The sequence below is a fragment of the Lactuca serriola genome, chromosome 9, assembly GCF_051521515.1.
Source record: "Lactuca serriola cultivar US96UC23 chromosome 9, Lser_US96UC23_V15, whole genome shotgun sequence".
NCBI classification, from domain to species: domain Eukaryota; kingdom Viridiplantae; phylum Streptophyta; class Magnoliopsida; order Asterales; family Asteraceae; genus Lactuca; species Lactuca serriola.
In genome coordinates this window covers 41,341,574-41,413,662 of record NC_136416.1, presented here as the reverse complement: position 1 = coordinate 41,413,662, position 72,089 = coordinate 41,341,574, and the positions used below count along the sequence as shown (strand labels likewise).

Below are 72,089 nucleotides of genomic sequence, written 5' to 3'. Positions count from 1 at the left end.
TCCTAGTCCCGAGATGGACGCGTCACAGAACACCACAAAACCCTCAACTCCCTCCGGAAGAGTAAAGACTGGAGCCTCGCATAGACGTTATCTGAGGGTCTGAAATGCCCTTTGCTGCTCAAGGCCCCACCTTAAATCCACCCCCTTCCTCTTCAGAAGAGTTAGGGGTACTGTAATCTTGGAGAAATCCTGTATGAATCTCCGGTAGTACCCTGCCAATGCCAGAAAGCTCCTAATGTCCGAGGGAGATTTCGGAACCTCCCACTGCATGACTGCCTCAATCTTGGCCAGGTCAACCAAAATCCCATCTTGGTTAATGAGGTGCCCGAGGAACTGGACCTCTCGTAACCAAAACTCGCACTTCGAGAACTTGGCGTATAGTCGTTCTCGTCTCATAACTCCCAACAACTCCCTGAGATGCTCTTCGTGCTGCTCTCGAGTCTTGGAATACACCAAGATATCATCTATAAATACGATGACCGAACGATCCAGCATCGGTCTACAGAACCGATTCAGCAGGTCCATGAACACCGCTGGCGTGTTGGTGAGCCAAACGACATCACCACGAACTCATAATGGCCATAACGAGTCTGAAACGCGGTCTTCTCCATGTCCTCCTCTCTGACCTGGACCTGATGATACCCCAACCTGAAATCTATCTTGGAGAACCACGATGCCCCCTGCAACTGATCAAAGATATCATCTATCCTCGGGAGTGGATAATGGTTCTTCACCGTCAACTTGTTTAACTCCCTATAATCAATGCACATCCGGTGCGAGCCGTCCTTCTTCCTGAAGAAGAGGATCGGTGCTCCCCGTGGGGAACTGCTAGGCCGAATGAACTGCTTGCCTAGCAGTTCATGTAGCTGTGACGACAGCTCCTGCATCTCTGGTGGTGCCAACCGGTACGGTGCCTTGGCGATACGAGCCGCACCTGGCACTAGGTCAATCCTGAACTCGACCTGCCTCTCTGGAGATACTCTGGGTAAATCCTCCGGGAGCACATCAGCAAATTCCCTGACCACCGGAACATCTGACACTGAAGCCTGCTCCCTGGCCCACGTATCTACCACGTACGCTAGATAACCTTCACATCCGTATTGAAGGTGTTGCCGAGCCCAAGCAGCTGAATAAAAACCGAATCCTAACCTGGTGCCCTCGCCATAAACAATTAATTCTCCCTCACTTGGGGTTCGAACTACCACTCATTGGCCCTCACAGTCAATCATAGCACCAAACCGACTGAGCCAGTATATGCCTACAATCACACATACCTACCCCATGGGGATCAGAATCAAATATATCGGAAAGGACACCCCGAAGATATCCAAATCACACCCTCGATAAACCAAAGAAGTAGAAACCCCGTGTTCGTTGGCGATAGAGACTCGCAACGGACACTCTAACTCGCCTACTATCACTCTGAACTCTCTACTAAATGTCTGAGACACAAAAGACCGACTCTCCCCCAAATTGTATAAAACCAATACAGGCAAGAAGTTCACTAGAAACGTACCTAATCACAGGTACAACAAATAAGCGTAAGACAGATATAATAAATGAGATAAAGGATAGAATCCTACCAGCAACCACATTTGGTGATGCCCTGGCCTCCTCGACTGTAAGCTAGAAAGCACGACCCTGGGGCTTCGGAGGCTCTGCTCTAACTGGCCTCCCATCGGTAATCCTCAACGTAGCCGGCGCTGGAACCTGTGCCGGCGTGACTGCAAGCTGCGGTCAGTTGGTCTTCATGTGACCAACCTGATGACAATGATTGCATATCCTCATATTCGATGCAGGGGCGGACTGGCGGCAATCCCTCGCATAGTGCCCCTCTCTGCCACACTTGTGGCACCCACTACTCGCTCGACAGGCTCCCGAATAACGCTTGCTTCACTTTCCACAAGTGCAGCCCTGCTGGCCTCCAACCCTAGAATCAACGGTCTTAGACCGCTTTGGTGCCGGCTGCGACTATGTCGGGGCCCGACCCTACTCCCTCAGCTGTAACTCAATCTCAAGCTCCCGCTGCCTGGCGGCCTCCTGTAGCTCCAGAAGCGTATCACAATGTTGAGTTGCCACAAACAGTCGAATATTCGTCTTGAGCATGCTCAGATAACGAGTCATCTGAGCTTGCTCAGAAGCAACCTTCGGGCAAAACATCGCCCTCTCAGTGAACATACGAGTGATCTCCTTCACCGACTCCCGATCATGTCTCAACTCCAAAAACTCCTGAGCTAACCGTTCCCGCTCGACTCGAGGAATGTAGCGGGCGCGGAACATGTCCCTGAACTGCTCCCAAGTAACAACAGCCCTCTGCTCGTCCGAATATGACCCAGCCATCAACCTCCACCAGACCTTTGCCCCGGACCTCAGCAAGTTCAGGGCACATCTGACCTTCTGGTCAAAAGGACATAAGCATGTGAAGAAACACCCCTCCATGTCAGATAGCCACCTCATGGCTTTGATGGGGTCCTGAGTCCCATCAAAAGTAGGGGTCTTCGTGTTTTTGAATTCCCGATACTGAAAAAACCCAACCAGCTCCTAACCCTGCTGCTGATACAGCTGCTGAAGCTGTTGTGGCAGCCGCCTCAATGAGGGCTGCATAACGATCATCAAAATACTCCACCATAGCGGTCTTAATAGACCCGAACATCTCCGGCAACTCGGCCTGAAACAAAGCAGCAACCTCATCATACATGATCTACTGGATCCTATCATCCATCTCGCCTAGCCCCATCTGGCCGATGGTCTCGGGCGTTGTCGGCACCCCCTGTTTGCCCGCTCCCTCTCCCGATCCTGATCCCGAACCGGATCCAATCACCAAACGTCTGGTCATCACCATTCTGAAACATAACACCAAGTATCAGATAATACGTATGAAGGACTGGGAGCCAACTCCCAATTAGCCCTAGGGGTTATGACTTCCTTACTACGCCTATGGGTCTTGTGCTTTCAGTAATACGGGCCCATACTACCTTCCACACCTACCCATATTTATCTCAAGTGTCATCACAACACCCTAACAATATACATAACATATCGAGCGCTCAATCCTCACTCCTAGAGGAATGCTAAATATCTCATAACTGGCCTCCCGGCCTCACAAAATCCACCTATCCATGAAACTTCCACCAACCCTGTAGCACTAGTATATGCTAGCCATACATAACGCTGGACCCTATAGACTTTCGAATATCCAATCCTACCCTAAGCTCCCAATCAAACAAGAACAGAACATAAGGCCAAATCAAACATTCTCACGCTATAAGATCTTGGTTATGTATAACGGTGATGCATACACTAAGCAACTACAGTAATGATGTCAATTTCATATAATGGAAACCCTAGGCTAGCAGGCATCATGTAATCAGGCAATTCTATCATGCAATTCCTGAAGATCTCTAGCCTAGTACTAACATGTTGTTCTAACATATCTCATAATCAAATAACTTGTATGGTATTTTGGGGTCTACTTACTGGCTCCCGCTGATCGTACACCCTGCATCATCCTTTACTTATTTTGAAAACCTTTTGAAAAATCATTTTGAAAATCCTTTCCTTGATTTGAGACTGGAGTTACACGCATGTTCCTCCAATTCACTCAAACCAAGGCTCTGATACCAACTTGTAACACCCAAAAATTCAAGCCAAATTTAAACTTTTCCAAAACACTTAAACCATTTAATATTACATAGTTTGTTTTCAAATTACTAATTATCAGAGTATCCCAGTATCAAATCATAAAAATCATAACAATAGGAGGAGCAGTACGATCATGCCTTCGCCTTTCCGCGATCACCAGAGGTACCTGAAACAACAACTAAAACTGTAAGCCCGAAAGCTTAGTGAGCTACCCCAAAATACCAACCCCATAACCATATCATGCAATCATATAAGCAAACAACATGCATAATGAGCCTTCAACCTGAATGGACCGCCTCGCAGGCCTTCAGTCTATCTGGACCGCTCTCCGCGCCTTTGGCACGTCTGGACCGCCTCACAGGGCCTACAGCCTATCCGGACCATTCGACGGGCCTTTGGTATGACTAGCATACCCTCCTGGGTCTGTAGTATATCCGGACCGCCCTGGGTATGTTGTCCTTCAGCACAAAGAAGGACTGCCTCAACCCAACCTCCAATCAAACAAACATATGCACATACATATCATATGTTATCATAATAACAATCAAACCGATCTAGCAGATTAAATAGCATAGCAACATCCTATAACCAGGACACCGACCTATCCAGGTCACTAACATAGCATAATCTTATAACCAGGATACCGACCAACCAGGTCACTAAGCATAAGCATGACATCATCCTAATCACCAGGATGCAAAACAGTAAACATATCATGTATTAAACCGGATACAATCCATAAAGGGTTGGCCTTGGTGCCTTAAACCCTGTTGATATAGTGAGGATAACTCACCTCACAATGTCGCACTGAAAATCATAGGCTCAAACTCTCGAATCACCAACACGAACTCCACTACCTATAGTTATCTTATCATAAAACCCTTTTTCCATAAATCTTCAAATTACCAAAATACCCTCAGAAGTCAACTGGTCAACTCTTGGTCAAAGTCAAAGTCCACAGTCAAAGTCAACAGTCCATGTTGACTCGACTCGTCGATTTTAGTTCACTGACTCGTCGAGTCCTTCCTGAACTCGAGAAGTCGTGAAATCCGTGATTGGCTCGTTGAGTTCCCTTTTAACTCGCCGAGTTCATACATGTCCAAGAATTAGGAGAAACCCTAGCCGACACGCCAAGTCTTCGAACGACTCATCAAGTTCCAGGCAGTCTTCAACGGACTCGCTGAGTATGTTCATCAACTCGACGAGTTCATGACCATCTTTATATGACTCGTTGAGTTGGCTATGCAACTCGTCGAGTCCTTGCAGACCTTCATCCATGCAGACACTTTTTAAGCCATGCCAAGGATCTAGATTACAGATCCAAGCTTCTAATGCATGTTTCTCATGTAAAGTTGCAAACTTTACACGCATGCAAGGCCCTAAAGGCTCTAAATGACCAATCTAAGCTTCTAATGGAACTTTACACCTTAGGAGAGTCTCATCCTTGCAAGAGCTGGAAACCTTAAGGACTTAGGACTCAAAAGAGGTTCAGATCTGAAGTTTCAACTTCAGATCTAGCTCCCATACCAAAATCCCTTTATGAATAACTAAAGGAAGCCCTAGTTTTCACATATGAATGATTATAGAAGAAAAGAGGTTAAGGTAACAGCTTATTACCTTCAAGACGTGCCCCAAGCTGAAGTAGACTCTGTATCCACACAAAATCCTTGATGCTAGCCTCTTGATCTACAAGTTTCCTTCACAAAAGTCACTTCTCAAAGCTCCAAAACACTCTCCAAGCTCACTCACGGAAATTAGGGTTTCTGGCTCTCAAGGGGTGATAGAGGACAGTGGGAGGCGCTAATGGTCCAATATATAGGGTGCAAAAACCCTGAAACTTAGGGTTTCCACTGCCAGCTCCTACTCGTCGAGTCCCCCAGGTCGACTCGACGAGTCATTCATTTATTGACGTGTCCTGGCCCGCTGCTACTCGACGAGTCATAGCGTCAACTCGTCGAGTAGACCTTAAACATGAAATCTAAATGGAAAATTAATGATACCTGACGGTTGGGATGTTACATGCACCAAAATCAAAAATCCATAAGGATGAAGGAATACTTGAACTATTCGGTGAAGACATACCCGAATGAGACATGCATGTTGACATGATAGTTAGATTAGAGGTATGATACTATCTAAACTATTAAAAAACTTAGGGATCCAACACCGAATACGTACAAGTACCGATAATAGTTAAACAAATAAATTCCAACAATAACCAAAACAATCAAACATCTATAAAAAAAAATGACAAAATACTATAATACCGATGCACAGTACCAAAAACAAATCAACCCGTGATATTGGTGTCTGCTACACCCTCTTCCATATATAACCTTGCAAAACTAGTGTTTGCTACACCATCTACCATAATTAACCCATAAAACAAGTGTATGGTACACCTTCCATAATTAACAAATCAACGAGGATCGAAAAAAGCTCCATGTAAACTAATAAACAGATATAAACAAGTGGCCATGGTTTATTAGTAAAAGGAAAAGTTAATTATAAAAATATAGAACTGTAAATAGAAAAATTGTTTCGTTTTAACATAGCTAAAAGGCTAAATAAAGCCCAAAATACTAACAAAAATATGATAATTTTAATGATTAACTGAAATTAAAATATGATTGTTTTATTTATGAATTTAAAAAATGATGAAAAAAACTAGTAAGTATAGAAAAAAAAATCATTACTAAATACTATAGTACACCATTTAAATAAATAAATAAATAATAAAAGAGAATCAAGTTGTGAACTTTTACATAATGATGTTGACGAAAACTAATACTTTCTCTTGGTATATAAAGAGCGGCTCGTTACTAAAAAAAAAAAAGGTTTACCCTGACAGACATTGTCTGTTGTCTGTCATACAGACATTGTCATTGAAAGTCATATCATAAAGGAAAGTGACAGACATTTGGCTTGTCATAAAATTTACGACATATCCTTATGACCAACAACTAAGACATATATACGTTTTCGACATACATTTACGGCTGACTTTTACATGTCATAATTTGTAATATTTTTGTAATTATGACAGACATTTATGACTTCAAATTACGACATATGTTCTATATAGCATGATTTTTGACATAGTTTTACGACATACTATGTAAGTCATGGTTTCACTTTATATATATATATATATATATATATATATATATATATATATATATATATATATATATATATATATATATTCTAAAGTTGTACAAAATCTTTAATAATAATCATAATCAAACTGAATTACACATTTAATGTCTAAACATACGAAATAAAAAATCATACATACATAAAAATAAAAAATAAAAAAGCAATCCATTACAAAACTATAGTTTCAAATTAAAAAATATGTGCAAAATTCATCAAAAAGTAATCATCAAATACATATCACTAATAAATGAAGTTGGTGATATAAATACCCTATTCTTCATGCACCTTATCATGCTCGGCATTCATATATTCATTCTTCCCCCAAAACTAAGACAAATTAATATATTAATAAAAAACAATTAAACAATTATATATGTTAAAACTCTACAGAAAAATGGAAGAAATATATTAAAGGAAATAATATAATGTTTCAATAATTTATATTAGTTACACTTTAATAATATGTATCAACATTTAGGGCCTTAGAATGAAGGTAATAAAGGTTGTTTTTTGCATGTCTAGTACTCTAGCACCAACGGCCATTGTTAACCCAAAAAAACAAATAAAATTTATGACAAATAATTCGAAAAGAATCTTAAATACAAGAAATAGCAAAGTACATTGCAATTTCATGCACATAGAGACATAAAGGGACTTGTGCAGTATAAAGAGTAAATTATGTTTTCTTTTCAAGTCAAATTACTTAAAAGTATGTTTCTGTTTCTTGAATTTTAACCAAAAAAATTCCTAAATGCTTGAAATAACAATTTACATCTACTTATTTGTGTTAAAGGAAGCTTAAATGCAAGAAATAGCAAAGTACATTGCTATTTCTTACACTTGGGACAAAAAGATTTGGGTGATAAAAAGAGTATATGATGTATTTTTTTTCTAAATCGAATCAAGTAAAGTATGTTACTATCTCTTGCATTATAACCAAAAAAATGCTTAAATGCAAGAAATGACAGCTTACTTTCTACTTATTTATGGTAAAGGAAGCTAAATGAAGGAAATTGTAAAGTATGTTGCTATTTCCTGCACTTGGGACAGAAAAGGGTTTGTGTAAGGATCTATAAAAACTAGTCCAAGTCAAACATTGTACAGCATGTCCTGTCCTATCTAAGGATCTTTAAAAACCATTGCACACTACCTTCAAAAATAGAAAAAGGGTCGCGAATAAAACTTTAGTGAGGATATATGGCTAATTCTTGAATCTCTTTGCTTGCTTTCATTACTGATTCCATCAAAGATATTCCATGCTTCTAATCCTCAAGCTATTTTTGCTCCTATGAATGATAAAATAAACCAAATAAACATTCATCCATGTGACACCAATAATGTATATCAGTATATGTGTACATACATTCGAGAATTAAAGTTTGTTAACATGAAGATATGTAAGAAATACAATGATGTTGCAACTACTTCTCATATGCATATGGAGTTTTTGCTCTGGTCAAAGTTTGTCTTCCTCTTTGTTCGTTTTCAGAGATTATTTGAGCAAGCTTTAACTTCAAGATCTTTCTTGGCTTCTTCAACTTCTTTTGTATTGGCATATACCATGTCCACTTTGGTAATAAATAAAAACGAAAAATAACGAGGACAAACTATTCTTTAGTAAACCCCTATCGCATTCCTCCGTAGCTAAAGAGATACAAGTTAGATGCTTTTTATGGTTTAATTCATATAAGGGCTTCACTTAGGTAGATTTCGTGGACCTCCATTAGATTGGAGAGTTTATCAACTCTATCAAAACATAAGAAATGAGTACAAGGAATCAAATTTTTATTTTAAAATTTTGGTGGAAAGGGAGGGCAACTAGAGGAGGGAAGAGTGGTTGTTGTCGTCAGACTAGGTGTATAAGGAGCGGCAGTTTAGGTGTCAGGAACAGTGAAAGAAACAAGATTTGGTATCTGTTGAGTTGGTATCAACACAAGACATGCACATGTAATCACACTAAACTGACCTCAAATTTCACTTCCTAAAAAGCCTCAACATCATTTTTTTTATAGATAATTTAATAAAAGTATATAGTTACATATAAATAATTAATATTCAAACACTAAATTTTGTCGCCGATCATATCTAATTGTACACGAATATATTGTAACAACTTACAATATTTTAATAAATTATCATGTTTCTTTAATGAAAAAGCTAAAATAATATTTTATTGAGAAAAAATATTTCATTGAAAAAATCATAAACTTCGAGCAAGAGCCAAACGAGGAGCACACTCCAGTGCAATTAAGGTTCTTGTTTAACGGTGGTATCACTTCTTATGTACGCTGTGGAATGGTCGATGATTACTAAACCCTTTATTAAACTAACAAGTGCGCCTAATGTTATATAAAACAAATAATTTAACATGTACTTTAATACTTCTATAATTGCAGTAATGACATTTCTATCGTACAAAATGGTTAGACAAAAATGCATTTTTGGTCCCTGTGGTTATCCAAAAATTATGGATAAGGTCCAAAATGTTGTCAAGTTGCATGGTTGGTCCAAAACATGAAACTTCTTGTGTTTTGATCCCTGGACTTAATTCCCGTCTATTTCCTTCCGTTTAGTGTAGCACGTGCCCTCCATGTGAGCGTAATTTCGTCTTTTCATCTATTGGTCCCTGTGGTTTGAAAACTCCTTTAAGACCCAACCCACAACGTCTCTCTTCTCTTTCATCTTCATTCAGACATCATATCTTTCTCTCTTACTCTTTCTCGGTTGATTGATTTCTTTGTTCACTCACAATGGTGCAACAACTGTGTTTTTGTGGAAGAGATGATATTGTGCGAACCTCCTAGACAGATTTAAGCCATGGTCGTCGTTTCTTTGCATGCCCTAAACAGGTAACAATGTGCAAAATTAGGTCAACGATTTTGATTTAATAATCCATCGACTTTTCTGTATAATTGTAGGATTCAAAATGTGGATTTATTGGGTGGGTTGAACCCCCCCCCCCCATGTGTCCAAGATCGACAGCTATAATTGAGAACAATCAATAGACATGAGTTGGATTTGGGGAATATGCAACGTGAATCAACAAAACTCAAGATGTATTTGGTTATAAGTTGGGTTCTGCTTCTTTTGGTTATCTACTTTAGAAATTAGGGCTTACATGTTAGGGTGTAGTTTTTGGAAGATTGTTGTAATGTAATGTTGTGTTTTGGTGTTGGTTTTTGTAAGCTGAAAGTGTTAGTTTTTGGTTATCAATGGTAACTTGTTTTAATGAAAGTGTTAGTTTTTTATATAAATTGTCTCAGTAGTTTTTGTTATAAATTGTCTCAGTTGAAATGGTTATGATAATAGTGGATGGTGTAATGGTGAAAATGTTAAATATTGACTATGATGTTAACCATAATAGAATACCAGAAAGTACATTACCAAAAGCTTCTCTAACAAAACAAAAACCAAACATTACCATTAAGTAGTACTAAAATTACATAGCTATTGCATAACCATGTTCAAAATTGCATAACTATTACATAACCAGGTTCAAAAGGGCATAAATATCACTTAATAACTAGAGTTTTAAAACATTACCAACTATTACAACCACAAATAAAACACAAAATCTGGTAGCCTACCCCTGCAACACTTCAAACTTCATTTGCTTGACTGGTACCTCCATTTCCCCACTTACCCTTGCATGTCCTGGCATTATGACCCTTGTTCTTACACTTACTACATGTCACACTCACAAATTTCCTAATTAGCTTCTAACTTTCACATTGACTTTGTTGTAGGCTCTCTTTCTGACTTTGGCTTACACTCTTCTCATCAGCAGTCTGCGTCCTTTTTCTTTTTTAGTCTTCCTAGCTGCTTGTGGTGTGGTGGAGGGGTAAGGGTTGTTGGACAATCACTCTTATGCCACATGCTCCTTCCTTTAATAGGGTCGACTACGAAAGAGTACATGCTTTTCGATGTTTCTATCCAATACACCTTATGCACATAGGTACACAATTCTCCTACTTTCTCACCACTGTCTGCCATTTCATTGATCGATGCAATTCCATGCTTGTAGGGCATGCCTGTCAACTCCCATTTCCTGCAGCTGCAAGTCATTTGTGCCATGTCCATAACATGTTAATCATGCCATGACCCTTTAACCTGGTACTTACTCACTCCATTGCATCTTGCAGTGTATTGTGAAGCACTTGATATGTTTTCCTATAACAGCCTTTCACCAGTAGGTGTGAGTGGACCTGTGCACTTTTTTATCACCTTCATCACATTACATACTCTTTTCATAAGATATTCCCTTATGAACTCCAAACAGGTTATTATTGGTTTATCCCTCCCATTTACGAGCTTACTGTTGAAAACTTCACACAAATTATTCAACAACATATTTGACATTGCCCTACCTTTTATTATATAGTACACGTTGGTCAATAAATCAATGGGAAATAATGTAAATATATAAAATTATACAAATAAGTAATTACCTAAGAAATGGCTTCTAGCCCAATGATAGGGAAGTATTTTATAAGCCATTCATATGTTTCCACGTCATAGGATCTGAACTCTCTCATCAATGTTTCAAAGTCAGGGATGGTTGTGGCTTTAGCACAATTCCACAAATGTTCCTTGTACTCCGTAGTCCTCCATACTTCTCTCATATTCTCATAGATATGCCTTAGACAATATCTATGTTCAACACAAGGAAATATGTATGCAATAGCAGGTATGAGACCCTATTTACATGAAGTAAATAGCTAAATTAGTATGTAAGTATAAGTTAGTTTTCTAGTAAAATATGTTAACTACAAAAGTACCTTCTGTCTGACACTGATAAATGTGAAGATTGAGTTAGCATGCATGTCCAAGTCATCACCAAGACATTCCAAAAACCATTTCCAGCTATTAGTGTTCTCAGTCTCCACAATTGCATATGCCAGGGGATATATTCCGTTGTTGGAATCAACCCCAACAACTCTAAGAATCTGACCTGGGAATGGTCCTTTCATGAAGACACCATCCAAACCCAGAAAATCTCTCATCCCAATCTTAAACCCTTTCTTTAAAGCTCCTAAGCACACATATATCCTTTTGAATTTCCTGGTTGAGTTGTACAGTTAGGCTCAAACTCCACTTGAATTTTTGGGTGTTTTCTATGATATTTTGATGAAGCAAAAAGATAAAGGAAGTTCTTTTTGTTCCAAGGGATGATGCTTTAAGCTTGGATCCATCAAAGGCACAACATTTATGGACTATTGTAAGTATAAAGTTGCAATCTTTCTCTTTATTTCTTTAGATCTATTCATATGTGGTTTTTGTACTTTTGATCCATTATTGTGAGTGATCTTGGAGTTAAGTGGACTCCAACACCTTTTGATCAGTTTGGAGTATTTCTTGGACCTCATAGACTATGAAAGTTATGATCCTTTGCCTTCCCTTTTAGCTATACAAGTTATTTTGGTCCTTTAGGTCATTTTGGTGTAATAAAGTTTACATCTTGAAGGAATGTAGCATTATTATGGAAAAAGTTGGAAACTTTATCCATCTATACATCTTGTTGATACAGATTTGAAAGATGGAAACTTGGACTTAATGGATTAAGTTGATAAAGATACATTTTTGGGCCCTTTTAAGACTTAAATTCTAGATCATGGTAGTTTGTACCATATTAATTTATAAAGTTGGAAACTTTATCCATTATGAAGCCATTAGGAATCAGATATAATGATTTTAGCCTTGTTCATTATAGATTAAAACTTTAGTTATGATAAGCCTTTCATACTGAAGACCATGGCATGGTGGCGGGACTTATCATGCCAATTTTTTTCGGGCATGGCCACGTCGTGGTGGCATGTCTGCCACGGTGTGGTAGTAGATTTTAATAGAGAATGGATTGAATGGCCACGGTGTGGCCATGAGTTGGCCACGACGTGGCATCAGCTATAGTTGACTTATTGACCAACTTTGACTTTTAGTCAAACTTTGGTAGAACACAGTATTTGACTAAAGGATTGGTATCGGTGTGGTTCTAAGAAGTGTGGGTTAGCTGTGTTGTGGCTGAGGTAGCGGCTGGGCTTCTGTCAAGTGGTTCAGGTGAGTTTTCTTCACTGTACTTATGGGTCGAAGGCACCAATACCAGCCCACTAGGTTATGTATCTTGGTATTTAGTATGGTGTTATGCAAGTTATATGATAGGTCAGTAGATCTGTATGATTGCCTGTGTTTGTTGGATATGTGTTTATGTTATTTGTTGCATATGTCGACATATTGCGATTGGGTTGAGACGGTCCTCCTTTATGTTAAAGGACAAGATACCTGGGGTGGTCCGGTTAGGCTGTAGGCCCTGCGAGGCAGTCTAGTCAGGTCGAAGTCCCATAGAACTATCCATATAGGCTGTAAGCCCTGCGAGGTGGTCCATTCAGGCTGAAGGCTCATATTTGCATGCTATTGTTTGTTATGTTGTGTGGTGGTACTTTGAGGGAACTCACTAAGCTTTGACTTATAGTTTTAGTTTATTGTTTTAGGTACATCAGATGACCGTGGAAAGGCGAAGACGTGATCGTATACATCCTCCGGTGACATGTTGTTGAAGATTTTATGATTCACATATCTTGGGAATATTTTTATTAAAACTTGCTTTGATATGGTTTTGATTTGAAAACAATGGTTTCTTTTAAATTAAAAATGAAAATTTTTATCGAGATTTTTGGGATCTTATAAGAGGATGCCACTTCTAAAAAATCTAACAAATTTGGTTAAAAATCGGATAATAAGAGACCCATATCATATGAGCCAATAGGATACTCTAAGACTAAACCCATTAGTTTATTTAGTCAAGAAGAATTTGTAACTCTCAAAGCTTCTGTCTCTGGATCAAAGGACTTAGGCCATAAATATTCCAAGAAACAACAAATTGGAAAATCTCCAATTCAAATAAACAAAAATGAAACCTTGAAGAATATGACTAACAAGGAAAATGTTGTTCAAATACTCAAGAGAACTTTCATTCCTATAAAAATCACTTCACCTAGTCCCAAACAAAAAGAGACAACTATAAAGTCAAGTATTGTCTCTAAAGAAAAGGGAAAAAAGAAAATTGAGCTCCCTAAAGAAGAAGGTCCGAACACTATCCTGTAACGTGCCAAAATTAAGACCAAAAAGTTTCTTTTTTAAATTAATATAACCATTATCCAAAAATATCAACATAAACCCATGGTGGAACAAACTGTATCAATTACATCATAAAACATCAAAGTAATCATAAAATACAGAAAGCGGTGTTGTGTGCACTGTAATTATCCTGGGCTCTTCCCTTTCGAACTAGAAGTACCTAAAACATAAACTGAAAACCGTGAGGACAAAGCTTAGTGAGTTCCTCAAAATACCACATACCATACATAATAAACACATAATGGGCCCGCCCGACATCGAGCCCCGCTCGGTATGCTAATCTGCCAGCCATCGCTCCCCTCCCGGTATACATATAATCATAACAAATAAACACATAACACATGCAATAATCAAAAAGATAAATAGCATACATAATAGTCATGGGGCCCCGCCCGGCTTCGAACGTTGTCCGGTAAGCATACAAGAACATAACACATGCATGATTCATGCAGACATCTAGCATCCTAACATAACAAACCATGGGTCGACATTGGTGCCTTCGACCCGCTAAACACAGTGAAGAAACTCACCTCGAGCTGTTGAATCACTCAAAAGAATCTCTGTCTGCTAGTCCGGAAAATCCCCACGCTATCACCATCAAAATAACATCCAATTATTAATTGGATCTCGAACCATAATTGGATCTCGAACCATAACCAGAGTCCAAGCTAGTTAGCCCACAACTAGGGTAAAAGACCATTTTACCCTTTATCTAACTTGGCTCAAAGCCAAGGCCCAATCCAATTACTCAAAAGGCCCAAAACATAAATTGCAACCCAAAGCCCACTTATGGCTCAATCTTTCAAATTTGGCCAAAAACCCATCATGTCCCTAAATCCAAGGAAGTCCAACATACTAGACCCAAATCCATAACATAAGTCTGATGGCCCAATAAGGCCCAACTATGAAAATCCTAACTATAGCCCAATATTGAGAATGGCTAAGCTCAAACATTCATATGTTGAGTACGCGAGGCGTACTCAACTAGTACGCCCAATGTACTCCCCTGTCGACAAGTCCTCTTCATTAACCACTTAAATAGTTAAGCCCTTCTCCAAACTCTCAGATCTGGTTCTTAAGGATGACTTATCACGTAAAGTTGGCAACTTTACATTCATGCATGGCTTATTGGGACTCAAAGCTCAAAAAAAGCTTAATAAAGATCTTAATACATGCATGGACCAAAATACTCTATAAAGTTGACATTTTTATGAACATGGCCACTAAATGGAGCTAAGATCTAGTATCCATTGCTTCTGGAGTTGATCAAACGCTCGCCTTTAACTCAAAATACTCAAAAGTGCACAAATTACACCATAAACTAGATCTAACACAAAGACCATCAAGGTGAGAGCTTTTTACCTCAAAATGATTGCAAATGGGAAGGTAGCTTTGAATCTAACAGAGTGTGTATTTGGGGCACAAATACACACTCGGTTTGATTTAGGGCCCAAAAACGAAAGTTCCTTGGTCATGTCATAACCACGAAGAGAATAGAAGCAATCTAGATAAGGTGGATGCATTGCTAAAAGTAGATATAACCAAGACAATCAAAGACATCCAAAGTTTGAATGGATAGCTAGTGGCTCTGGGAATATTTTTGCCAAAGCCATCCGAACAGACCTTGCCATTCTTCTAGTCAAAGATACACAAAGGGAAAAACAACACCATATAGTTGAGTGAGGCAGAGGATGTTTTCCAAAAGTTAAAATAGCACCTTCGATGTCTTCTAACACTAGCAAGCTGTAACGCCTGTGTTTCTGGGCTTGCCATTTTTAGCAATGTAATAGTCTAGGTTAACCTTTGTAACCCCAATTTGAAATAATAAAAATGTATTATTTGTGAATTATGTGAATTATGTGTGTATTTTCTTAATTATTATAATTTAATGAATTAAGAATAAAATGAGCGTCAAAATTTAAGTGTAAAATAAACTCGATATCTTTGCATAAAGTTGTAGTGGCCGAAACGAGGTTTCTGAATATATATAGAACGCCCAAATCTGACTTCGTATGAGGAAGTTATGATTTTCTGAAGTTTCGACTGGGCAGTATGCAGCCCAAATACTCGATTTGAGATCGAGCGGTTTTTAGCCGAAACAATCTAAACGAGAATCAAAGATCTCGTTGTTAGTAGCGAAACGTTGAAAAGTTAGGCGAGAACGGACGTCAGACGAAGAAGTTATGAGTTTATAACGAAGTTTTTCTGTCCCGGCCTTCTAAAAATAAATAATAAAAATAAAATCCAAATTAGCCGACGAAGTCTAAACGAAAGTTGTAGAGCGTAGTCTCACATTCGCGTGGATATAAAGAACGTCGAAAACAGAGTTCGTATGAAGGAGATATGAATTTTTGAAGTTTATTAAATATTTAATATTTATTTTTAATTAAACCTCCGATATTATCCGAAGGAGAGTCAGCCGACCTATCCGAAGTACGCCCCGCGTACTGCTGTACGCCCAGCGTACATCGGAGGATGACAAAACCAGCACTCGAGTACCTCCGATGATGCAAGTGCTTACGATCCGAGGCGTACGCCCCGCATAGCCTCGTACGCCCCGCGTACGTGCGAGGGTCCAGCTCCTATAAAAGGGGATCCGAAGGCAGCCGAGTTTCTTTCGCAAATTCCATCCTTCTCTCTAGTCTTTTGCCTCGTTTTGTGTGCCGTTTGTACCCCGAAGCCCCGGTAATATTTCCGAGCCCCGAAGCAAGTTCCGAAGTCCCGAGGATCCCGAGAAGTGAGATTTTCGAGCCGAAGCCCTGCCCGCGAGGAGCCCGGTTTTTGTGAAGATCTTCCAGATCTACGGAGAGACACTACTTCTGCAAGCCGTAGTGCTGCCTGATCATCTTCTGATCAAGTGAGTGTGTAGTCGTTTTCATTCCAACGCAATATTATGAAGTATTTAATATAAAATACGTGCTACGTGTATATATTTTGTGGTTATATGTGTGAATGTATATTCACTCTCTTCTATCTCATAGATCTGATATATATTCTCTATGAAATACGTGTTATGTGTGTATGTCTCATCTGTTATGTGGAATATGTATTGATTAAAGCATGCTATACAGGTTTTTAAACAATGTATAACAATGTATATTTTTATCTACTAATATGTTGGGTAGAACATGGGTAGATAATTGGTGTGTAATAAACAGATGAGAGGCCTCAGTGTTATTGGTGTTATTCTAGTCATTCAACAGAGTATGGATGACGATCACAGACTATTCTAGACTGTCCTGTGGAACACTAGCAGGCTCATTACATGTAGGTGTTGTGAACGACGTGTTCACCAGTGTACTCTATCCCCCACATGGTTGCCTTTAGGACACTTATTGTTGAGGAAGCCCCTCTGCAGTAATGTCCGTCCCGATGAAAATCCTGAATTAGGTTCCTTATAATAGATGTTATTTTAGGGACGTAAAGTGAGGATAACGGGAATGGGTAATCGGGTTTATTGTGGATTATGGAAATTAAATATAATTATTGTGGGTTGAAAACCCTATATGCTCACCAGGCTCCCAAGCCTGACCCACTCAGTTTATTTGCATTACAGGAAGTGGCGCAAGAGCTTAAGATGGGCGGATCATCAAGTTGTTTTGTTTACAAGTCTGTGTATGTATATATTTGTTGAATGACTTGTAATGTTATCGTTTATGCTTTATGATCTGTATCGGAACATGACATCCTGACTTTTGATTATGAAATGAAATCATATTTCTTTATGAAATGTTTTGATAAATATCTATTTTATCATGTTTTGTTTTTGGGAACAAATTCCGCATCTCGTTTAAAACTAAAAGGATTTACTCTGAAAATGTTTAAAAAGCATAAATGAAATCGGTCTTTTCTGGCCGAGATTTTGGGGATGTCACAGTTGGTATTAGAGCGTTAGTTTAAGCGAACTAGGAATTTGTAGGATTTCTAGACTTAAACTTAGGATGCTAAGTGGAGATTGTGAGATGTGTGTCTGATAAATTTTAGACACAAGCACTAGTTTATTTTAGGAAAGTTGCCTAAAATGCTTTTATGTGCTAAATGTTATATGTTGCCATATATGATATTATTTGTTCGGATCTACGGTTTGTTGCCAACCGGATCTGAAGGTTTATGTGTTTAGGATTCTAAGCGTATGTATATGATATTAGAACTAGCATGTAATCGTTTGGAGTAATAAGGTGAAATTATTCAGTGTATAGATCAAAAATGGTGAGAACAAGAAGCAGAGTTGGAAATGCTGATGAAAACAGGAATCAACCGCCTGTAAATCAACAAGTACCTGTCGTAGCTGCTGCACCTGAGCCGATAACAATGGCTGGTGTACAAATGATGATTCAAACGATGTTGGATCGTCAGATGGAAGAAACAAGACGTATGCTTAGACAGAATCGTGAAGAACCGTCAATTCAAGCGGAAGAGCCCGAGGAGAATGGAGGGCAGTCTGAAGGAGAAAACTTTAGTGGGATCATTGGTCAAGACGAACAACCAGTGGTTAGACGCAATAACCAGTATGGAGGAAATGATGGTCGTGGGTGCAAGTATAAGGATTTCATGGCATCCAAACCACCATGCCTATTCGGAAGCCCGACGCCGGTGCAAGTTATGGACTGGGTCTCCGAAATGGAGACTATGTTTGAAAGTTGTGAATGCAGCAACATGCAGAAGACCGCTCTTGCGATCCCTCTGCTAAAATCTGGCGTGTTGAGTTGGTGGAAGCTGTTAGCTGACTCTATGCCCAAGGGAGAAGCAAGCAAAATGTCTTGGGAAGACTTTGTGAAACAACTAAAACCGCAATACTGCTCCGAGCAGGACCTTCTGGAAATCAGTAATGAGTTTCAGAATTTGAAGAAAGGGAAGTTGAGCGTTACTGAATACGTTGCAAGTTTCACAGAAAAGATGAAGTTTATCCCATATTTGATGCCTACAAAACTCTCTAAGGTCAACAAGTTTGCCCTTGGACTACCAGTGGACTATGGTCCAATGGTTAAGCAAGCAACCACATTGAAAGCCGCCATCTGGGCTGCTAGAAATGTTGAGAGCCAGATCAGGGAAAAAGGTTTGGAAAGGTCAGAGGTTGGTGAGAAGAGGAAAATCGATGGATTTTCAGGGTCCAGCAAGAAAAGTAAATTCTCGAAGTCTAGTTCGAGAGGAAGTGGAAGAAAGGTAGAGGCAAAATGGTGCGACAAGTGCAAGAAGAAGCATCATGGGAAGTGTGGCGGGGAAACCACATGCTTCAAATGTGGAAAGCCAGGGCATTATGCCAACGACTGCACCTTCACCAAGAATGTTTGTTATGGTTGTGGTGAGGAGGGGCACATCTCAAGGGATTGTCCAAAAAAGAAGGAAGCGGCAAGACCCAACATTCCGCCAAAGCCAAAGGCGAGAGCATTCCAGATGACACTGGAAGCTGCTAAAGATGAAGCTGATGTCGCTTTAGGTACCTTTCTCGTTAACAAATTGTCTGCCCAAATTTTATTTGATTCTGGAGCCAACTACTCCTTTTATCGCATGAATTTGGTAGAAAACTAGCTTTGCCTGTTGATAGACTAGATAATGCTTTATTAGTCGAAGTTGCTAGTGGCAAGTTTGTACCTGTTAGCCATCGTATGAAAAACATTTTAATTGACTTGAATGGGAATAAGTTCCACGAGGAATTATTGCCTATCGAACTTAACAGTTTCGACATCGTTTCGGGAATGGATTGGCTTAGTGCCAATGATGCCGAAATTTTATGCAAGAAGAAAATAGTGAAAGTGAATCCGCCTGGGAAGGAATCGTTTATGGTGTACGGAGATAAACGCAGAGTAAATTCTGGAATCATTTCTCTAATGAAAGCCAGAAAATGTTTGACCAAGGGGTGTACATCATACTTAGCATTCGTAATCGATGCTAAGAAGGAAAAGAAGGTGATGCAGAATATTCCCGTTGTGTGTGATTATCCGGAAGTATTTCCCGAAGATCTTCCTGGATTACCACCCGATCGGCAAGTAGAATTTCGTATCGACTTGTTGCCCGGAACAACGTCAATTGCAAAAGCACCTTATCGATTAGCACCGACGGAGATGAAGGAGCTGATGATGCAACTTCAGGAGTTATTGGACAAAGGTTTCATAAGACCTAGTTCATCACCCTGGGGAGCTCCGGTGTTATTCGTAAAGAAGAAAGATGGAAGCATGAGGATGTGCATTGATTACCGAGAGCTGAATAAGGCAACAATAAAGAATAGATATCCGTTGCCAAGGATTGATGACTTATTCGATCAACTACAAGGTTCAAGTTATTTCTCAAAGATCGACTTGAGGTCAGGATATCATCAGCTGAAAGTAAGAGAGCAGGATATAGAGAAGACTGCATTCAGAACGCGATATGGACACTATGAGTTCTTGGTTATGTCGTTTGGACTAACCAATGCTCCAGCAACATTCATGGATTTAATGAACAGAGTTTGTAATCCGTTCCTTGATAAATCTGTGATAGTGTTCATAGATGACATTCTGATTTATTCAAAAAGCCAAGAAGAGCATGGCAGACACGTGCGAGAAGTGTTGGAAGTCTTGAAGAAGGAGAAGCTGTATACGAAGTTCTCCAAATGTGATTTTTGAATTCGTGAAGTCCAATTCTTGGGTCACGTGGTCAACCAAGAAGGGTTAATGGTTGATCCAGCGAAGATCGAAGCTGTGATGAAGTGGGAACAACCGAAAAGTCCCACGGAGATCCGAAGCTTTTTAGGATTAGCCGGATATTACCGAAGATTTATCCAAGGCTTTTCTTCGATCGCTAGTCCATTAACAACTTTGACCCACAAAGGAGCTACTTATGCTTGGAGTGATAAGCATAAAGAAGCATTCGAGAAGCTAAAGAAGAAACTATGTGAGGCACCGATACTTTCTCTACCCAATGGAGTTGAAGACTTCGCTGTTTATAGTGCTGCGTCTGGGGTTGGATTGGGTTGTGTTTTGACCCAAAGAGAAAAGGTGATAGCATATGCATCTCGACGGCTGAAGGAGCATGAAAAGAACTACCTGACTCATGATTTGGAGTTGGCAGCGGTAGTTTTCGCTCTGAAGATATGGAGGCATTACCTCTATGGCACAAAGTGCAAACTTTTTACTGATCATAAGAGTCTCCAATATCTCTTTATTCAGAAAGAATTGAATATGAGGCAATGACGCTGGCTGGAATTACTTAAAGACTATGACTATGAGATACTTTACCACCCCGGTAAAGCCAATGTTGTTGCTGATGCTCTCAGTCGGAAAGTCAATCTTGAAAGGAAAAGGCCAAGAGCATTGAGAATTGAAGTTGTCTTGACTATTTTGGAAAGTATAAAGAAAGCTCAAAGCGAAGCTTCTGAGAAGAATGACCGAAAGGAGGAACGTTTGGGCAAAACGTTGGTGTTCAGTATAAATAGTCATGGACTGAAGGTGTTCCAAGATCGGATTTGGATACCTAAGACAGGAGGAGTCAGAGATCTTTTGATGGAAGAAGCTCACAAAACCATGTACTCGATTCATCCCGGTAGCACAAAAATGTATAGGGACCTGAAACCCTATTATTGGTGGCCGACGATGAAGCTCGACATTGCGAAGTATGTGGCGGAGTGTGTGACCTGTGCAAGAGTCAAGGCACAACATCAGAAACCATACAGGAGTTTAGAACCATTACCTGTGCATATGGGTAAGTGGGAAGACATTGCTATGGATTTTGTTACTAAACTGCCCAGAAGAAAAAGTGGTCACGACATGATTTGGGTGGTCGTTGATCGATTCACTAAGAGTGCGCATTTCATAGCAGCCAACGAGAAATGGTCTATGGAAAAGCTTGAAAATTCTTATGTAAAGGAAATTGTGAGTCATCACGGTGCTCCATTAACAATTGTGTCAGATCGTGATAGCCGTTTCACCTCACGATTTTGGAAAAGTCTACTAGAGGAATTGGGTACCAAGTTGTGTTTAAGTACAGCTTACCATCCGCAGACTGATGGTCAGAGCGAACGGACGATACAAACACTTGAAGATATGCTGAGAGCGTGTACCTTGGAATTCCTAGGTAATTGGGATGAACATTTACCATTGGTAGAATTTTCCTATAATAATAGTTTCCACTCGAGCATTAAGATGGCACCTTATCAAGCATTGTATGGACAGAAGTGTCGTACGCCGTCTTGTTGGCTTGAGGCTGGGGAAAAGCAGTTTATGGGGCCAGAGATAGTCCATCAAACTGCTGAAAAGTTGAAAATAATTAGGGAGAGAATGTTAGCAGCTCAGGACCGTCAAAAGAGCTACGCTGACAAAAAGCAAAGACCGATGACTTTTGAAGTTGGAGATTCGGTTTTGCTTAAAGTCTCGCCGTGGAAGGGACTTATAAGATTTGGTAAAAGGGGAAAGTTAAGTCCAAGGTTTATTGGACCGTTTAAAGTTCTTCAGAGGATTGGGAACCAAGCTTACAAGCTCGAACTACCAGAAGAACTGAATGGAATTCATAACACTTTCCATGTGTGTTATTTGAGGAAGTTCACGGGAGAAGTTCCCGACATAATTCCACTTTCAGAGTTGAGGATCGATGAGAACAAGAGGTTGATTGAAGAACCAGAGGCAATCGTTGACCGAAAGACTAAGAAATTGCAACGTAAGATGGTTGAGTTAGTGCTTGTCCGATGGAAACACACGAATGGGCCAAATCTCACCTGGGAGACGGAGAGTGACATGACGAGTTGCTATCCGCATTTGTTTGTTGATGTGTGATTCCGGGGACGGAATCATTCTAAGGTGGGGAGAATTGTAACACCCGTGTTTCTGGGCTTGCCATTTTTAGCAATGTAATAGTCTAGGTTAACCTTTGTAACCCCAATTTGAAATAATAAAAATGTATTATTTGTGAATTATGTGAATTATGTGTGTATTTTCTTAATTATTATAATTTAATGAATTAAGAATAAAATGAGCGTCAAAATTTAAGTGTAAAATAAACTCGATATCTTTGCATAAAGTTGTAGTGGCCGAAACGAGGTTTCTGAATATATATATATATAGAACGCCCAACTCTGACTTCGTATGAGGAAGTTATGATTTTCTGAAGTTTCGACTGGGCAGTATGCAACCCGAATACTCGATTTGAGATCGAACAGTTTTTAGACGAAACAATCTAAACGAGAATCAAAGATCTCGTTGTTAGTAGTGAAACGATGAAAAGTTAGGCGAGAACGGACGTCAGACGAAGAAGTTATGAATTTATAACGAAGTTTTTCTGTCCCGGCCTTCTAAAAATAAATAATAAAAATAAAGTCCAAATTAGCCGACGAAGTCTAAACGAAAGTTGTAGAGCGTAGTCTCACCTTCGCGTGGATATAGAGAACGTCGAAAACGGAGTTCGTATGAAGGAGATATGAATTTTTGAAGTTTATTAAGTATTTAATATTTATTTTTAATTAAACCTCCGATATTATCCGAAGGAGAGTCAGCCGACCTATCCGAAGTACGCCCCGCGTACTGTTGTATGCCCAGCGTACAGCGAAGGATGACGAAACCAGCACTCGAGTACCTTCGATGACGCAAGTGCTTACGATCCGAGGCGTACGCCCCGTGTACGTGCGAGGGTCCAACTCCTATAAAAGGGGATCCGAAGGCAGCCGAGTTTCTTTTGCAAATTCCATCCTTCTCTCTAGTCTTTTGTCTCGTTTTGCGTGCCGTTTGTACCCCGAAGCCCCGGTAATATTTCCGAGCCCCAAAGCAAGTTCCGAAGTCCCGAGGATCCCGAGAAGTGAGATTTTCGAGCCGAAGCCCTGCCCGCGAGGAGCCCGGTTTTTGTGAAGATCTTCCAGATCTACAGAGAGACACTACTTCTGCAAGCCGTAGTGCTGCCTGATCATCTTCTGATCAAGTGAGTGTGTAGTCATTTTCATTCCAACACAATATTATGAAGTATTTAATATAAAATATGTGCTACGTGTATATATTTTGTGGTTATATGTGTGAATGTATATTCACTCTCTTCTATCTCATAGATCTGATATATTCTCTATGAAATACGTGTTATGTGTGTATGCCTCATCTGTTATGTGGAATATGTATTGATTAAAGCATGCTATACAGGTTTTTAAACAGTGTATAAAAATGTATATTTTTATCTACTAATATGTTGGGTAGAACATGGGTAGATAATTGGTGTGTAATAAACAGATGAGAGGCCTCAGTGTTATTGGTGTTATTCTAGTCATTCAACAGAGTATGGATGACGACCACAGACTATTCTAGACTGTCCTGTGGAACACTAGCAGGCTCATTACATGTAGGTGTTGTGAACGACGTGTTCACCAGTGTACTCTATCCCCCACATGGTTGCCTTTAGGACACTTATTGTTGAGGAAGCCCCTCTGCAGTAATGTCCGTCCCGATGAAAATCTTGAATTAGGTTCCTTATAATAGATGTTATTTTAGGGACGTAAAGTGAGGATAACGGGAATGAGTAATCGGGTTTATTGTGGATTATGGAAATTAAATATAATTATTGTGGGTTGAAAACCCTATATGCTCACCAGGCTCCCAAGCCTGACCCACTCAGTTTATTTGCATTACAGGAAGTGGCGCAAGAGCTTAATATGGACGAATCTCAAGTTGTTTTGTTTACAAATCTGTATATGTATATATTTGTTGAATGACTTGTAATGTTATCGTTTATGCTTTATGATCTGTATCGGAACATGGCATCCCGACTTTTGATTATGAAATGAAATCATATTTCTTTATGAAATGTTTTGATAAATATCTATTTTATCATGTTTTGTTTTTGGGAACAAATTCCGCATCTCTTTTAAAATTAAAAGGATTTACTCTGAAAATGTTTAAAAAGCATAAATGAAATCAGTCTTTTCTGGTCGAGATTTTGGGGATGTCACACAAGCCCAGTCACAAGTGAATCGCTAACAATGTATTTGTAATCAAGTCAAGAAGTGATTGGTACAGTATTGGTAGCCAAAGGAGACAAGTAAAATTATGCATTGAGATTTGAATTCTCATGTTCAAACAACAAGGAAGAATACGAAGCTTTGCTCGCCAGTCTACGACTAGAACGAAGCATAAACTTCTCAAAGATAAAAGTATTTTGCGATTCAATGTTAGTTTTCAACTAAATTAAATGAGATAATGAGTCAAAGGAGGCACACATCCTGAAATACTTGACCCATACGAAAGAACGGGTAAAAAATTTCAAAAGTTTGAAATCACCCAAATAACTCGATCAAAGAATAAAGAAGCATACGCTTTAAGTAAGTTGGCATCGGTAGTGTTTAGTCATCTCTCAAAGAAAGTATTAATGGAAAAGTTAGCAAGGAAGAGCATTGAAGATCCCATCATAGAAGCTTGGAGATAATCGAAGAAGAGGAATCATGGATGCTATCGTACATCCTCTTCCTTATGAAAGGGATATTACCTACAGATGACAAAGAAGCCCTAAAGATCCGGATCAACACAACATGTTATACCCTGTATGAAGATCGGTTGTATCGGAAGGGGTATTCCACATCTTGGTTAAAATGTATCACAAAAAAAGTGGAACTTGTCATCAGTGAAATACATGCAGCCATATGTGGTGTACATGCAGGATCAAGGGCAATCACTCAGAAAATACTCAGAATAGGCTATTTATGTCCATCGATGACTAACAATACAAACACTTACATCCAAAAATGCCACGATTTCCATTTACACTCAAATATTCCTACCCTCCTGTCTACAGAGTTAACAAGCATCACCAGCCCATGGCCTTTCTTTGAATGGGGTATCGACATTGTGAGACCTTTTCCTGAAGCACCAGGAAGATTAAATTTTTTTATAGTAGTTGTAGATTATTTCACCAAATGGTTCGAGGCAGAAGCATTACTAGTAATCTCAGGAATAAATGTGGCAAAGTTCGTTTGGAAACAGATAGTTTTCCACTTTGGCCTCCCACACACGATCATCAGTGATAATGGAAAGCAATTTACAGAGAACCCTTTCAAAAAAATGGTGTCAAGAGTAAGGAATCAAATAGAAGTTCACTTCGGTGGCACACCCACAAGCAAATGGACATGTAGAGGTTACACATAGAACTCTAGTGAAGGGGGTCAAGAAAAGGTTGGGACAAGCTAACGAAAATTGGGTTGATGAATTATAAAGCGTACCATGGGATTATCGAACAACGGCACACGCACCAACTAAAGAAACACAATTTAGCATGGTATGTGGGATAGAAGCAGCTATCCCTATAGAAGTAACAGTACGCAACACCCGTAATAAGAACCCTCAGGAAGTCACGAATAACATAGACCTGCGAGAAAACCTAGATCTTGTGGAAGAAAGACGAAGTGACGCACTTATATGAAAAGCAGCTTACTAGGAAATGAAGGAAATATATTATAATGCAAGAGTCAAAGGTATAGCATGCAAGGTGTGATATTTGGTTCTTCACATAAACGAAGCAAGTTGGCAAGAACATATCGGAAAGCTAAGTCCAAACTAGGAATGACCATATCGAGTTATAGAAGCTAGAGGAAATGGTTCATACATCCTACAGAACATGGAAGGAGTTCGATTGCCAAGAACATGGAATATGCGAAACCCTCGCAAATTCCATGCCTAGGGTGGCAGTAGTCATGAATCAACCTAGATTTTATCAAGAAATGTATTAATAGCATTAGGAAAAAATCACATTTCGTACGTCGTTTGATTATGATATTGAATGAAATCTTTAGCTTTTTATCGATAAAAATGTGAACTTGTTTTCATTAAGCATGAACCATAGGTCTTTGTAGCTTATGGTTCGGTCACCATGATCCATTGAATCATAGTGTAACGCCCGTGTTTCTAGGCTAAGCATTAATGACGATATAATAGTCCAGGTCAACCATTGTAACCCATTTTAAAATAATAAAGATAAATTACTTGAATATTATGTGAATTATGTGCTTTTGTGTGCTTATTACTTGTTTATAATAATATAATAAATAAAGGATAAAAATAAGCATCAAAATAAAATGTTAGATAAGCCCATATCGATAAAGAAGGTTGTAGTGGTGATGACAAGGATTCCGGAGACATAAAGAGCATGCATAAAAATAATGCCCAAATCTGACTTCGTATGAGGAAGTTACGATTTTTCTAAGTTTCGGATCGGCAATGCACAGCCTGAAGTTCGAATAGTAGATCGGTTGAATTTTGGCCGACACAACCTAAACGAGAATCGAAGATCTCGTTAATAGTAGCGTGACGGTAAAAAGACAGACGAAAACGAACGTCAGACGAAGAAGTTATGAATTTTTAACGGACTATTCTTGTCTCGGCCTGTTAAAATAGAACTTTAAAAATAAATTCAAAATTAGCTGACGAAGTCTAAACGAAAGTTGTAGAGTACAGTCCAACCTACGCGAGGATATAAAGAACATCGAAAACGGAGCTCGTATACATTGTTGTGGATACTTATCTACGTTTTGTTAAAAATATAAATTACAGGTAAATATGTTTTACTATACTATGAGTAAATATGACATTTATAAAAAAAATATGTATAAAAGAAATAAATTAGGGCAACACGGCACCAATAACTATCTATCTAGTTATTATTAACTATGAATAACTAATTGTGTAAACGTCAATGATGAAACATATAAATTTTGTAGAGTAATTTATTGTGTTAAATAAAAATTGTGAAGGTACTAATGATTGAAATATATATATATATATATATATATATATATATATATATATATATATATATATATATATATATATATATATATATATATATATATATTGAAAATGAGGAAACAACCAAGAGTCCAGAAAATGAGGAAACTGGAGCCACATTTGCTGCTGGAAGAAGTAGGGTACTACTATCTTTTTTCTATTATAGGCTAATAGCATTATTATTTCTATTTAAAAGATTTAAAAAAACAATAAATTAAAAAAAAACATCTTTGCAGCGTGCTGATACTGAATGAACACTAACTGATGCATAAAGAGATGAATTTGAAGATATGCTTCGTGCCCTAACATTAGAAAGAATTCAAAACAAATAAGCAATGGGTTTTGCATTAGATAATGCTGACGCTGCTGGAGAGGTAAATATGGGTAAAATGGTCATTTTTTTAAATAAAACTAATGTTTTAGTGTTACTGAATCAGTTGTATTGGTTGCAGATAGTTGAAGTTTTGACCGAGTCTTTGACTCTTAAAGAAACACCAATACCCACAATAGTAGTGCTCCTCTAAAGAATGCATCTACTCAATGTATCCTCTTAATACATGATATTGCAATGTTTACACTGTTATGAGGAGGAAGATTTATATGATGGAATACTTTAGGGTTAAAGATTTTATTAAACTGAATTTGTCTCTTTCCCTCTTATTCTTCCCTTTATGTTTGCATATTTTAGATTAGCACACATATTTCTATTAGTCACAATGTAAACTATTATGATTGTTTCCTTTTATAGATTTATCATCATATAGATAAACTTGAAGTTAAAAAAAACATTGTTTTTAATGTTGGAAAATAAAATGAGACGAGATATTTTTGTCAAATATTTCAAAGGAATGAAACATAATTGAACTTTTATCATCGAAATTAACATGAGATAATGATAGGACTTTTTGGTAGTAGTTCTTCCATCCCTCGACTATATTTGTTAATTTGTTTAATATTATCAAATCTTTGGGTAAAACCTTGCATAAATAGACTTAATTAACCAACTAATTATAGTATAATAAAAATGATTTAAAAGAAAAAATAGGTTTCATTTTTAAACTTGAATACGAAATATTGCATTTTAGACAAAAGTAGTAACAATTAGACGCAACATACTTGATCCATTTTCTATAAATAAACAAATCTTAGATAACTTCCATAGGTGCTTTAGTTCTTGGATTATCATTTCTCTACTAATAAGTTTGAATGTGTGTGCTAATATCGAAAATTGTAAGCAACAATTTTCAACCCCCTTTCTTATCTACGACCCATTAGAAGCCAACTAAAATAAATTAATTTTGAAACAATTCGCCGCCCCTTCCAAAAACCTATTTCCTACTAAACTGTGTGAAATGACAATATACTCAACTTTATTTTATTACTTTTTATGGCCGTTAAAAACAAAATTCTACTAGAACACCATGTCCCTCATGTTGTACTGACTTATTTGTATTATTAACCAAAAAAACAATGTGCTTAAACCATAATCATTGAAACGGATGCATGCCCAGCTTTATATGGCGTTGTCTAGGTGATATCACGTGTTAATACAAAAGTATTAGTGAAGTTTGGCGAGCAATTCAACGGAAGTGAAATTTATGCATCAAATGTAGTACATTTGTAAACAATCCCAACGTTTCCTTTTTAATTCTTATTGATTTGGTTTATGCTAGGATGACTCTAATTGATGATTGTTTACATATGGTAAACTATTTACGCAAAATAATCAATCACCTCGAGAAACTAATTTCTGAAAGAAATTATTCGTACCTGTCGCTTGATGCGGGTAAACGGCTAGTATATATATATATCTTGAAAATTATTTAAAAATGAAAAGGTAACTAAATACGTGTAAAAAAAAAAAGTAAACATGACTCATGTTGGTATTCTTTACAAGTATAGGGACTAAATTTAAACTTTAGGTTAGGCGTGAAATTGGATTAAAGATTTACACAAAGATCCAACTCATTTTTAATATAGATAAAGTAAATACCTCTACGAAGATCTAACTCATCGCTCTTTGGTTCAAAAGAAAATTGGTGCACAAGAGGTACATTGTGTTGTGATTACCGATTAAAAAGGATGTGTTGCAATGAGTGATCAAGTTGGAGGGATTTTTGGGATATATTGAACCGATTATGAATCTGTGATTTTAACAGGTAAAAATAATTAGGGTTTTATTTTTGGTGAATATGGAAATCCATTGGGGTTGAAGAGTTTCCAACGGTAATTTGTTAGTATTTAACGTATGATTGTAGTGCATAATTATATCCAAATTTCTCTCTATATCTTTAGAAAATTGCTAATTTATTTTCATTTTTGGATTTCAAGGTTACTGCTTGGTATGAGTTTTAGGCATAACAGGATGGAGCAAGGCATGAATCTTTTTGATTAACCCTTGATTTTTTCTTTTATTAACATATATATTATATAAATAGATCCTTTTATAATAATTATTTTTAAATTTCAAGAAATCATTCATAATGCTTATGTTTCTTCAAATTATGATTAGATTTTGTAGGTTGAGGGACATGGGATAGAAAGAGTAGAGAAGCTAACGATTGTTAATCACTTTTTGAAATTTATGCTAGATGATTAATTATTTTTGAAATTTATGCTAGAAGATTAATTAGTTTGTGATCACCAGCTTTTGTGCTTATGAGTTTATATTGGAACTTATAGATTTATGTTTTAAACAATTTATTGTGAACCGTTTATGAATTTAATTATTTCATCTTTTTTGTTGGATGGTTCTTATTTACTTTTATTAATAAGTGGAATGATCTTGATAAAAGAGTAAAAATTTGGTGTTTTTTTAATGTAATTTAAAAGATTGTGATTTGAAAGTACAAAGAAAGTAGAATGTTATATTAAACATAACAAACAAAGGCTGTTGTTATATTGTGCATTCAAATTAAAAAAAAAAAAAAAAAAAAAAAAAACTGTCAAAATATTGTTATATTGTGCATTCAAATTAAAAAAAATGTCAAAATAGCAAAAAGCTTCCCTATTTTTCTAATTTGTAGAAAATAATGTAATAAGATTTTGTTGTTTTTATATTGTTTTGTTGTTAATGTTACCTGGAATGGTGTTCAGATGGAGAGAGGAGAGAAAAGGGAAAATTCAAACTTTTTTTGGGGAAGGAGTTGTGCGCACTTGCTCTTGAAGTGGCTAAGGTTGAGGCAATTTGAGTGTATGCTGGTGAGTTATATTAAATATTAGAGGGTGTAATTATTGTAAATAGCAATTTACTTTACTCTCTTTATTAATATAGGTACTGTACTTTATCTTTTACCTATAATAGCAATGTGCTTACATTATTTACCCTCTATAGTGACTTCAATAATAATTACTATAAATAGCGATTTACTTTACTCATTATAGGCTTATAATGACTTAAATAATAATTACTAAATTAGTTTAATTCTTTTTAAAATAAATAACTTATAAAATGAAATAAGATGTTATACTAAACCATTAACTTTTTTATTGTTTATCTATGAAAGTAGGATGTTATATCATACATACAATTGAAATCGAAACAGTAGACTTTTCCTTCTAATGAGAAGCAGGTGATTGACTTTCAAAAGTGAACTGTCTGAAATACACACAAAGATACGCATACAGCTAACTGAAATAGCAATGTAATTTTAAATAGGGTGTCTTTCATGTATTTCAAGAAAAAGGTGGAAGAAATGTGGCAGCAAGTAAAATAAAGTGATTTAACCACACAAACAGCAACAACACAACAAATTATGATTTATGAGTAATTTATATTATATTTCAAAAGCTAACTGAAATACAAAATTTGATACATATGCAAGATACACATACAGATAAAAAGCAATCAGATACACATACATCAAAGTACTAACCCGATGCCTTTTTTCCTTGATTTTCTTCGTGCTTCCAGTGGTGGACAATGTCAAGAAAACGAATGCCAGGTGAAAAAAATGGAGAAAGAGTCAAATAACAACAATAAGACTTCTTGATTATTGTGTGTTTGTTTCCAACAGAGTAAGAGTCCATACTGATTTGCATTTGTGTGTGTACGTGTGTGTTTTCAATACCAGGCGTGTGTATTTGTGTGTGTTAATCCTCTATGTTCTTAGTCTGGACAATAATATTAGGCAGACAATCGCAGAAAACTACATAGTAAAAGTATATTGCTATTAAATTAGGTTTACAAACATATGATTATTACCGGTGATTGAAGAAGGACTAACCTCAATTTATATGATCTTTTTCTTACAGAAGTCGTGGAAGAAAAAATATTTTGTCAATTAGAATGAAGGGTAAACTGTGTGATAGCAATAGGAATAATATGGAGAAGCAAATTTAAAGAAGGTAAGAGTAATATACTCCTGATTTTTTGGATTCATTAAAATCCTGAAAGATTTAAAACGTATTTGCATTGGTTGACAAATAGAATATCATTTTCAAATTAGGATAGGATTCCTTTTCAAATATTTGAATAGTAATGAAGGGGAAACAGTCAAATACTTACTGATAACTGGTAAAGTATATTGTTGCTATGAAGAACAGAAAAACAGATTGCAAACACAAAAAAAAAATTGATGAGTATAACCTCGATATATGAACAACAGAAAGCAAACAATGCAGTATCCCTTACCATAAAGTATATTGTGATTTTGCCCCTGCAACTTCCAATTAGATAACATGACAAATAATGTCAAGTTAGATATTATGAAATAGTAGTGGCAAATGCTTTCTTTTTATAATCCATTAATGAAATAATAAAATATTGATCGGTATAAAAATTTTTGTAAAAAAATATTGGCATTTTTGTAAAGTAATAAGTAAAAAAATATTGGCATTTCTTCAAATATAATGTTATCTGACCAAAAAAATACATGTATAGTTGTTAAAGTTGAAGAATTAAGTACATAAACATCAAAACTATGAAAAATATATGCAGCTATCGAATTTTTATAAATGCATGAATTCAGATTGCTAACCTTTTGTAGTTGTTCTTGTCTTGGAGGATGAATATGTAGCAAACGATCATAAAATGAAGAAATTATAACTGGTACAGAGAGGAAGGATTGAATACCGTTTGTAATGAGTTCAATGGTAAAGAAAATAGAAGCGTAAAGAATGAATAGTGGTATATATTTCGGTATGATTTTATTTTGTGCAGATTTTTTGAGATTTATTGACTGGATAATAATTAGCTTCCCATTATAATAAACAAACTTCCATATTTTATTGGATTGGATTGGATATGAAGGAATTTGAAATTTTAAATTACGATTTGTATATTATTTTGATTTATTGATGCAGATTTTTCGGATTTATTGTGAATGTATATGAATATGATCTGGACGTAAATGTAGATGATAAAAAGAAGCGGGAAAACACAATTTTGGGCTGCTAGGAGATTAACACTGACACGTGGACATATTCTACCTATTTTTATTAGGATAGGGGATTTTACCTCCTTATTTGGGTGGGAAGTTGTTCCAGGTAGCCCATATGAATTTTTTTCGCGTGCCTCTTTTTCAAACCATTTTGTTACCTTCCAAGAGGGTGTTTGGCTTAGCTTTTGTGGGGCAAAAGTCTATTTTGTAAAAGAACTTTTTGTAAAAGTTGTTTTTTAAAATGTGTTTGTATTAACTTTTGAAGGAAAAAAAATCAAAAATTAAAATGTTTGGTTTAACTTTTACATGTAAAATGACTAAAAATGACATGGTTTAACTTTTAGATGGGTTATAAATGTAATTTAATGTTTTAGTTGGTGAAAAGTCAGGAAAAGTCACGATTTCGTGACTTTTCAAAAAGCTGGAATTTACACTATAGCAAAAGTTGATTAAAAAGTCATTTTCATTTTACCAAAACATCTTTTTGAACTTTTTCTAAAAGATAAAATCAAAAGCCACTTTAAAAGCCAATACAAACACCCCCCAATTACCACCATGGAACGACCACTTCTCTAATCATTTCTTTTGACAGGAAACTCCCCCAAACATAATGCTGATTGTGTGTGGTCTATATCCACATCGCTAACTCATCACCAAACTCTTTCATACTAACCATCGGACATGAACGAAACTCAAAAGAAAACGTGGAAACATGACTTACGGGAATCCACAGTCGACCGCGACACTCTAAGGGTGCGTTTAGTTGCGGAAAAATGAGCCGTTTTCCGGAAAATTTTTCCAAGAAAAATGAGAATTTTGAAAACGCGTTTAGTTCGTCTATTTTTCTAAATTTTTCACGGAAAATGAAAATTTTCCGTTTTCTAAAATTACAAACAAGTTGGAAAATTTTGGAAAACTGATAATCATTGTTTTCCATATTTTTCTAATTCCAAAATTTTTCTATAAACACACACCCACTTCACCTCATCCACTTCTACCTACCCCCACCTTAACACCCCTCACCCACACCCACACACATACATACCCACCCACCCCCCCCCCCCCCCACACACACACACCCGCACACACACACACACACACATCAACCCACAAACACACACACATAAACACACACACCAACCCCCACACACACATACATACCCACCCACACACACACCCACCCGCACTCACACACACACACACACACCAACCCACACACACACATACATACCCATCCACACACCCACCCGCACACACACACACACACACCAACCCACACACACACATACATACCCATCCACACACCCACCCGCACACACACACACACACACCAACCCACACACACACATACATACCCATCCACACACACACACACACCCACAAACACACACACATACATACATACCTACCCACACACACCCACCAACATACACATGCACACACCAACCTACACACACACACACCTACAAACACACACACTTACACATACATACCCACCCACCCCCACACACATACACATACATACACACCCACCCACACACACACACCCACCCACAAACACACACACACACACCCCAACCCACAAACACACACACATACATACCCACCCATACATACACACGTACATACCCACACACCCACACACACACCCACACCTACCCCCACCCTCACAGACACACACACCCACACACACACAAACCTACACCTACCCCCACAAACACACATACAAACACAAACACACACTCGCACCCCCACCCACTGAACACCACCACAACAATCATCGACCTACCATCACCACCACCACCACTAACCCGTCACTAGCACCACCACCATCACCACCACTGATAAAATTGACGCCGCCACCACCATCGCCTGTCATCACAACCACCGCCGCCGACCCGCTACCGTCACCGCCCCCACCCACACCCTACTACCATTACCGTTTTTTAAAAATGAAAACCGATAGAAAAATAGACATTTAAACACGTTTTCTAATTTTCTAAAACTGAAAATGAAAAATGAATAAGTTTAACTAAACGCGTTCTCTAAATTTTTCAATGAAAAATGAAAACGGAAAACGAAAATCGAAAAGGAAAAACAAAAAACGGAAAATAAAAATTGTTTTTCCGTAACTAAACGCAACCTAACTGATTCCATTTTCTCTCATCCATCTCTCTCGTTCTTCTTAGTTTCTGGAAAGGCAGACCCGACATCGATTGATTTCAGCCCCGTGACCCAACTTCTTGCTGGAAGGAAAATCAGGAAACTCTACGCCTCTCTTTCTCCATCGGTTATCTCCCTCTGCCTCTCACACAATCGTGTATGCAACTGCGTAACCGGAGAGGAGCAACCAGTTTTATGTTCTTAAGGATCGTAACCGTCGGCAAGAATCAAATGAATCAACAGACGTTTAAATTGAATGTAATTATCAAGTTACACTAATGGTCCCTCAGCTTCTCTCCATTAAACCATAATCACCCATTTATATTTTATTCTAAAATTTCATATTTTCCAAAATTCATTCTACCCCCCTCAACTTTTATAACTTGTAAATATATTATATATATCTTAAATGTTTCCACCTTTTAGTTAACTAACTAAATTATATATATATATATATATATATATATATATATATATATATATATATATATATATATATATATATATATATATATATATATGGGTAAAGTGAATATACCTAATAACCTTATATAAGCTTAGGTACCAAACCACATCATACTACGTAATTTTTTATTATATTTGTATTGTAATCGCCAAAAGTTATTAAAATTCAACCTCGTAACTTTATTACTTCCAAAATCTTTGGACTTTCACCATTATCTTACTTCAAATGACGTTTTTCTATCGAATACCTCCTGGTGGGCTTCATATACTACCTCAACAATTCAAATGATGTAAGAGGAATAGAATGGTGAATGTCTGAAAATTTTGGAAGTAAATCAAGTTAAGGGTTGAAGTTTAAGAACCTTAGACGATTGCAATCAAAATATAATGTAAAACGACGTAGTATAATGTGGTTAGGTACCTAAGCTTATATAAGGTTGTTAGGTATATTCACTTTACCCTATATATATATATATATATATATTATTAACTCTTTAATATATTACTTAAAATCCTTTTATATTTATTTATTTTATTTCATAATAATAAAAAATGAATTCGTTTTACTAGAATAGATATTCGAGTAACGGAAAACTAACATTGTTAACAGACAAATTGTTGGTTCGTTACAAGTATGCCACATAAATCTTTGTAACTTACGGTTCTGTCACCATGATCCACCATATCGTGGTTCGACCTTATTTTCATTAAGTATGAACCATAAGTCTTTATAGCTTATCGTTCGGCCACCATAATCCACTAAATCATGGTTCGACCTTAACATTAGGTATGCACTATAAGTCTTTGTAACTTATAGTTTGATCACCATGATCCACCAAATCATGGTTTGACCTTATTTTCAATAAGCATCAATCATAAGTCTTTGTAACTTATTGTTCGGTCACCATGATCCACCAAATCATGGTTTGACCTTATTTTCATTCATAATGAACCATAATTCTGTATAACTTAGGGTCATGTCACCATGATCCAACAAATCATGGTTCGGCCTTATTTTCATTAAGTATGAACCATAAGTTTTTGTAACTTATGGTTCGGTCACCATGATCCACCGAATCATGGTTCAACCTTATTTTCATTAAGCATGAACCGTAAGTCTGTGTCACTTAAGGTCCCGTCACCATGATCTACCAAATCATGGTTCAACCTTATTTTCATTCAGCATGAACCATAAGTCATTGTAAATTATGGTTCGGTCAATATGATCCACCAAATCATGGTTTGACCTTATTTTCAGTAAGAATGAACCATAAGTCATTGTAACTTATGGTTTGATCACTATGATCCACCAAATCATGGTTCGGCCTTATTTTCATTAAGCATGAACTGTAAGTATATGTAACTTAAGGTTCGATCACCATGATCCATCAAATCATGGTTCAACCTTATTTTCAACCATAAGTCTTTGTAACTCATGCTTCGGTCACCGTGATCCACCAAATCATGGTTCGACCTTATTTTCATTAAGCATGAACCATAAGTTTGTGTAGCTTATGGTTCGGTCAGCATGATCCATCGGATCATGTTCAACCCTATTTTCATTAAGTATACACCATAAGTCTTTGTAACTTATTGTTCGGTCACCATGATCCACAAAGTCATGGTCTGACCCTATTTTCATTAAGTATGAACCATAATTCTTTGTAGCTTATGGTGCGATCACCACGGTCCACCAAATCATGGTTCAAACCTATTTTCATTAAGTATGCACCATAATTCTTTGTAACATATGTTTCGGTCATCATGATCCACCAAATCATGCTTCGACATTATTTTCATTAAGTATGAACCATAAGTATTTATAGCTTATGGTTCGGCCATAATGATCCACCAAATCATGGTTCGAGCCTATTTCCATTAAGTATAACTCTAAGTAATTTACCATATTTTTCTAAATCACGATTCAGTTATATCTTTGTTAATAAACATAAACTAAAAGTTAAGTTAAACTAACACCCAATACAATTTAGAAAGAAATTTCAAAATATGCACCATGATTACAAATATTTCAAGATTGCAAGTTAGCAAATTTAACAAAATATTATCCAATAAACACTTCGGTTCAACCATAAAAACAAAAAGTCTCCAAACTAGGAGCCAACAAATACAAATCAAACACTGCTACTTGCACCATTACACTTGGAAAGGGGATCCAAAGATGCTAATTTCTCCTTTAGCACATTGATTTCCACTTTAACTCCCTCCAAGAGCTCAAACAATGACTACTTATAAGAAACCATGTCGGAGAAGCGATCCAGGATACGACATTGGGCGTCAGGATAGGAATAGATAACATTTTTCCCATCCAATACATCGGGGTACTTTTCCTTCATCTCGACTTAAGCTTGATGTAGCCACAATTGGATTAGTGCAGTCTGAAGCCCAACATTAATGTTGTGAAAATCGCATGAATTCAACAAGGAACAAACAAAAGAAGGGATACCTTCTTTCAAAAACCATTGCAAGTATGAGATGCTTCGCTCTGATATCATCATATAATGAAGCACATCTTGCTTAGTAGAGGTTTGAAGTTCGCCTAGAGATGCAATTTGGGCATCCTTCTTAGACACACCAGTTTTGACTTTTGACAACTCATCCTCGAGCAATTTAATGCTTACATCCTTACCTGAGCACATGATCTCCAGCTGTGAAACCTTTTTGGTATATTGAAGCTTCAAAGATTAAAATTGTTGTTTTTCTCTTCCAACTCTTGGATCAACCCCAACCGATCCCAATTGTGTCATCAACTTTGATCTGAAGATCTTGTTTCAACTTCTTTAACTCCTCCTAGCAGCGAAGATTCTCACATAGGTCTTCACCAAACCACATGTTCCTCTCTGACAAACAATGCACCTATTCATGAAGATCCTTTCTACATCTATATTCTCATGAAGAACATGCATCCCCTTCAATGCCTAAAAATCTTCCTCAAACCAGTTGTTTCCCAAAAAGTATGATGGCTTGCTGACGAGTACGACAAGAAACCTCGTTTAGTAGGTGGATCCCTTCCATCAAATAGGAACGAGCCCTATCAAGAATCTCTTCATTAGAAGCATCCACAAGTTTAACACCTTTAGGAATAGAGGTCATGGTAAAAGGGCACTGAAGTTCAGGAAATGAAGAGGAGAAAGCAACAAGCCTAGGCAATGGAGCCTCCTTACTAAAAGAGGGAATAACTGGAATGAGAACAGAAGAAGCAACTATATGTCAAGAAAAATATACACCAAAAGGGAAAAAAGAGTAAAGCATAATATCAAAAACATACAAGTTCGTTATGGATTCTTCTATAAGACATCAACAGATGGTTCAACCTGAGAGTCATCACCGAAAAAGGTGTCAGCATCAAGAATATCAAAAGGATGAACACTTAAACTAGTTGGAACACTTGAATCCAAAATTAGAGGTCTGGTATTCACAACCGAATACTAAGTCTTCGATGCTTCAAAGATCCCAATTCCATCCCCAAAAAGTTTCTATTCAAAGACAACAGTCGAAGATAAAGTGGTTGGAGTTTGACTTTTTTATGGTGATTCGAGAGATTTAATAACAGGATTCTCCCCCAAGGTAGAAGAAAGAGAAATATCAGGGATCGGAATTTCAGTATCGGAAGAAGCCAATGTTTCTTCAGTATTCTTCAATTTAGGATCAATAATTACTGGACACTCATGGAGAGTAGTTGTTGTAGATGGTTCCAAAGAAGGTTCTGGATTCATGGATTTAGACGAAGGATGACTGATAAGAGATGACATACTATGAATTTTTGTTTCACTACATCGAGTAGTACTTATCTGTTTAGGAGAAGAGAGTTCAATCGGTTTGTCAGGACGGCTCATAACCCCTTCCAAAGAAAGAGTTTTCTCTGCTACATTTTTTCTTTTGCAGGAAGATCCCTTTAACACGAATTGGACTGAAGAATATGGGGTTTTCCGTTGTCAAACTCCGCTTTCACAATCCACTTAATAGGAGAAGGTACCACAGTCACAGTGGTATTCATACCAAAGGAATTGAAAGCAGAATCCAAACTATATTCTGATTAAGAGGGGGAATTAGCGATGGTCGCATCCTTTGTGACCAATGAAGAACTTGCCAAACGTTGCTTGTGTAACCAGTCTAATAGAGTAACCTCACAACCCGCTATGGTTTCCATAGGCTTTTCCCTAATTTTTTATAATAAGCTCTGATTCCCGCCATACCTAACATTATTTCCTCAAGATCAACCCACATGACAAAATTATTTGATAAACAACTCACAATACTTTGTTCTTCGTCAGGCAATTTGGGAGAGGAATCATCAGATCTATCAATAGGATCACCATAAAACATCCATCCAGGGAAAGTAGAAGCATGAACAATGAAAAATTATTCTTTGTAATACTTTATGAAGGTGGGAAAGGGCATCGCATATCTCTACCAAACCATGGAAAAATGGAGAAGGACACCTAATCACCGTTAGACATAGTCACATAGAAGTGACATAATAGATTAATGGAAGGTGCCACATTTAGAGTAGAGCATAACATCACGAAATAAATGATCTTCGAAACCTGTTGGGGGTAACTTGAGAAATATGAAGATGATAATCATCCAATTCCATCATCAATAAATCAAATGCCGGCAATCGCAAACTTGACTGAATGTTTGTTCACCGCGGCACGAAATCATGAAGAAGCTAGAATAACTCAGAAAGAGAGTGACGCCTAGTCGTTGAGAGCGTCTGTTGTCTTTGTAGAGGAACAGTATGATCTTGGACTGGCCCCCTTCGCATGACCTAGAAATAAAAAGAAGTTTATGCTACTATAAGGCCTCTAAACTCCTCCTTCAGGACACTGTTATGTTGCCCATAGGGACGGGCTAGCCCCGACTTCCATAGGTCGATTTTCGATGCTCTAAAAGTAATAGCTTTATGTTATGGACACCCCCCGACTTACAGCCTTTACGCTACTACTACTGGATGTGAGCGGTTCAAATTGGTTTGATCTTTCCCGATCATCCTGGTTGGAACTTGTACGCAACACTTGTATGGAGGTGAATGCATAAAGGTTTGGAACATTTTTATTATCTGAATCTTAAGAACTGGACCCTACCCTATTCTCGAACCCTATGCCGAGCTCCACCCTGCCCGCATTTCATTTGTTTCTTTTTTAAAGGGGCAAAAGAAATGTCTCCACCTGAGATCCTCTCAAGTTCTTGAATTCGAAGGAGGTTATGAGAATTCAAAAGTCCGAAGTCACTTTCTTTGTCCCTAGGAATCTAAGTTCCAAAATCAGACGAAATCGCTATGGAACCGAACCCCCTCGCTATCGCTTAATTCATTACCAGGAAGAGGGAAAATTGTTTTTTTAGTAAGCCCTATTAGCTAGTAAGGGTGGTTTGAAAAGGTAAAGACTCCCGGTGAGTTAGACGAGAAGAAACATAGGGGGTTATCTATGAAGCATTTTAATTGCCCCTTTCTTTTGGAATAGTTGATAGTCCTCTTCTTGGGGGATTTTTTTTCTTATCAACATAGAATTGGAACTTAGCCGATGGACGAGATGGACCAGTGTGAAGCAGTTTCCTGCTGTTGCGGTCGGTGCTCGTTTGCACGCGCGTGAACCAACCCAACAAACAAGGAAAGGATGCCTCTCGGGGCATTTGAGAATGATTCGATCCGTATGAAGGGAAACTCTCATGTACAGTTTTTTTTAGGGGGACTGACAGGGTCTCCACACTGACTTGGCCCGGGCCTAAGTGAAAGTGAAATGGTGGGCCTACCCATCCCAACTAGGGGTATGTTAGGATTCGCAAAGAGAAGCACCTTACCATGTTCATGACCAATCGGATCCTGACGTACCAGTAGGTACTAGAGGAGATCGCTATGATTGTTATTGTATTTGTATCGAAGAGATGCAACAAAGTGTTCAGATCATTGTGCAATGTCCTAATCAAATGCCTAGTGGAATGATCAAAGCCAATGATCGTAAGCTATGTCCTCCATCACGATCTCGAATGAAACTATCCATGGAATCGTATGCCGTGTGAAACATAGGTCATCCACCGTTCTTAATGGTAACACCAAAAAAAAACCTTTTAGAGCATCAACAATGGCACTACTATCTTCATGCAACAGTGGGTTGAATTTAGGGGCAATGTGGTATTTCTTCATGATAGAAGAAAGGATTTTAGGGGTAAGTTTGGATTTCATGGTACGAATGCTCGAAATGTATTTTCTAGCCATGGGAAGATAAAATGAAGAAGAAAGAGTGAAAAGCAATAGGAAGAAAAAAATTACAGGCAGTGAAGAAACATAACCACCCAAGGGGGTATTTATAGGGAACTAAGAAAAACCATACTTATGGAGAAGACAAAGTGGCAGTTACATACTATAGCCTCCTTAAATGGAAAAGAGTTGAAGAGAGAGTTATAGGCAATGATGAACCAAGTATATACTGAACTATGTGCAAGTATCGAACCACATCAAATAACGACTAAGATACAAATTAACGTCACAACAATGTTATAGTACATTAGGACTCTAAGAAAACAGCTTATATTGTAATATGTGACTGATAGATCCTTTGATCAATGACAAACAACTGTCAATGACAAACAATTTTCAAACGGATAACGAGTACAAATAAGTGAACCTTCGGGCATACGACCATTAATACGACAAGATAGAAAACCCGATCGGTACAAGAATAGGTCATAGCCTCCTAAATATCGTTTATAATAAGCGACGAAAATCAGTTTACAAGGTATGTAAACAAACACATTGTTCTATTAACCTTTACTCGACTATCATCATACTCTTAGAGTCTTTTTTTTAACGTTATCATCATAGTGTTTGTCTGGGATCTCCTCCCGGCCAATTAGCTTATGAGTTGTTTGTTGTCTCCAGGTTAACTTAATAGTGAAGAAGTCGCCAATTCTCACAGATAATGGAAGGTGAACTAGGAGGTGCATCAGTTATACACATAGATACTATATCTATCTATCTATCTATCTATCTATCTATATATATATATATATATATATATATATATATATATATATATAAGTTTTAAACCAATTAAATTTATGTGTTTATTAATTCAAATTAAACATGCAATGACACAATGTTAGTGTTTAATACAAATTAATACTCAAATTTATAATCAGTATTATAAATAATATTTAAATAAGAGGTATATCCAAAATTTGAAAAATCTTCATGTTTGGTTTATTGAAAAACAAGTTAGGAAAATTGTTGAGCAAGTTACGGTTTTAAATGATCCAAATCACCATAAGTGCGATGCGCCCAATTGATGCTCCAATTTTCCTTTTGATTTAGGTTTTAGGGTTATGCTCATTAAACCCTAGCTTAGGGCACAAGTTAATGGAAATGGCCATAAGAGAACAAAAATCATAATATCACACCGTAAACGATAATTTCAAAAAACCCAAATAGCAAACAAGATTGAACTCAAATCAATTTGGATAAATTAGCAAAAATAACTATGAACTAAGGATTTGATACCATTGAAAGGTTTTGAACATACTATCTAAGAATATATATTAGTGGAAGCATAAAATATTTTTTGTAGATTAAGTGTCTTCCTACAGAAAACATTAACAAAAACCTAGAATTACTTGACCAAACATCAAAAATAAGCGATAAAGTTCCAAATATTTGACCAAAAAACTTAATATCAAACAATTAGAACATAAAAAACTTCTAAAATTATCAAAAAAAATTACCGATTCCATCATTCAGCTTTTTGGATCGTGACTTTTTATAGTAACTGGAGAGCAAAACTCTCACTCCCTTAAAAATTGTTGAAAATCTCAAATCATATCTAGTTATAATCTAGAAACAGAAAGAGGGAAAACCATGTATTAATAAAAGACACAAAATAAGAGAAAAAAAAATGAATGTGTCTACGCAGAGATCAGAATCAACGATAATGGATGTAGAGGTGGTCAGAATCAACAACAATGGGGGCATGGGCGGATGGAATCGACGATGATGGTGTTGGGGAAGGCTTAAGTCATTGTTCAGGGTGGGGTACTAAATGAAATTAGGTTAAGAATATAGCTATTTGGGAGGGAGGCATCGGGGTGGAATGAAAATGGCAAGCGAGAAATTACAATAACGACTAACATATGGTTTATTTTCGAGAAGAAATTAGCAAGGGGTTACTATAGTCACTAACTCCTTGCTAAACCATCATTAATATCTCTCTAAATTTTTTTTTTATTATTTATCACTTAATATAGTTTTTGTCACTAATTTGTTGCTGATTTAGCTAGGGTTTTAATCCTTTGCTAAAAGTCCAGTTTCTAGCAATGATCCTGATAGATGAATTTTGCATACAAGCTTATGGTGTTTATATAGAAAATATTTATTTTGAATGAGATGAACCCTTAGAAATTCCCTCATGCGTTCCTTTCATAATTATGTGATTAATAAATCAGTTTAACACCTTATATGAAAGTCAACACACATATTTAGTCTATCTAGTCATAAACTAATGTCATATCCATTACATCATATGCACTAACATCAAGGGACTAAAATGTTATTCTAGAAAATTATGGTACAATATATAACTGTACCTTACATATAATTAACATTACAAAATGATCATATGACCATACTAATGGGTTATTTTACAACTGGAGGATAAAGAAAGAGAGGACACACTCAAAAAATGTGGAGGTTTCTATATGGTAATTAATTTGGTTTTTCTTAAGAAGTTTAAGGAGATAATGCATAGAAGGATTCAATTGATGTATCACACAATAAAGGAGCTACTGATGGTCGTTAAGTAGACAACTTATCAAGTTCACTACTTAGTTAATTAGCTAGTGAAGGTAGGTAATTAAGGGAGTTTAGCTGAAGAAATCATTATATACTTATAAAGCTAGCATTTTTTCTTGAATCTCATGCATTTGAAACTCCCATTCATTTTCCTTTAACCACATTCATTTGAAACTCCCATGACTTTTCAATTTCTTTCTAATAATGATTATAAGTTGGTTAATAAGCTTAAATAAATATAAAACCTAAAGTGTAATCATATATAAACTAAATTTCAATATTAAAAAAATATATTTTCTTCTACTTATAAAGTTACTTTTTTAACATTTAACATATTATACTTAATTTATTAGGTCTAATATGTTGTTGTATGTAAACCATTATCATTTTAAAGCTACAACTTTTGAACAATTTGTATAAAACACTTAAATTATTATTTTAAATATAGCCTTACAAGATCAACTTAAATATAAATTTTAGTTCAACTTAACCAACCTAAAGAATATTTTGTAAATAGTTAAAAGTGATAAATTGTAGTGTCTTTCTAATAATGATTATAAGTTGGCTAATAAAGTTAAATAAGTATCAAACCTAAAGTGTAATCATAAATAAACTAAATTTCAATATTAAAATAATCTTTTTACTTCTACTTAGAAAGTTTTGTCTTTAACTTTTAACATATTATACTTAATTTATTAGATTTAATATGTTGTCACTACTAGAAAATTAAGTAATTACCTACAGCAGAATCGGTAGTAAATCCGTAGGAACAAGGCATTACCTACAAATTTCCTACAAAAAACGGGTTGTAGGAAAAACCCTCGTGGGTAATTTTTTCCTACAAATTAGCTACAAATGTTCCTACGCATTTCCTACGGAATATTCTGTTACAAATTTAACTACGGAATACCTACGGAACACGTTAACTACGGAATAGCTACAGATTACCTACGGGTTATTTAGCTACGAAACTCCTACAAAATACATACGGAATATTTTCCAACGGAATACCTACAAAATGATTTTCCTACAGAATACCTACCAACTACTTTACCTACAGATTACCTACCAACACATTTTCCTACCGAATAACTACCAACTGATTTCCTACAGAATACCTACCACCTATTTTACCTACAGATTACCTACCAACATCTTTTCCTACGGAATACCTACAGATTTTATTGGATTTTATTTCCTACCGAATACCTACTGAATATTTATTTCCTACAGATTTTCTATGAATTTTTTACCAGTTTTTATTGCTATATTAAATTTATAATTCCTACAAAATATTTATTTCCTACAATTCAATCAAAAATCTATTGCTATGTTAAATTTATAATTTAAAAAATATCCAAATTTTCTGCTAAAAAAACCAAATAAATAATTAAAATAATAGTCAAATACCATTACATTCATTACCATTAAAATAGTCACTAACATGTCATTCATACATTCAAATACTCAAAATACCATTACAAAAAATAAGAACTAGTCAATAACATAACATTAATTTAGTGTTCTAAAACAAAAACTAAGAACTACTTTGTGGATTACCGGACGGATTAATTTGTTTCATAAAGGCCGCCAATTGTCGTTGCACTTGCAATTCCATTTCATTTCGCATTTGCAAATTCATTTCACTTTGCTTTTCTTCCATGGCTTGTTCCATGTTTGACATTTTTTGTCGCAACTCATTATCTAAATATAGCAAGACAAACACATTCAGTTAGTAAATGTAATTCAACTTTAAACCATGATACTTTTAATTCAATATAAAAACACACTACTGCTAATAAAAATGTACATTGTTTTTAACATTCATAATAATAACTTTTAATATGCATATAATAACATACTATATTTTTATCCATTATACCATTGTATTTTAAAAAAGAAAGAGAAAAGAAACATACATGGATAAACAAGTGTTTCCCCACAGCCTAATCCACCTGGAAAGTCTCTAGCTAAAGCCATAAGTAATTCAACAGTACCTTTAGCAGCCAAGTCTGCAAATGATTTGACTCTTACCAATGCTAGTTCTCAAGGCACATTGCAATATAATGTCACCGGTTCATATATTTGAGTTGAATGTTATTAAAATTCCTAGTTTTTTTTAAAAGCTAGTTCTATATTTTTTTATTCGAATTGTTGTTTGGTTTTCTATTTGGACGGTTGTTTGATCACATTTTTTGGTAAAAGCTTTGTGAAATATATTGTGTTGTTTTGAATGGCTAGTTAAAATTTTAAATCTTATTATCAAGTGAAATATATATTGTTGTTTTAAGCACTAGAAACATGGAGACCAAACAGGTGTTTGATGGAACTCCTCCTACTTTACTAGATGATTCTAAGCAACAAGCGAGGCAGGGAAAGCATAGAAATTGACAGGTTACAAGTATGGAAAGCACAATTGAAATCACAGGAAGAAAGGCCACATAATGAACTCTTGTATTCAAGTCAATTTGGGACAGGGACAATTCGGTCTTTTTTTGTCTATAATTTTTTTTTTTTGTGTTAATATACTTCTATGGCTAGTGAAATACACATCAGCTTCTAGATTAATCGAATTTGTGTGTTTGAGTGTTTCCATGTAACTGTATGTTGTTGTATGTTGTCTATTAAACAATCCAATTAAAAGTCAATAATTCATTCCTTAAATCAAGTTAAGAATACGCTGAAAAATTGAAGTTTTGCAAAAGTTTGAGCAAACTGAAATCATAATACGTACCCGCAGGTGTCCTTGATGGTGGTGTTGGGGCAGTGACGGTGGCGGTATGCGGCAGAGACGGTGGCGGTATGCAGCAGAGTCAGTGGTGGTGTGCGATAGTGACAGCCGGAGGCAGGGACAGTGGCGGTATGAGGAGGTCGGTGGTGGTGTGCGACAGCGACAGCAACAGCAACCGCAACAACCGGAGGTTAGGAACGGTGGATCGGAAGAAGTGTTAAGCAACAAGGGTGGGGAATCGCCGGTGTAAGGCTAGGTTTTTGTCTCAGGAACCGATCTCTGTGTGATGAGATGTGGAGGGAATTGAAAAATTGGTTTCTTTTTCATTTTCTCAAATTTTCAAATAGCGGGCTTTTTTTTTAAATTCCAAATAGTTAATGCATTATGGGGCCTTTTTTTGAATTGTGTTTTGTATCTTTTATCATATTTTGATTTGTTTATAAGTGCAATGCGTACCTAATATTAGACGTATTAAATTACAATATAAGAATATGACTACTATAATTAAAATAAGTAAAATTTAAATGTAAAATAATATCAGCCTTGTAGAGGGAAGTATAACACCATAAATATCCACACACATCTAAATAAATAAAAAACGAAAGAAAATTGCAAAACAGAAAATAAAAAAATAAAAAAATAAAAAAAAACTGTAGGTAATCCGCAGTTAAATACCTACGGTTTACCTACGGATAAAGGCTATTCGTAGGTAATATGTAGGTATTTACCTACGGATTACCTACGTTTTTTTATTTTCTATTTTTTAAGGTATAAATTGTTTTTTTTCGTTTCATTTTTTTCACATCATTATACTTTGATTGCTTTGTTTTCACAAAGTTATACACCATATAAACGTATCTAGAAGAATATGAATCATTAGAACTCATTACTATATATGATTCAAAAAGCTATTTATGTTGGTTCTTGACCCACAATTAACCTCATTACACAAATACGTGATATACTATATACAGAACAAACAAAAAGCTATCTAAATTCATATTTAGTTTTTCTAATGATGCATACGTCTCTTTGTAAGTTTATGTTATGTATAAATTGGTTAAAACAAAGCAATCAAAGTATAATTAAGTTGTGAAAAAAATGAAACGAAAAAAATGACATTTGACCTTTGAAAATTAAAAAATAAAAAAATACCGTAGGTAATCTGTAGGTAAATACCAACGGATTACCTACAGATTACCTTTATCTGTAGGCAATCCGTAGGTATTTACCTACAGGTTACCTACGGTCTTTTTTATTTTTCTATTTTTCAAGTATCAAATGTCGTTTTTTTCGTTTAATTTTTTTCACAACTTAATTATACTTTGATTGCTTTGTTTTAACCAATTTATACATAACATAAACTTACAAACAAACGTATGCATCATTAGAAAATCTAAATATGAATTTAGATAGCTTTTTGTTTGTTCTGTATAAAGTAATGGTTTCTAACTAGGCATACGTTTGTATGTAGGTTTATGTTATGTATAAATCGGTCAAAACAAAGCAATCAAAGTATAATTAAGTTGTGAAAAAAATAAAACGAAAAAAACGACATTTGATACTTGAAAAATAAAAAAATAAAAAAGACCGTAGGAAATCTGTAGGTAAATACCTACGGATTGCCTACAGATAAAGGTAATCTGTAGGTAAACCGTAGGTATTTACCTACAGATTACCTACGGTATTTTTTTTATTTTTCCAATTTTTTCAATTTTCAAAGGTCAAATGTCATTTTTTCCGATTCGTTTTTTTCACAACTTAATTATACTTTGATTGCTTTGTTTTAACCAATTTAAACATAACATAAATTTACAAACAAACGTATGCATCATTAGAAAAACTAAATATGAATTTAGATAGCTTTTTGTTTGTTTTGTATATACTAATGGTTTCTAACTAGGCATACTTTTGTATGTAGGTTTATGTTACGTATAAATCGGTCAAAACAAAGCAATCAAAGTATAATTAAGTTGTGAAAAAAATAAAACGAAAAAAACGACATTTGATACTTGAAAAATAGAAAAATAAAAAAAGACCGTAGGTAATCTGTAGGTAAATACCTACGGATTGCCTACAGATAAAGGTAATCTGTAGGTAATATGTAGGTATTTACCTATAGATTACCTACGGTATTTTTTTATTTTTCAATTTTCAAAGGTAAAATGTAATTTTTTTCGTTTCGTTTTTTTCAGAACTTAATTATACTTTGATTGCTTTGTTTTAACCAATTTATACATAACATAAACTTACAAACAAACGTATGCATCATTAGAAACCATTACTATATACAAAATAAACAAAAAACTATCGATATTTGTCCTTAAGCCACAATTAACATCATTAAACAAATACATGATATACTAAACATAATACATACATATGGTGTGTATGTAAATGTGTGTATTTATTTCTATTTATGTTTAGAAAATAACTTTGATTTAAAAAGAAAAACTTCTAAATGAGTAATGGTTTCTAACGAGGCATACGTTTGTATGTAAGTTTATGTTATGTATAAATCGGTCAAAACAAAGCAATCAAAGTATAATTAAGTTGTGAAAAAAATAGAACGAAAAAAACGACATTTGATCCTTGAAAAATAGAAAAATAAAAAAAGATTGTAGGTAATTTGTAGGTATTTTGTAGTCAATCTCTTCCGTCGATAGTCCGTAGCTAATCTGTAGCGAATTACCTACAGAATCTCTACAGATTTAGTTCCGTCGTTATTCCGTAGCAATTGTGTAGCTAATTACTAACGGAATACCTACGGATTTTAGTCTGTAACTATTCCATAGCTATTTTGTAGCGATTCCGTTACTAAATTAGGGTTTCTCATTCCGTAGGTATTACGTAGGTATTGTGTAGGTAATTACCTACGGAAATTTTCCGTAGCTATTTTTCTGTGGCAAAACCCTTTGTTTTCTAGTAGTGTGTTATATGTAAATCATTCTCAATTTAAAGCTACAACTTTTGAACAGTTTGGACAAAATACTTAAATTGTTAATTTAAATATAACATTACAAAGTCAACTTCAATATAAATTTCAGTTCCACTTAAAAACTCAAAGAATATTTTGTGAATAGTAAAACATGAAAATTTGTAGTGCTAAATGCAAAAACTAAATTGTAGTATCAATTTAACTAAAATATTTTCTAAAGATATTCTTATAATCGTTAAAAGGTTTCAAATAAGTAGCTTAAAATAACTTACAATAATAATAGTTAAAAATAACTCTATATAAATGATTATATTGTTACATTTAAAAAAAATTGTTTGATGTTTTAAATAATTACAATGATAGAAATTAAAACGTTAATCAAATAAATTTAAAAAAATAATAATAATTAACAATAACAACAACTATAAATAACATTAAACCATATATTATATTTAATTTTATTCATGAATAATCCACGGGTAGAGGCCATTCAAAAGATTGAGATTACGCGGTTTTAATAGATGTATATATTATCATATAATTCAAATTAATCAATATATTATATCAATTTAGTATACAAATTATTATATCAAATTTAATAACCACATAATTGTTATATTTAAAAAAACATATATTGGTAATATTTCAGCTATATAGATGTTTCTGCGCAACACGCGGGCATACGCCCAGTAAATAGTAATGGAAGTAAAAAAAAAATAGTAATGGAAGTGAGAGCGGTTACCTATTTACAACTACATGTGCTATAATAAAATAGATGGATTGTAATTGCTAATGATCAAATACTTGTAATTTATACAATAGACAGGATCTAATTGTATTCTACTTGTTAAAAAAATTACCATTTGATCTCCCGCATATGATATGTTTTGTACACTTTTATACTAGCAACCACATTGTAGTCATTAGTATAAGTCGTATATACTTTGGCAATATATAAACTTTTACACTTCCAAAAAATTGTAAGTTAACATTCAAACAAGTGGAGGCTTGATGACAATCTTTGAGATTTTTTTATTGTCGAAATATATAAGCATAAAGAAGCTCATTCCACACATCAGGCACACCAGGAAGACACCAATGTATACAATCTGAATAGCTACTAGGGTTTGATAATTGTTCTTCACTAAGTGTCTCCCATTGTTTTCTATAAGTTGATGGGTGTCCTTCTTTCCTGTATTCTGAAAGTTGAGTTATGTTGATGATTTCAACTTTCAAACCTCTACTTTTCAATTCATCAATGGAATTTTCAACTATTTTCATCATTTTAGGATCTGTACCGCTACCTACATATCCTTCTTTTGTAATCAAATTTGTCTCGTTGTAACAATTTTGGTCATTGGATGCACCCCACTCCTCGGCCCTATAATCATGAAAAAGATTGAAGGGTTGCATTATGGTCACATAAATAAGGAATAATTGTTTTTTAAGATAACTCCATATCAACTTTCTTTCTCACTTCTAGATCATATTTTATTCACTACAAATAGGATGTAACCGATTTTGGAACCAAATCGAACAAGAACCAGATTCAGAATAATCGAAAACCAATTAAGAAGTGAACAAGAACCGAGAACCGAACTAAATACCACTAAACGATATCAACCGGTTCCAGTTCGTTTCTACTAAAGAGTGTGATATCTAAGAAGGTGTGTCGGAACCGGCTAGAACCGGACTAGCATCAAACGAATCAAAAACCAAAAATGATGGATTGATATGACCAGCAACCGGACAAAATACCACTAATCGGTTCCAACCGATTCAATTTTCCGACTAAAAGACACATTCATAACTACAACACATTATAAATATAAAATTATCATAGATGAAACTCTTATTGAAAGGAGATACATTAAACTTAAATAAAAACCTTGCTTTGAAATTGCAATTAATAGATCCCACTAGTCTATTTTTATACACATTTGGTGTTGTTTTCTTAATATATATATATATATATATATATATATATATATATATATATATATATATATATATAGGGTTAGGTTCATGTGAGACGGTCTAATTTTATGAGACCGTGAGACGCATTTTTTTTTTTATCTTTTTTAGTTAATTCAAGTTCCGAAAATAATATTTAAAAAAAAATTTGGATTTTTAAATTTATTTTGCATTTTAAAATTATTTTTTAGAATATGTACAGTGTAATATTCTATTAGAATATTTCACGTATTTAAAAAAAAAAAAAAAAAAAAAAAAAAAAAAAAAAAACTGGATTTTTTTTATTTTTTTATATTTATTTTAGTTAATTCAAGTTCCGAAAATAATATTTAAAAAAAGAATTTTTAGATTTTTCCATTTATTTTGTATTTTAAAATTATTTTTTAAAATATGTACAGTATAATATTCTACGTATTTTTCAAAAAGAATCATCACCCACGATCCTCTCTCTCTTTATATATATATATATATATATATATATATATATATATATATATATATATATATATATATATATATATTTTATATATATATTAGCAGTCATATTGACCATGAACAAATAGTTTTCAGTTATCGATTCCATCTCCTTACGTTTCTTTGGATTAAAATAGTTGGACCATAGGACCAGTCGCATAATATATGTATATGGCATATAATGATGATAAAGGTTGAACAAAATTGGATTAAATTGTTACCTTTCATGTGTAGGTGACATGCTAATAAAGAACAACTGAGTCTTGGCTCGATCAACTTGAATCTCCAACCAATCCGACCATGTCTTTAAAGCCATTTCATAGCTACGAAGCATTTCCACTTCCTTATATATCCCATTTTTATCTTCAAACGAACCCCACCTATTAAACATTAAATTTCAAATCCAGCCTTTACGTTACATATATATGTTAGCTACATCTAAATTAATTGTATGTAAATTAAAGGACAGCGCTTATTATTCTTTCTCCAACCTTGAAGACTTTATGTAAAGTAACTATTTAATAGACCTAGAATTAAATTCTAGATTGAATAATAACTTACAAGACTTTGATATGGGGTCTTCTCCACCAAAGATATGAATTGAATACCAGTATATCAGCATCAGTCCAAAACCTAGCATGTTTTTCAATAGATTGAGATCGAACAATCCTTTCTGGTAGCTTATGGTTCACTGGATCATCCGAGTTAGACTCGACTAACAATGGTGCCCAATAGAACTCGATCGATGCATTGTACCCCTTCATTTCATACGATATTCACACAAAATTAAGGAATATTGACAATTTTTAGAACTAATAATCTAATATACATGAGTAACTACACAAATTTTAATTAATGATGCCTTTCAAAAAAAAAAATAGCCTCCTGAAAATAAATGTTAATAGACATTAGCAATGTTAGCTTGATTTTCCAAACCTCTCACCCGAGGCATTCCTTTATCATCAATAAACACGAATAATATTGATTATGATTCAACATGCATGCAAAGCTTTTTTGGACGAGTGCAATATATAAAAAGATTATGTTAAATTTCTTACGTACCACGGCTTTGAAGGAGATTAAATTAGAACCATTGTAGTTCATGAATTTGAGGTTTGGATCCTGGATGGATGAATCTAAAAGGCAAACCATTGAAACCCATTGGCCTCTATTTAAAGAATCCCCTACAAACACCATCCTCTTATTCCTTAGCCTCTCCAACAATCTTGTTGCATTGAACCTTACATGAAAACATCAAAATCAACATGTTGCAGTTTCTAGAGCAAAAAAAAGTTAGAAAGATCATATCAAACCATTTTAGACCATACTTGAACATGGAACAGCTGATATACGCTCACTATTTACATTAATGTTCTATACTGTTTACTTGCCTGATTGAACCATATCTTGTTTCATGAATTCAAAGTCTCAAACTGCGGTGACCATAATATCTACTTTAATAATTTACAAAAGAAAGAATTGATCTAACTTTGGCGTTAATTAACCTCACTTCTACAGTGAAAACAGGACACATTTGAAGGTTAATAAACTAAAGGTGAAAAGATTCTACATTTCTACCTTGTGTTTATCGATGAACCATTTGTATTAATCCGACAGCAAAAGAGTTCAAGGCAACAACTTTAAATTTCAACTATTTGACCAATTTCGATTTGAACTCCAGTGACAGAGTTAGTGAGGCTAGCATGGAGGTGTGTTCCCCTTCCATCTTTTGTAGTAAATTAACAAAGATCTTTAAAAATTTAATATGAATTCAATGTAAGAATCTGTACCCGATTTACAAAACTAGCCTCCTAGATTATTAGGAGAGAGAGAGAGAGAGAGAGAGAGAGAGAGAGAGAGAGAGGACCTTGGAAGGTCGCAATGGTGAGGTTGCCATCTCCAGTTCTGATAGCTCAAATCCTCCCTTCCAAACTTGTTGCAGGCCAATTGATCCGACATGAATTTGCATTCTTTCTCTTTGTAAAGAGGGTAAGACGTGTTATCAAACACCCATTTCCCAGAAAATAAATTGCACTCTGACAATGAATCGCCTGAAAACATATCATCAACTGACGCCGGAATCATGTTAAATGTGACGTACTCTCCCGCCATATAAACTGCTCCGATGAAAAACACAGCAAAAAGAAGTGCAACAAAAACCTGAAGTATACTGAACTTTGTTGATGATCCCCACGTTATGGGAACCAAATGTTGGTTTCTCGCCACCATTGCAGTTATCGATCCTTGATTCCGTTTGGCAAATCTTTTTCTTTCCTATGCAATTTCCAGCTCCTATATATGTAGCGTTTTCTCCCATATTTAAGTTTCTAATAGTTGGTGGGATTTAATGGATTTCATATATTTTTTTTAATTTTTGTGAGCTTTTGATTGGTGTGTTAGGAGTAGTGGCCAAGTTGGAAACCTTTGTATCTCAAGTACCTCCTTGTCAAAGTAATTATAATAGTCTTATGGTAGGTTTGATATAGAATATTAAATTTCATTATATTTTTCAAAAAAAAATCAAGGTATAAACATTAATTAGTCACTAAAGCATTCTACTAAATTGGTTCAGATCAGCCATCAGAAAAAAAATATATATATATAAAAAGTCCATTTACGGGATCGACTAACGTGTGAATGGTTAATTGTTTTGATTACTTGAACAAAAGCCAAAGGGTACATTTTTCGCTTATGGTTTTGTTATATAGGTATTAAAATAGAAATATAAGATGAGTATCGATAATTGGATATAATAAGTTTAGATCAAATAGTGAATGTTAGGATGGGTAAGTTATAACACGGGTGGTTGTTGACGTCACCATTGTGTGTTTTGTATTAAATATGACAAACTTAGGTATTCTTTAATTTGGATGACTATTTAACTACCAAAATTTCAAACCTTAATCGATTCAATATGTTAACCAAAATATATGACTTCAATTTATACCTTTTCCCATAATTAATTAGTGAAAAAAAAACTGATTCCCGCTAGTACTTTTTAGTTTGTTGGTGTTGGAGGTGTGGGGTGGCAAAAAGAGACACTACTAATTGATGGTTAGGTTGTTGCCGTTTAGAGTTGTTGGTATGTCCAAGTAGTATTCGTTACCTTCAAGTCTCTCCTATATATATATATATATATATATATATATATATATATATATATATATATATATATATATATATATATATATATATATATATATATATATATATATATATAGGATTAGATTAATTTGTTTTCACTGTCTATTATGTGCATGTATGATTGATTCTGAACCAATCATTTTAGTTATTTTAAGAAATTAATTAATGAATATTACATGTTGAAGATATAATAGATATTAATTTCATCTTCAGCATTTAATATGCATTAATTACTTTCTTAAAATAACTAAAATGAATAGTCCAGAATTAATCATGCATGCACACAATAGATAGTGAAAATATTTGAACCTAACTCTCTCTCTCTCTCTCTATATATATATATATATATATATATATATATATATATATATATATATATATATATATATATATATATATATATATTATACATATATATATATATATATATATATATATATATATATATATATATATATATATATATGTTTAGGCTATTCTATTTAAAGTAATTATTGTGTTATTGTATGCATAAATGTGGGCCAATTATTTTACTTAATTTAAGAAAGTGATTAATATATATTATTAAATTAAAGATAATTGAAAAATATCATCAAATTTCACTCAAAGGGTATTTTAGACAATTGAGATAAAATTAAAAAAAAAGGAAAATTCCATATTTTTTGGGATAATTTACTCTATTGATTTTAAAATTCTAATTTTTTTAATTACTTTAATTTTAATTATAACATAATTTTTATAATTAAACCCGATTTTATTCTGTTAGAATCATATTCTCTACGAATTTCAAGATATATATTTCTATTAGAATGATATTCTATGAGAATGCCAACACTGACAATTGAAGAATTAAAACAAAAATTACATTAATTCTTATAGAATACATGTCACAATTGCTAAGAATTACATTTATTGTTAAAGAATAAAACTAAAAAACTTTCAAATCGGGATAAAAAACATCAAAATCTGACAAATACACTAATAAATTTTAAAAGAATAAGGTAGCTAAGAAACACTTTCAATTTTGTTGTCCGTTCTTCAAGCATCAACTTCTTTAAGCATAAACTTTTTTAAGCATCAGCTTCTGTGAAAACAAATCTAATTGTAGTTTAGAATCCAATAACGCATTAGCAAATGATAAATAAAAAACTATATTCGTTTGGGAAAATATACGGACTTGCTAATTGCACCAAAACCAATAACCAAAAATTGTATAACATGTATAATCAATGAGAAAATAATCCATATTTCATTCAAACAGAATTAGAGCTCGTGTTTCCATTCCGATAGAATTTGAATTCGTGATTTCATTCCAATAGAATTAGAATTGTATAAAATACACAAACCACTAAGGGAAAAGTAGTTTCAATCAGTAAAGTAGTTTGAGATAGAATTTAAATTCGTGATTTCATTCCGATAGAAAGTAGTTTCATAACTACATTTATAAATGTTCTTCCAGTTTAAAGTCAATACCATATTCGATCAGTAAGAATTGACAACAAAGTTTGAAACCCAAACCATCTCTTCTTTTCATGTTTCAACATCATTAGCATTGAGAATAGATCCAGCAAACCCAGAAACTAAAAGAACCACATCTGAAGCCGTTCATGATGGTTTTATCCATATTATTCCTAAAATAAAAAGAGAATCACGACAATCAATTTATATGTTAAATTACAAAAAAAAAAAAAAAAACAAACTAGTTTGTCTAACAGGAAACAAAAAAGAAGAGTATAAATACAATTGGTCATGATGGTGATATTGTGCACGCCAACAAGAATCGAGAAAGAGAAAAAGGGGGAAATTTCTTAGACATTTCGTCAAATGCTTCTTCTGCACCTTCGACTCCTTCGTTGTTTATGCACCGAAATTCCCGTCAAATCATCATTCCCACCAATGGGTTTCATCACATGAACCCATCTTCGCCGAGTTCGCCTTGGTCTTTATCTGGGTCTTTCCCCGATCATCATCATCACCGTGGTAGCCCTCGTCCAACTTCTTACGTTGCTGTGGTAAACGGTGGTGGTTCTTCTGCTTCGTCGTTTTACAACAATTTTAACGATCTCACCAAGGAGTATAGTACTAACAATGGACTGCAAAAAACTGTGATATTGAAATTAGGGTAAAAGGAAATTGGCATACCTATGGAGTGCTAGTAGTGGTCGCAAAAAACTGTGGTTGGAAGACTCACCTTCATCGGTGGTTGGGACAAATTCAGTGAATCAGACGCCGATTGAGGGTGGAATACGAGGGAAAAGGGGTTTGTTTTTTTGGCTGGTATGATCGTCATCAACACACGAATGCGGAGGAACGATTCATGAGATCAAAGTTTGTTGGGTCGATCGGGGGATAGGATTCCGTCTCCGCCATTAAAAGGGGGGAATTAGGTTAAAATCAAACGTAACTAGCAAAATTACAGGGATTATTAGTGGAAGTTATTTCTCAAATTACCTAGTTACCCTTATTGATTTATTTAATTATTGTTTTTCCTATTAATTTTTGATTGGTCCACAATCATGCATACAATAATACAATATTTAGTTATAATACCTAAACCCCCCCTCCCTCTCTCTCTCTCTTTCTCTCTCTCTCTCTCTATATATATATATATATATATATATATAGGGTTAATTTATTTTGTTCTAACTAACCATTGTGTGCATGTAGGATTGATTCTGTACCAATCATTTTAGTTATTTTAAGAAAGTAATTAATGTATATTACATGTTGAAGATATAATGAGTATTAATTAAATCTGTAGCATTTAATATGAATTAATTACTTTCATAAAATAACAAAAATGATTGGTCCAGAATCAATCTTACATGCACACAATAGATAGTAGAAACATTTGAACCTAACTCTCTCTCTCTCTCTCTCTCTCTCTCTTTCTATATATATATATATATATATATATATATATATATATATATATACTTCAAGATATCTTCCAATTTCTGTTCTACTGCACGATATCTTCATCTATAGACTTTACGTTTTTGCTTCCTATTTATTCATTCTTTTGAACCTCCCGATGTTATGTATTCAGTTTCAAACTGTTCTCGCTTTTAGGCCCTAACACTCTACTAGATAATCAAAAACTATAATTAACTTGCCATGTTAAAACTAGTTATATATAATATAGCAAGCAAAACCGAGCCTTTCAGGACACTCTTGAAATTTTGACACCTCTCTCCATGTATCAGTGGGAGGAAAAAAAGTGATCCCAAGATAAGCCAAACCTCTTGCCTGTGTCTATGAGTAAAATGGTCCAACATCTTCTTTTCTAATGGAAATGATGTTGATTTCTGTATTTTGGATATCTTCTGGGACTAGCTATAGTGAAGTTCATCAATCTGGTAATGCGGTAATGCCCTAAAAGTGTTCGACAAAATTCCTAAAAGAAAAATAGTTCATCACTATGGATACTTTTCACAGCTTTGTAGGGCCAATCATAAGTCTTGGATGGACCACATTCTCAACGGACTTGGATTGCACACACATATTTGGAGTTCAACGTTTAATAATGTAGCTGTTCACGATCAATGTATTGTAGTTTGATAAGTGGTGATACCCTACTAGAGGAAAAAGACCACTTTTCCCCTAATCGATTAACTGATGTTTGTTCAGCTTGGATATGTATTGTTTTAGCTTTTAATTTTTTTGGTAGAAGTCGACCTCGGTGCTATCAAAATCAAACATAAGTGCAGGGTCATGTACTTTTGCCACAGGGACCAAAAATGTAAATATTTTATGCCACATGATTGTTTCTGTAATATGTCTGCAATAAGGTCCATTTTGAAAAGATATTATGCCACAAGGACTCTTTCTATAATGTATTTCTGCCACACGTTAAAACATCAAAACTTGATATATCTTCAATCTTATTGGTCAATGTTCTTTATTAATGTTAGACTTGGTATTCATCATATTTGTATAGTGTTGTTTTTTTTCTTTATTTTCTTAACCAATGATGCTTCATATTAGCTATTGTATTATTGCAAAATCCAATATGTGTCTCAAAGTGTGGAATGTGGCATGCTTTAGGAATTGTATAATTGGGTTGTGGCTATATCAAGGAGATATGGAAGAATTTGTTGTATATTTAACACATTTGACACCTTACATGTCTCCAAACACAATCAATATTCATACTCTAAATCAACATGTAACGAACATTATGTTCAACCATTAACACCATCATCATTATTTTATACATTTACATAATAAATCTATAAATAATAGCAAACTTATAATCTTTACCAGTTGCTTGTGTGTTGCTTGTGTGCAATCCAAGTCCGTTGAGAATATAATCCATCCAAGACTTATGATCAATCCTACAAAGCTGTGACAAGTATCCACAATGATGGATTGTTTTCTCTTTGGCATTTTGTCGAACAGCTTTAGGGCATTACCAGATTGGTGAACTTCACTGTAGCTAGTCATCAAAGATATCCATATTATAGAAATCAACATCATTTCCATCTGAAAAGACGATGTTTGATCATTTTACTCATAGACACGACCAATAGGCTTAGCTTGGGGTCATTTTCTTCCACCCACACACATGGAGATAGGAGCCAAAATTTCATAAGTGTCCTAAAAGGTTTGATTTTGCTTGCTCTATAGAACAAGTTCCAACTTGGCAAGTTAATTGTCATCGGTAGGTTTAGAAGATGGAATGAATAGGAAGAAAAAGCTCAAGTCTTAAGTTGCGTTTGGTTGTGGAAAACTCTTTTCATTTTCTATGAAAATGTTTTTAAAAAATATGGTTGAGTTTTCATTTTCAATTATCAATGAAAACGCGTTTGGTTGGAACGGGTGGAGTTTTTATTTTCCATCTTAAGAAATTTGGAAAACTTTGGAAAACTATAAAAATCACTTTTCTAATTTACATACAATTTGGAAAACTGAAAATTTTCATTTTCTTAGAAAATTTTGAAAAACTAAACGAACCAAACGCGTTTTCAAAATTTTCGTTTTTCTTGAAAAAATTTCCAAGAAAACTGGAAAATTTTCCACATTGGTTGTGGAAAATTGTCTTCATTTTCTAAGAAAATTTTTTAGAAAATAGAATTGAGTTTTCGCTTTCAATTTTCAATGAAAATTTTAAAAAAATGCGTTTGGTTGAAACCGAGGGAGTTTTCATTTTCCATCTTAGAAATTTGGAAAACTTCGGAAAACTGTAAAAATCACTTTTCTAATTTACATACAATTTGGAAAACTGAAAATTTTCATTTTCTTGGAAAATTTTGGAAAACTGAACGAACCAAATGCCTTTCCAAAATTTCCGGTTTTATGGAAAAATTTCCTAGAAAACTGGAAAATTTTCCACAACCAAACGCATCCTAAATACCCTGACTTTATGATTCCTTGGTGGGACGTTGATATGGTATAATTATATTTTTATTGAATTTTTAGTTATTAGAATACTTCATTTATCTCAGTATTAATATTTTATCAACTTTGTGTAGGTTTCTATGTTGATTCATTGTTATCCAAATAACTGGTTGTTTGGTGAATTCCGATTGGAGCCAATGGAAGTCTATTTGTATGATAGTTTGGGTAGAAGTTCTTATAATATGTTTAAGTCAAATGGAATATTTACCCAGTTTGAGGCGCAAGTGGCAAAATTTTTAGAGAAAAGTAATTACTGGGAGAGGAGGAACATCCCAAGGACACCATTGAAAATGAAATTTACTCTCGAAGATAATGTTCCCCAACAAAGCAACGAGTTGGGAGATTGTGGTGTATTTGTTTGTATGTTTATGGAGCAACTAGCATCATGACAACCAATAAGTTTAATTACAGACACTAAAAAAGAAACTATGGAGTTTTGTCAAAGGATGGCAAAAATTTATTGGGGATTATGTGTTGGTCCTATGTAGTTGCATGTGATATGTATGTAACCGAATGTTTGATTTAAAATCTAACAATGATTACACAATGCTTATTGTCATTACAACATAAAACACAACCAATAGAGCTAAAGCTTACAACTTGTACACAATAATTGTTAAAAATAATACCTAACTACAAACTAAGACTATCTTCAACTTCCTATTTTCATATTCAAAGTGTTTACTCGACTTAGCTAACTTAGTTATTAACAAAGAAGATTGGTCCTTCACTTCATCAACCCAACAGATAAACCCGTATTGTTGTCCCTGTGAAATAAAGATAGATAAGAAGATAAATTTAGGTGAAAATAAAATATAAAAACACAAATATTAAGTACCTAAAAATAATGATACCATTTTGGGCAAGCGTAAAATAATCTTCCAAGGTTTTGGGGGTCCCCGATATCCTTATAATATGTTCACGTACAAAACTGTAGTTTGTCATTCGTCTTATTTATTCAATCAAATATCAATATCTTCACAAATAAAATAAAATGTTCAAGTATTACACATTTATACCAAATGTAAATGCAGACAAGTAAACTTTGTTTATGGTTTGACTATGAAATCATTAGGTTTAACTATGAATTCTTCATGTTGAACTATGAAGTGCAGACAAGTACAATGTTTTTTCTTGTCAATCAACAAACTTTTTTTATGGTTTAACTATGAAATCATCAGGTTTGACTATGAGTTATTTATGTTGAACTATGAAGTACAGATAAGTATAATTCCTTGTCTTGTCAATCAGTAAACTTTGTTTATGGTTTGACTATGAAATCATCATGTTTGACTATGAAGTGCAGACAAGTACAATGTCTTGTCTTGTCAATCAGTAAACTTTTTTATGGTTTGACTATGAAATCATCAGGTTTGACTATGAATTCTTTATGTTGAACTATAAAGTGCAGACAAGTACACTGCTTCTAAAATGTCTAGATAATGCATTTATAAACTCCGCACTGTTAGACGACATCAGATTGTATTGGTTGCCTCTAAAATGTGCCCTAGACCAAGTTTCAACATTTATACTTTGTAAGTATTCCCATTCTAATTTTTTGTCTTTCTCATTCTGTCCATGGTAGCATTAAAAGCATCAAATGTATAGGCTTTACAAGCCTCCCAAAAAACTGCTTTAACTGTCTTACTTCGCCCGTATCTTGCTACTATGCTGAAATACAAATGGACACCACATATTCTGTGATGAGCATGAGGAAAAATGTTGGCAACAAATGTCCCTATAAATGGAGGCCTATCAAATATAATTGTAAGAACTTCCATATTACCTACGCAATCATGTAGTTTTTAAAAAAACCATGCCCAAGAATATATACACTCACTTTTGTATATACCATAGCAACCGATAATATTTGGTTTTGTTTGTCCTTAGTAACCGCAAGTAACATGGTACCTTTGAACTCACCCTTTAGGTGGGATCCATCTACTACAAGGGTCAGCTTACAACAATTGACAAAAGAGCATACCTACTATACATTGTATATCTATTCAAATATATTGATTACAGTTAACTACATCACAAAAAATAATAAAAATATATATTATACTAACCGAGCAACCAAGTGTGACATACAAGAACGCAAACCAATCATAAACATTTGTTTGAATATGTGTTACCATGTCGGGATTATGTTTGACCAAATTGTGGAAATAAGTCGGAAGTTCGGTAAAAGAATCCACTTTGCTACCCCTTAACAACAACAGTGAATATTGCTTCACCCAAACTCAGATCTAGCCTCAAAACATTGACTTAAGTCATAATGTTTCCACCTTTATGAATTTCCATGGCTAAGGAAGGTCCAAAATCTAAAATCATAACTTATTAATCCATCAAGACATCACAACTCTTGCATTGAAGGGATAGAAGGACCAAGATCACAGTTTTATGGTTCCTAATAACTTCATAATGGATAAAGTTTCCAACTTTATCCATTAGAATGGTCCTAACAAACAAGATCTGTTCTTTGAGTCTCAAAAGGGATCAAAAGTGCATCTTTTTCAACATAATCCATTAAGTCCAAGTCTCCAACCTTCATATTTGAATCGGTATGATGTTTAGATGGATAAATTTCCAACTTTATCCATAACAAGGTCACAAAATTTCAAGATCTAAATTGTATGTACTTAAAGTGAGCAAAAGCTAATAACACCCAAAACTAGCTAGATCTAACAATTTCATCATCATGATTCAAACTTTATACCTCCATAAGAAAGATCAAGGTGAACAAGGTTTTGATTCGTAAGCTCCAATGCAATCAATGCTTCTTCAATGAGTTCCTTCTTCTCCAAGGTGCACCAAGAACACTCCAAATCACTTAAAAAAACACCTTCTTTTTGCTCACAAGGCTCAAACTATGGTTAGGGTTTCAAGAGAGGATGTTGGAGAGGTGGAGGCTGAGAATGGAATGGGTTTGAGGAAGTTAAGGAGCTTAAATAGGGCTCAAACCACGAAAATAGGGTTAGAGCACTGATTGCATACGCCTAGTGTATTCTTGGTACATCCAATGTACTAGGGATGCCCTAGTATGCCCAACATACTCCCCGTACGCCCACTGTATGCAATGAACCCAAAAATCATCCTAATTTCAAACAGTCGTAACTTCTTTATTCCAAATCTATTTTCAACGTTCTTTATATCCATGGAAAGGTGTTGAAGAGATCTACAATATTATCTAAATATCTTGGACTAAAAAATTCCGAAAAAATCCATATTTCATGCAAGAAGTCTGAAACATCACTTTTCCCGTTTTGCCCCTTTGACTCCAACACAAACCAAGGGCTTGGATCGCATAACCAATATTATCAACATCCAATAGGGTCTAAACCCTATCACCTTGAATCTCAAGGCCTTTACTTGATCCATTTATTATCCATAATCGTGAAATAAGAAACTTCTCGAAACAGGATGTTACACTATCTTGAACACTCGACTACCGTTCCCAACTCAGGTTCCTCCACGGTACACCCTATCTCCCAATATGTTTCTTATTACAAGTTTTCAAAATCTCATTGTGCTTTCTTAGCTGCCATCACATATCGTGATGAGCCAAATAGTTATTCTCATGTTGTTACTAATCCCAATTGGTGTGAAGCATTGAGTAAGAAGATTCAAGCTCTTGAAGATAATGGGACTTGGATCTTAACTAAACTTCCACCAGGAAGGAAAGCCATAGATTCAAAGTGGGTGTACAAACTCAAGTAAAATCTTGACGGGCATACAGAGTGATACAAGGCACGTTTGGTGGCGAAAGGTTACACTCAAATTGAAGGAATCAACTTTCACGAAACATTTATACCTATAGCTAAATGGTTACGGTTCGATGTGCTTTAGATGTTGCTTCCAAAAGACAATGGGAAGTTCACTAATTAGATGTGAACAAGGCTTTCTTGCATGGAGACTTAGAAGAAGAAGTGTACATGAAAGTTCTTCAAGGCTTTGCTAAAATAAATGAATATTGCGTATGCAGTTACAAAAATCAATTTATGGTCTAAAGTAGGCTTCTAGAAACTAGTATCAAAAGTTTACTAAAGCTCTAGTTGAAGATGGTTTCAAACAATCCATGTTTATATTTAAAAGAGGTCATATACATGCAGTTGCTCTCATATATGTTGATGACGTGTTGTTGATTGGGAATGATAACGAAAAGATCAAAGATGTAAAAAAGTCGTGTTTTAGCATTAAAGATTTGGGGCCATTGAAATATTTTATGGGCATAGAAGTTGCACATTTAACGGGATTTTTCATTAGCCAACGCATGTATATGTGTAACATTTCGTTTGAAATTGAGTAATTAAATAATAAACCTTGGAACCCAAGATGTAAATTTATATTTTATATTATTTATAGTAGCCTTAAAATCCATAATATTTAGTGGGGTGTTGGTTTCAGGGAGCCAAATGATACAATTTGGATTTTTGGGGGTTAAAGTGTAATTATGGGATTTATTTTGTAAAGATTTTAAGAAGTCAAGGGCTGTTTGGTAAGATTGGGACTTAAGTTGAAAGAAGATTTTGTGGAGAGATTTCAAGATGGGGTAATTACTGCCAATAGATAGAACCTCAGGGACCTAAGCTACCAAATAATGAAACATGTATGTTTTCTTATTCGATCAGTGGTGCAGCTATCATGGTCGTAACAGAGGGGTGACGAGGCTTGGCTACTGGTGGTAACAGAGGGGGAGAAAGAAAGATACAATTGTGTTCTCCGGCAACAACAGTGAGGAAGAGGATATGCGGTGTTCGTTTTGTTCATGGGGTTGATGTCGTGAGTAAATGGACCCCGATGCGTTTCTTTTCCCGTGGCTGCTTCCCGTCTTAACGACGACACTGAAATATACGAACTCCGGAGAACCTTGTCTTTCCGGCGAGTACAGGTTGTTCTCCTACGCAGTAAAGATAATGATGTATACATTAAAGCACAAGCAGTCAGATTACATTAGAAACAATGAATAAGTAGAAGGCTCTGGTTGGTGTTCTATGATTGGATGAAATCGACATAGGTACATGATTTAGGGATATCGCTTGGTAGAGAGGCACGATTTCGCTATGGTGTTGTTGTGCGTGCCTTGTTATATCTCCGGCGAGCTGAACCTTTTCATCCTCATGGACAAGATGCGTTGTGGCTGTGGAGAAGAAGTGTCGTCGGCCAAAGAGGGTTGATGTACGACGCGAAAAGAAATCAGGTATGCTTGATCTTTTGGAGTTTCTCGACTAGTATTGGGTTTTAAAAATACAAATTAATGGGCCTTATGTCATGGTTTCATATTTTAAAATATGGGCTGATGTTAATAATCCAATTGATAAGGGAAATGTTCATAGAAGCGTATAAATGGACTTGGAGATCATCTATGGACTAATTAAATAATCAATTAATTGATAGAAATGTTATAATCTTATCAAAGTTTGATGATAGGAATTAAATATCAAATATGTATTTACATAAAATAAAATCCATGGATTGGCTTTAATGGATCATAACTTGCATCTTATTAGTATATGGAAGAATAATCATTATGTTATAAATATGAGATATCATTTCATTGAACTTCGGTGTAACTAGTTCTAAATCAATATAGAGCTAAAAGTAATGAATTATTTGGGGATTGAATATCTAATATTAAATATTTAAGATGTCAGGTGAGTTCACATGTTGACTAGATTTGGGCCCAATTTAGAAAAGTAGGCCATATGTTGGGCACTGAGTTATTATTTGGCTTTTGGGCCTCCGGAATTTGAGTTTGCGTCTTGGTCTTGGACCAAGCTAGGTTAAGGGTAAAATGGTCTTTTTATCCCAAGTATGGACTTATGGTTACGTATTGGAACTCAATTGTTAATTGGGTTTTGTTTTGACGATTAACAGTTCAGGGATCTGTCAGCCAGTAGCCAGGGATTTATTCGTAGAACTTCAGTAGTGCGAGGTGAGTCTCTTCACTGTTTGTGTGGGTCGAAGACACCAATGTCGGCCCATTTAGTTGATGCATGGTAGGAAGACTCGGGGGTTGGCCCTAAGCATTATGTATAAAAGACCAGGAGGCGGCTCCTGGCACACTGTATGTTATTGTGTATGGGGTTAGCCCTAGGCATTATGTATGAAAGACCAGGAGGTGGCTCCTGGCACATTGTATGCTAATTGGCTAGGTTGAGTAATATGTATGCTAGTTGTCTTTGTGATGTTTGCATGGAAGACCAGGAGGTGGCTCTTGGCACTTATCTATAAGACCGAGGGGGTGGCCCCCGACTTGGCAAAAAAGACCACGTGGCGGTCCGTGGCATAATGGAAAAACTATGTTCGGCATATATAGATATGGAAAAACATGACACGACACTAAAACCCGACACGAAATTAGCGGGTTAGGGTCAGAGACTTCGACACGTTTATGTAAACGGGTTGACACGACACGATGCGATAATTAAACGGGTAAGGTTAGGGTCAAGACTTTCAACTTGAAGATGACTCGAATATGACCCGTTTAATTATATATTATTTATTATAAATTTCATATTTCTATAAATATATTATATGTTATAGACTTATAGTGGACAAACTCGAGAATTAGAAGTAATATTCAAAATTTCAAAGTTACTTAATTATTTTTATAAATATATTATATGTTATAAATTTCATATTTTTATAAATATATTATATGTTATAGACTTTTAGTCATCCTCACCACGTATTCCTTTACTCTCCAACTTTAACTATTTTCATTTTTCCTTCTAACTTACTATAAATTTTGTCATTCCATCTCATAACTCCAGTGTCTCACTTTTTCCTTTTTGCTTCCACAAATCTTACTTTCTAACCTTTAAAATATTTCAACCCAAAAATATTTCAACCCGATATGACAAAACATATTTACAAGGTCTAAACCTTAACCCGAAACCCGACATGAAACCGACAGGAAAATAAACGGGTTGACACGGCATGACACGATAATTAAACAGGTCAGGTTAGGGTCAAGCCCTTTCAACCCATTAATGTTTTGACCTGACACGAACCTGACACGACACGACACGTTTGTCAGGTCTAGGCATATAGCATTTTTATTGATTATGATATATATGTATCGCTCATGGTTATGTATGACAGTATGTCATTTATGTGCTTATATGCTAGACAATATTCGGTTGAATGAGACCGAATGGGTAGACCAGCACCCAGATATGCTAGACAGTATGTTGATATGTATGGTATGTGGTATTTGGGGAACACACTAAGCTTCATTCTTATAGTTTTTGGTTTTGGTTTCAGGTACTTTTTTCTTCAAAAGGAAAGGAGTTGGCTTGATCGCAGCACATCACACTATGATTTTCTGCATTACAAGATCCTTGGGGATTGTACTCTAATATTGTTACTATGACATGTTATGGTTTTGATTTTTGACACTTGGGTTTGAGTATGATTTGAATGATACTAATGATGTTTCCAGACTACTGTTTTTATCACTTACCTAATTAAAATTGAAATTTTTGGCTCTAAATTTTGGGATGTTTCAATATGTTTGACATCTTGGAAGATTATGGGATTCAAAGAGGGCGCCTTAGCATGTTTCCTATGGAACAAAATCTTTGCTTACACAAAGATGATGATAGTCATGAAGTTGATGTTTCACAATACAAAAGGTTAGTTGGAAGACTGTTATATCTCACTGTCACTCGTCCAAATATTTGTTTTTCTGTTAATCAACTCAACCAATTCTTAGGAAAACCTCGAAAGACACATTTAGAAGCTGCATTTCGATTTCTACGGTATCTTAAAGCTACAATAGGGCAAGGATTATTTTTGCCTTCTACTAGGGATCTCAACCTTATGGCCTACTATGATGTAGGGATGAGAATTTGGCACGAAAACCCGAACCGAATCGAAAATCGAACCAGACCGAATCGAATTAGACCCGAATAAGCAATTCGATTTGGTTTTCAGGTATCTATATAAGGCTTATTCAGTTTTCGGGTTATTCGGTTCGGGTTACCCGAATAAGGGCTTATTCGGTCTAAAAGGACCGAACCGAATATGGAAAGTCACATTTTTTTCCTAACATGATTGCTTATTCGATCTTCTTTTCTATCGATCGTTACCCAACAAAACCCACGTAATACACCAAAAAAATCAACGCAATCGAATTCGATCATCCGTATTACACCAAATCGACGAGTCGACGACATTACTCTTTGATCGATTGAGGTTTTTCTCATCCTTGCGACATTACTCTTTGATCGACAATTGCGGCTACTGCCCTTGCGACTTACGATAACCTGGACTCGTTGATCGATCATCACTGGTTTAAAGTTCAAACTTCAAAGTCCATTCACGATAAGAAAAAAAAAGTCGGCCCTTGCGTCTAGAAAAAATAATCGTCTCATCATCGTTGTTTTCTAGTTTCTACTACGATCAAACTCCATTCAAGTCATACAAAATACAATATTTATAATCACATCGTAAATGTTATTTGTAAATGTTATTCGGTTTATTCGGGTTATTTGACTCCTTAATCATCTTCTACATGTTATTTGGGTTATTCGGGTCGGAACCGAACCGAACCGAATAATACCCGAACCTAACCGAACCCGTATTGCTTATTTGGTTCGGTTTTTGGTTTATACAATTACCCTTATTCGGTTTTTGGTTTATTCGGGTTCAGGTCGGTTCGGTCCGGTTCCGACCCGAATAACATCCCTACTGTGATGTCAGTTGGTTTAGTTGTCCCTCCACAAGAAGGTCGTGCACAATCTATTTCATCAGTTTAGGTGATGCTCCAGTTTCTTGGCGTACTAAGAAACAAGGTGTTGTTGTTAGGTCATCGGCTGAAGCGGAGTATAGATCATTGGCAAGCATAGTGTGTAAAGTTTTATGGTTGAGATGGCTTTTGCAAGTTTTGGGAGCTCATCAACAGGAAGCTACTTCCATGATGTGTGATAGTGAAGCGGCTCGTCATATAGTTGTCAATCCAGTCTATCGTGAAAGAACAAAACATGAAGAGATGGATTGTTACTTTGTTCGAGAAAGAATTGCTATTAAGGAAATGAAGTCGTGTCTTATTCATACAGAGTTCCAGCCAACTGACATTTTTACTAAAGCCTTAGAGGCTGATCGTTTCATGAAGCTACCGCAACAAGTTGAGTGGTCGCGCTCTACACACTCCAATTTGAGGAGGAATGTTAAGAATTGATCTTTTCCGGAAGCTTTCATTTTATCCGAGTGCTTGCTTATCAAGTTTATTCATCTCCTAAATTTATGGTTATCTAGATTAGTTCAAATCTCTTTTCTTTTTTTTTCTTTTTTTATTTTTTTTTTATTTTTTTATTTTTTTTTATCTAAAACTCTTGGTATTATAAATACCTCCTGATGTAAGTCCCGGATAGAGAGTTTTATTGTTCTAAATTTATTATTGGCTTGCAGATATCAAGTTGTTATCATTTTATGAATTACATATCTCAAAATATTTATGCATTTTAAACATTGTATATAGGGTCTTGATCACTTGTTCTTTCGTATCGGATGGATCGAAATATATAATCCCGATGGACCCGTTTGTACAATTTTAATCACAAAATTTTCAATCAAGATTCCTAACTTTGTCTTATTAAATATTAATGCAAGTTGAGAAAAGACGGTGCAAGTTGCAACTTACTTTTATTAAATTATATGAAGAAAGGATGAGAGAGAAAGCAACGTGGGAGAAAAAACAAAAGAAGATTTGCAAGTGGATGTTAAAAAATTGAAGTCTTAAAAAAGAGAGATTTGGTTGTTGGTAACTTGGTATTATCACAAGGCCAAGTTGCAAAGGCAGCTGTCGATTCGCTTATCTCTTGTAATACAAGAACCATATATAATTCCCTCCTTGCCTCCTACATCATTTTAAATTTTGCAAACAGCTACAAAGACTTATTTCATGGGAGACTTATTAAATTCTATAGTCGGCTATTACTTGACATTAACAATTTTTAATTGTTATCGTCTTGTTTTTAGAAAATTGTAACATTTCAAGAGTTTTCCTAAAATAGCAGGCATTTAATCCTTCGCTATATAGTTTTTATATCTATATTTTTTGTGTTTTAATAATCTATATCTTAATTAAACTCATATAACTTCTATTTATCATCCAAAAGTTTTAAAATTTTCTTTTATTAGATCAAATTATAAAACTCAATTAACAAAATCAAACATTTTTATTAGTTAATACACATTTCTATACATTTTGATCGCATATTTCAGTTGGTGAAAAAGAAATCGGGTGGAAAATATGTAAAATATTGGAGCAAGAATAAGAGGGAGCTAGCACACGTTCTTTCTTCATAGTATCTTAACAGATAATGTTCTTCATAGCCAAATCGAACAATAAAAACAACCTACAAAAAAGTCGCATGAATTCACAAAAATGATGATGAAAATGTACACCCACATAAAATATAAGAAGGATTTAATTGGTCGGCTGGCTCTGCATTTGTATTGCATCTCTATCTGTCTTCGATGGAAATGTCTTGATGTACGTGTTACTGAGATTGGTGTTCACAAATTTGTAATCTCGATTACAAGATCACTTTAGCTGGAGCTTGTTCTCAGCGATCTGAGCTAGTGACTGGAGGTTACATTTTACAATTGTATCAACGAAGACGCAGGTTTCGTCGTTTGTATTCCCCGGTGGTATATCAACGACGTATGATTCGACGACTACTGTTCCGTTTCCGTCGGGTGTAGGATGAAGAGTGGTGACGGAACGGTAGTTTGCAAGACGGTGATCGCCGCCAACGACACTAAAGCTGATGACGTGTTGTTCATCATCTAGGATCTCCAGACGTTCGGTGGATCTAGCGGCGGGGAGGCCGGAGATGACATGGATTTCTCTGAGGGTCCCGACGTCGCCGTTTCCGACTAAGACATGGCAGCTCTTGACGAAATGTTTGTAGGCTTGTGGGTTGTCGAAGCGGCGGACGACGGACCACACGGTCGA

At 35.2% G+C, this 72,089-nt stretch overlaps 2 protein-coding genes and 2 long non-coding RNA genes across 12 annotated transcripts in view; 1 reads left to right on the top strand and 3 right to left on the bottom strand.

Annotated features, from left to right (window-relative positions):
- The first annotated feature begins 29,617 nt into the window (after window positions 1-29,617).
- Window positions 29,618-35,536, top strand: LOC145074686 (uncharacterized). 8 transcript variants are annotated; one of them, XR_013692002.1, is made up of 9 exons: window positions 29,618-29,876; window positions 29,982-30,025; window positions 30,747-30,851; window positions 31,564-31,667; window positions 31,905-31,997; window positions 32,656-32,790; window positions 32,955-33,137; window positions 33,624-33,784; window positions 35,221-35,536. It is a non-coding gene; the product is annotated as an uncharacterized LOC145074686 (long non-coding RNA). The 8 variants fall into 8 exon arrangements; XR_013692000.1 differs by lacking the exons at window positions 33,624-33,784; window positions 35,221-35,536 and having other exon boundaries at window positions 29,619-29,876; window positions 32,955-33,287; XR_013692001.1 differs by lacking the exons at window positions 33,624-33,784; window positions 35,221-35,536 and having other exon boundaries at window positions 29,619-29,876; window positions 33,008-33,284.
- Window positions 35,537-45,855: 10,319 nt separating this feature from the next.
- LOC145073753 (uncharacterized) lies at window positions 45,856-47,574 on the bottom strand. The gene is made up of 2 exons (XR_013691526.1): window positions 47,194-47,574; window positions 45,856-46,163 (listed from the first exon to the last, which is right to left on the bottom strand). It is a non-coding gene; the product is annotated as an uncharacterized LOC145073753 (long non-coding RNA).
- A 3,398-nt stretch (window positions 47,575-50,972) lies between these two features.
- On the bottom strand, window positions 50,973-54,865 carry TBL34 (TRICHOME BIREFRINGENCE-LIKE 34). Of its 2 annotated transcripts, XM_079021190.1 has the most exons (6): window positions 54,737-54,864; window positions 54,444-54,645; window positions 53,639-53,816; window positions 53,138-53,334; window positions 52,798-52,956; window positions 50,973-51,509 (listed from the first exon to the last, which is right to left on the bottom strand). In XM_079021190.1, exons 2-6 carry the CDS (start codon window positions 54,635-54,637, stop codon window positions 51,161-51,163), a joined length of 1,077 nt encoding a protein of 358 aa, XP_078877316.1. In that variant the 5' UTR covers window positions 54,638-54,645; window positions 54,737-54,864; the 3' UTR covers window positions 50,973-51,160. The 2 variants fall into 2 exon arrangements, with proteins under 2 accessions (XP_078877316.1, XP_078877315.1); XM_079021189.1 differs by having other exon boundaries at window positions 54,444-54,865.
- Window positions 54,866-71,288: 16,423 nt separating this feature from the next.
- Window positions 71,289-72,089, bottom strand: part of LOC145073403 (abscisic acid receptor PYL4-like) — a 1,140-nt gene continuing 339 nt past the window's right edge. The window contains exon 1 of the mRNA XM_079019949.1: window positions 71,289-72,089. This exon is cut by the window's right edge and continues 339 nt beyond it. Coding sequence (XP_078876075.1) covers window positions 71,676-72,089 — 414 coding nt within the window. The 3' untranslated portion in view covers window positions 71,289-71,675.

Coding starts and splice junctions, on each gene's coding strand:
- TBL34 (XM_079021189.1), bottom strand. CDS start 54,805: ATGGTGGCGAGAAACCAACATTTGGTTCCCATAACGTGGGGATCATCA. Junction 53,335..53,638: donor TAATCTCCTTCAAAGCCGTG/GTACGTAAGAAA, acceptor TATGAAATGAAG/GGGTACAATGCATCGATCGA. Junction 52,957..53,137: donor AGACCCCATATCAAAGTCTT/GTAAGTTATTAT, acceptor AATGTTTAATAG/GTGGGGTTCGTTTGAAGATA.